Raw genomic sequence first — 72,089 nt, forward strand, 5'->3', positions numbered from 1 at the left:
ACTGACTCTCGACACGTAGAGCAAGGCTCAGCACATACACCGAAGTTTGACACGTGGATCAAGGCTCGTACGTAAAGAAGAAGAAAGAAGGAGCGGATATTACATATTAAGACTTAGGAAAACCTATGGAGGACTTGGTTTTAGAGACTTGTATGGCTTTAACATAGCTCTTCTGGCCAAGCAAGCTTGGAGATTTCTTATGGACCCTAATTCCCTTCCAATCAAGATTTTTAAAGCAAAATATTTCCCACACACTACCCTCTTGCAGGTTGAGTTAGCTTCTAAGCCCTCTTACATAAAAGTATTTTTCAAGCCATTCCTCTATTAAATGATGGCTTATCTGGAGAGTGGGTGATGATACTCATATCAAAGTTTGGAAGGACAAGTGGCTGCCAAGGGATTTTCTTGTAAAATTCAATCTCCTGTATTTGTGCTTGTTGAGAATGTTGTGGTTGCTAACCTCATTGATCCTTTCATTCAAGGTGGTGGAATATAACATTAATTCAAGCTACTTTTAATGAAGCTGACTTGAAAGAAATTCTTAAGATACATGTTAGTATGATGCCTTCTATTGACAAATTGATATGGAGGGGAATTGCTACTGGCTCATTTTCTATAAAGAGTGCCTATCAATTGCATAGGCAAATATTAATAGTGTCTATTGGTGAATCTTCTAAGCAAGGGCAGAATGGGAGTTTACGGAGAAAACTTTGGTCCTTGTAAACCACTAATGCTGTTAGGATTTTCTGCATTGATGCTTTGCCTACTAGAGTCAATTTATACAAGAGACATGTGGTTACTGACTCTGTATGCCCTATCTGTTTGGCTGAAGATGAGACCCTAGGCCATACTTTATGGACATGCCTTTCAACAAGGGATGTGTGGCTTCCAGGCTCATGAGCTCTCTGAAAAGCTACTATCACAACAATAGACTTTTTTAATGTGTTTGAACAATGTATGATAAAATGATGCAACAAGACCTAGTATTGTTTGCTGTCTTGGCTCGATGTATATGGTTTAGAAGGAATACTTTTATACATGAAGGTTTTTTCAATATCCTGCTTCTATTTATCAACAAGTTGCTGAAGCTATTGAGGATTTTAGGGATGCAATGCAATATCAACCTGTGACTAGAAGTAATTCAGAACCTGCCACATTACATTGGAAAGTTCCTCCTCCCAATTGGGTTAAGGTGAATGTGGATGTGGCAATTTGTGCTAACCATAATAAAAGGAAAACTCTATGGACAACTGCAAGGTATCCCCGCCGTGGCCTCATGACCTACAACGCAATAGAGAAAACGACATTGTTTTATTTTCTTCAAAATCCCTCTATGTTTTCTCTCTCTTCGATTTCCCTCTATGTTCTCTCTTCTCCACGACCCCATGAAACTCCATCCCCGTTGTCCTCCCTCTCCCTCGAACCTCCATCCCCATTGTTGTTGTGCCTAAACTTTGACTCAAACTAGTGAGTCAAAAATTTAAAGTAGATTTACTTGCAAGTATACAGGTATTGTAGTACCTAACAGGTTCGAATCCACAGGGATTGACTTATATGACAAGGAAAATAAACTCAAACAATGAAAAAAAATTAATAAAAGAAACATGCAATCAAATATAAGATAAAATTAGTGAGATGAAGATTTTTGAAGTAATAGAATAAAACTAAAATAATAAAATAAATTGATGTGGAGAACGACTAAGGTTTTGAGGATTCGTCTAATAATTTAGAATATTGTTTCTGATCGATTTACTTCAATTAAATTAGAATAATGATTCTGTTTAATTGAAAAATTTAGCATTTATGGTCAAGAAAAATAGTCACTATTGATTAAGTATGAACGATTGATGATTATAACATTAACAAACTCATTTGAATATCACAAGGATTTTTTCAAGCATTTAATATATTCAGAAATTACAATGAATGAAAATAAATATATAGATAATCTAAATATCTAATAATAAAATCATTCAATCGATCAAACTTGCAATACAAATTCTAATGTTGATCCGAAAATAATGTCTAAACCATTAGACTTCACCTCTAACCTTAGTACGAAAGTTTAGCTAATCATGTTCATCAAAAGAGCCATAGAAATCAAATAAATATTCTCTATTAGAAAACTAAAATAAAATACAAAATCTAATACTAGAAAACAACTATAGGAGAGCAAAAGTAGAGAGAAGATGGAGCCAAAAGAACTCCCTCCGTGCAGATGAAAAATATTCTTTTGCTCTCCATAAAAACCAGCTATCGTGGTCCTGTAAGTCCCTCACATACCAGCGTCTATCACTTCTCTCTGCGCAATCTACTTCCCTCAAGCCAAGAAAAATCAAATGCCCTGAAGCCCCTCTCTCCTCAAGCTCCAGAGGTTTTTTTTTTTCAGAAGTTCTCTTGTGGGAACAGTCCAGTTCTCTCCGTAAACTGCCAAACAACCACTGTCCAGCTCCACGCACGACAACCACCTACATTTAGAAACAACAAACTCTGCCCCAACCGTGAACCACCAAGCACGACGCCCCTATAACACCAAACAACAGCCCCCACGCCAGTCAGCAGGCCAAACAACCACTGCCTTGAACTACTGAAAGCCCCAGTTCTGCCTATACTCCAAAAAAAAAAAAAAAAAAAAATAGAGCCTCGCTTCCTGCCATGAGCCAAGCCGCAGCCACCTTCCTCTATTTTTTTTTTTAATTATTTTCATCCAAGTCAAAAGCTATTGCCCCCTTTCTTCTCTCCCTCAAAACCAGCTGCCGTAAGTCTCTTCTTTAGTGTCCATAAGTTCTGGCTCTCTCCTGACTCCTAGATCGAAGAAAGAAAAACAAAGGCCTCTGTTTCCTCTAGTTGCTGGTACGAAAAAAATCCCCAACCTCTCAGGCTTCGTCCAGCTCAAGTCCCTATTTTGCCCCTGCTCTCTCTCTCTCAGATCCGACCTCACGTCTCTCTCGAAACTCCCAAAAACCAGACCTCCGTTAATCACTCTCCATCCCCCTCTTTGGTGTTTTTACTCCAGCCTTTTTTTTCCCTATTTTTGTCTGTCAACCTCTCTCCAATCCGTAGCTCTCAACAAGAAAAACTCCCCCTTCTATCCTTCAGTCCATTAGTCTCCCCTGCTCTCTCTCTCTCTCTCTCTCTCTCTCTCTCTCTCTCTCTCCTCTGGTTCTGAAAACCAACTGGCCCTTCCCTTAAATCACTCCCTGTTTCTCTCTCTGCGGAAAACAGCCCATCTGCATGTCTCTTTTCCTTCTTTTCGTCCAGCGTTTTGGTGTTTTTCCCGTGTAAGTCTGTCCTCATTTCCCCAAAAGCTGCGTGCCTCCACTTCCAAAAACTCAAGTCATCAGACTCCAAGAAAGGCTCCTGCATGTCAGCCTTTCTTTTTCTTTCTTCCACGTGCCATTCCATTATGAAAACAACTTCTTTCCATTTTATTGTTTGCATCTTTTGTTTGAGTGATTAATTTTTAGAAACTAAAAGAGAAATAAAAACTCAAAATAAATAAGAAAAATAAGAAAAGCAAGATTAGACTATTAAAAATATATCGTGCATGTGAGGAGTTATTGCCTAATTAGATCTTAGGTTATAAAATTAAACATAAATCATGATATTAATCAATTTAAACCACAACTTGAATTTATGCTTTTTAACTATTTTTTTATCTAAAACTAATAATAATGTCATGAACTAATTAAAATATATTGGTTCTAAACAAATGAAATATGCAATATTTCAGCTCAATTAGTTGTTTATCCCTTTAAGGCCACGAACCAGCCCACATCCTAAAACCAGAGCCAACAAATTCACGAACCCACACTAATCCCCTTCCCACAAAACCCCAAAACGCTAACCCTAATCCACCCAAAGTGTGTCTTCTTCTTAAGTCCGAAACTTTGTCCCTACTACAAAACCCGGTGGCCCCTTCTCTCTGTTCAAAAACCCAGGTCTTTTTTGGATCGTTGCTTTTAGTTTTATGAAACAAATTTGTGATTGTGATTTTTGAGGTGTTGATCAGTTGGATTTTTAGTCTATGAAACAAATTGTTTTCGTTATTTATGATTTGTTGGAAACAATTACATAGCCAATTTTCTTTTATTTTTTTATATTGTCATCTTGCAGAAATGTATTGTTTTCCCATTGTCATTATGGCATTTGAAGGCACAAACTCATCTTAGGTGTTCCTTCAATTGCTTCCTGTCTTAGTTTTGTATCTTTGTTAGTCCTTTTGTAATTATGTCTAACTTGCATAATATCTGCTTCAGAAAGTTCAAAACAAGTTACTGCATACTTCTTGAACTCCTATATTTTATTAAATATAATTCTAGATGGGAATTTTTGGGAAGGCGTCCTATACTCGAGCTACTATTAATTTAGTTGTTTGTGGTTGCAATTTTAATTCCAAGTTAAGTATGTTCTCTTCTTTGCACTATTAGTAGGACTTTTATTTTGTGTTTTATTTTTAACTAATGAAAGATCACTATAAAGCATCAAACTCTCTATGTCCACTATTTGTTAGAAAGAAATAGAGCCATCCATTCTGGATAGCCAATTTTTCAAGATTTTGGTGTTTGAAGTCGATGCTGACAAGTACCTTGTGAATGCAAACTAAACGATTTAGATTGTGGAGACACATGATTCAATATTGGATGATTCATCAACTTAAGGTTGAAAATGGCACAGTGCTAGAATTTTCCAAGTTAGGTTAGTTTCCAAGTTTACATGTAAAACGGGCTGTTGATAACCTTAGGTAACATGTTAGCGTTTTTATGTCTATCTCCATTATTACTACTATCATGCAATTGTTTCCATTGTTGAGATTGTTCATCATGGTTGGGAGATTGTGGATATCTGATTGTGAATTTTTAACTGTGTAGATTGAATGCCATATTGACAAATTTTATTCCATCATTATTCAATTGTTATTCAATCATTATTCAACTGTTTTTAGGCTCATCTTAGAAGGTCATCATCATCGTCATCAATATCTTCTTCATATTTTGTCAAACGTACTTTGGGTCAACCATTGTGCTCCCGCGAGCTCGAAGTCATACTGAAATACTCAACTACTGCAAAAAATCCTAGACAACCGTTCTTAGGGTGTCCAAAATACAATACAGAGGTAACTACATTATTTGTTGTCTAAAACATTTTTTATATATAATGATTAATATGATGTACAGTTCATACATTTCTAATATATGCATGAAATGATCAGGAATTACCATACTGCAAGTTTTTCAAGTTGGTGGATAGTAATGAAGTGACTGAGCTTAAGCTTCGAGAAAGAGTGAATGAACTGTTAAAGAAAGAGAAAGAGGTCGAAAAGATACTCAAGATTCTCAAAAAGAGGGAGATTGAGCTCCGTAAAATAGTGGATCAAATCGAGAGGGAACAAATGGTGCTATCTAATAAAAGCAATGACGTTATGCAGAATGGGTTAGTGCTTGACGCACAATAAGCTAAAATAAGGCGTTTAGGCACACTACTTCAAATTTATTGTTTTTTTGCATTTGTACATGCGTTTTACCTAGTACTATATAAGTAATTTGGGTTATATACAGGACATGCATGACATGACATGCATCTAGGAAAATATACAGGAAACCCTATGAATACACCAGTTAGTCAAATATTTTTACATCTCTTCAGGGATTCATCAACACATGACAAGAAATGAATCTAAGAAAATTCAAAAAGAAAGAAAGATAATAACATGAACTATAAGAAATATGACTGATCTAGAAAAGAAATAAAAAATTATACATCTCTTATGTGTTGCCCTTAGTGACTATGACCAGAAAAATGACCGATCCACAACAAAGTATTCACTCCATTTACAACAAAAAATATTCACATCATCCTTCCACAATCCATCCCATATTCAATCCACAAAGAAATATCCAATCCACAACAACGTCCCTCAAATACATTCAATAGATAAAAATTTCTTGGAATACATTCAATACACAAAAAAATATCGCTGGGAACCCATCCATCAAATATGAATCACATCATTGCAATGGTTGTGATCCATCCAATCTATAGTGCACCGGTTGTAATTCATCCAACCCAAAGTGCACCGGTTGTGATCCATCTAACCCAAATTTCATCTGTAAATAATAAACCCCAAATATTAATAAGCTAATAGATATTATTATCAAACTAAAAAAAAAAAGGTTAGGATCCACTTATGCTTTCTTGACTCTGCATCGCTATTTCTCAGGGTTGGGTTCCAATAATGTCTAAAGCCGCACTTTCTGGAATAGCCTGATGGAAATCAAATGTAAATATATAGCCAAATATTGGAATTCAATAATAAATATAAACTTATCAATATATATGCATGTGTCTAACATTAGACAGATCCATCCCAGAAGGGCCAAATAAATTACTGCAAGTGTCCACGACTGGTGTATCTCCTCTATCCACGACTCGGGTATCTCCTCCATCTCGCTAATAATTAAGTAACAAAGAAAAACACATTAAATCATTTATTCATTTATAAAATATAAAAAAAAAATCTCGTATTAAAATATCTGTACCTCTTTACGCTTCCCCTTTGCTGGTGCTTTATTCATATTTGCTTTAGCTTTCCGCATGTCTATCTCCATCCTAGATGCTCTCCTCAGAGATGGGGATCTGCCTTTTCCTCACATAACACGTGGATTGTGTACTTTCCCAAAACCACCGACCTTAGTGTCCTTTGCCGTACTATCAACATTGGAACCCATTTGAGTCATTGATGGAGGTTCTTGGTTGGCACGATACAACTCAATCATTGCATTGCATATAACTTAGTTCTCGCATCCTCGGTATGCTCTCTCGAACCCACTGCATGAGTAATCATTTGATAATAGATATTCAACAAACTTGAATATCTATTAGAATCTTCCCGTTGTTCCCCTGCATCATAGCTATTATGGATTAACGTGTATCGTCTTTTAATATCCTTCCCCTATCAATCTAAAATGTATATATCTAACAAAAATTTAATATCGTTACACTTGAATATGGCCAAAATGTGCTAACACAATATTCTCATCATCTCAAACAACCCACAAGAACACTTTGCAACTGCATCTTCCTCACTAAAGTCCACAAAATGTGTAACCAACTTAGTGAACTATTCCAAACGGACTTCATACTCACCGGATAGGTCTTTACTACACCATCACTTTTATGTAATTTTGGATTCATATCGATGATGCAGGTGATTTATTGCTGAACTTGCTTGAATTTAGCATTCGTGTACAACTCTTGGAACCTCTTCTCAATCAGAGATCTGGATATGCAGGGAATTGTGACATTAAATGATTGGATAACTAGCATTCTGTAAAAAACACAACAAGTTTGCAATTAAACTCTTGCAAATAAGCCAAATTTTTAAAAATAAATCATAAAATTTTATCACCACCTTCACCGGTGTAAAACTGCAAGTGCACAGTATCGTAGTTTTATAATAAAGTGATAAGAAGAGTATCGTCCTCAGGGATTGGTACCTTACGTTTGCCAAATACCAAAATTATACTAATCTCAATTTTATCTAGAGGAATCATTAAGATTTTTGTAGTTGCAATTTAAACTAAAATCGACTCAAAGAGAAATACGCAAAGGAAATAAAACTGACGTTCGAAGATCAAATTAATGGGAAAGAAAACTTCTAGGAAATCGATTTCACCTAATTTTTCACTATGCTTTACTCATCCAACTAATTTAATTTAATTCTTTTTGTCTATTAGCAAGTCTCTAATTTATCCAAAAGCCTCTTTCGATAGTCAATTGGAAATTATTTTTGTTTATCAATTCGCACAAGAATATGCAAATTAAATAATCAAAAAAAAAATAAGACCAATGATTTAATTACTACATAGGTTCATACAAGTCTTTCGATCTCTATACTTACCTATGCTGAAATATTCAAGATCTACCCTATGATTCCCTCTTTCGATAGCAAATCACAAGATTAAATATCATCTAATCAATGGCCAGTTAATTAGAAGCAATAAACTCAGAATAAATCAGATAAACAAAGAGAGAATTGCCTTAAATTAGCATAGACAATCAAGCATACTTTGAAACTAGGTTACATCGTTTTCCTAAAATAAATAAAATTTAGCTCATGCTAGAAAGAGAATTCAACATAAACGAATTCACCATAATTGTTATGAGAATATTGAAAGAAAATAAACGTTGAAAAATACTCCTCGCAGCCACAACTCGTCTTCAAAAACTCAAGGAAATGTTTCAATGCTTTTCTCCCGTCTGTGCTCGTGTATGATTCCAACGTACGTGCAATATCTGGAATTCCCTCTCCAAAACAGATGATTTGAATCCTTCTAGCTGTGTTTTTCTGTCCCCAAAAGTGTTCTCCAGTCAAAAGGTACGGTCATATGGTGAAAAATCCCTTTTATATGCTCTGACGGCGGAAAACCCTCCATCTGGAAAAATACGGTATTCGCTCGAGCGAGGTGTCGAGCGAGAATTGAGCGTTCAACTCTGCCTGACTTCGCTCGAGCGGCGAAAAGCCTCTGCTTGAGCGATCTTTGTTTTCCCGCAACCAAATCGAGCTCATTGTCGAGCGGCAGTCGAGTGTTTGAATCTGCCTGAATTCGCTCGAGCGGCCAAAAGCCTCCGCTCGAGCGATCTTGTAAATCTGCAATGTGAAATTTTGCAAGTTATCAAATACCCCTAAACTTACAACTTTGTTTGTCCTCAAACGAAAAGAAAAGCAATTGATACTTTAGGCAATATTAACTCGACCCCAAAGAGAAGTATCATCACTCACCAAACTTTTATGAATTTAGATTTCATCACTAGTATCTTACTCTTTTAACATCAAAGGTAGCAAGAAAATCAATCAAAAATTTTCCAATTTGGCAAGCAAGAGTTAGGCGTTTACTTCAACCTAAAGCTAAGACCTTGAGTGTGTGTGTGTGATGATATAGTCAATTTAACCTCAAACCACTTGCAAACTCAGATAAAAGTAGAACAACTAAAATCAAAAGAATTCTCTTAAAACTTAACCCCATAAGTCCAATTTTCAGAAATCCTCTCCACTAATGTAGTCAACACCAAAATCAGAGATCAAAAGGTCTTTAATAAGGTTGTAATGACAGGCCACAGGGTGAGAATTAAGAAAGAACTGGATATGGAGAATCAAAGCAAACTGGAAAAATACTTAATGAAAAGAACATTAAAAGAGATACCCACATGATTCAAATCATAGTTCTTTCTTGGCAATATGCTCATACTTGTGGCATTATTGTTGCTGTAATCACTGAAGCAATACCAACAATTCTTTTAACAAAATCTGAGGTGATACATACTCCGCTTAGTGACTTCTTTTTCTTTTGTTTTTTTCTCTCTCTCTTTTTTTTTTATTACTATCTTTCTTCTTCTTTCTTCTTCTTCTTCTTTGATCAAACAGAGCAAACATGATACAGTTCATCATGAAACAAATTTTCTCTTTTAAATGTAACTTTCCACCAAAGTATTTTCTCAAACTATCAAAGGTAGATTCATTGTTTTTCAAGCTTAGAGCGGGCATGGTTTATGTAGTTCAAAGAATAAATAAAGGCTTATGAAGGCTCAAGGGGGTTGACTATGGAAACACACCATGTAATGATGGCATGATATTTAGGACGGCTGGGAAAGCTTTTTGGTTATGCCAAAGAAATGCCTAGATCATTTCTCTAATATTTGGTCTCAACTAGGATTTCGGCTCAAGGACTCATCAACAGATTCTAGAGCAAAACAAAATCGAACTTTCCTCTTTCAATTAATTCAACTTCTTCTCTTCATAAGCAAAATTGAATAAGAGAAAAACGACTATGTGTTCAATTATGTTCAAGGTCAAAGATTTAAACCAAAGTACCCACAAAACTCCACTTGACATAAAAGAAATTTTTGAAAATTTTTGAAAATTTTTCTCAAAACCATCTTCAATCACAAATTTCAGAGTCATAGAGAATTAAATCTTACTCCAATGCATGCTTGGTAAGAGAATCAGACAACCCATCAACAACCCAAGACTTAGAAAATAAGAGGATCAAATGACTATAGGAGTTTACACCCCTAAACTTCAACTAAACAATGTCCTCATTGTAATGCAAAAGTAAAAAGGATTGAAGAAATAAAAGGAACTTCCCTGGTTTCATGATGAATCTTCCGTAGTTTAAAATTTTCCAGCTCTTTATTCATGCTAAATAAACCTGCATCAAAAACTAAATTATTAAAACTAAATAAATAAAGATAATATAATAAATAAAAGAATGAAAGATAGATCTATGGGTTGCCTCCCATAAGCACTTGTTTTAAAGTCTACAGCCAGACTTTTCAATTTTAATCAATTAGGATCTCCAAGAGGAATAAATGCATAGTTCCTCTCCACTTGTTCTCCATAGTAGTGCTTCAATCTCTGACTATTAACTCTGAAAATATTCTCTGTCTTGTCCTTCAAATCTACTGCTCCAAAAGAGAAAACTTCATGAATTGTATAAGGACCTGTCCATCTTGATTTTAATTTTCCTGGGAAGAGTTTGAGACGTGAATTGAAGAGTAAAACTTGTTGTCCTGGTGCAAACTCTCGCCTAAGAATCTGTTTGTCATGCCACTTCTTCGTCCGTTCTTTATAGATTCTTGCATTTTCATATGCATCATTCCGGAACTCTTCCATCTCATTCAATTGAAAAAGTCGCTTTTCACCTACTGCCTTCAAATCAAAGTTAAACTTTTTTATAGACCAATAAGCTCTATGCTCCAACTTCACAGGAAGATGACATGCCTTTCCAAACACTAATCGGTATGGAGACATCCCGATAGGTGTTTTAAAGGTTGTACGGTATGCCCACAAAGCATCATCAAGCTTCTTCGCCCAATCCTTTCTATTGGTTTTGACCGTCTTTTCAAGGATGTTCTTGATTTCTCTATTTGAAATTTCACCTTAGCCATTAATTTGAGGATGGTAAGCAAGTGCTATCTTGTGCTTTACACCATATTTAGAAAGAAGATTATCAAACAACTTGTTGCAAAAGTGAGTCCCTTCATCACTAATAATAGCTCGTGGAGTGCCAAATCTTGTGAATATATTCTTGTGCAGAAATTTGAGCACTACCTTTGCATCATTTGTTGTTGTAGCAATTGCTTCCACCCATTTTGACACATAATCAACTGCTAATAAGATATAAGCAAAACCAAAAGAAGGAGGAAAAGGCCCCATAAAATTTATTCCCCAAACATCAAATAACTCAACTTCTAAAATACCTTTCAGTGGTGACTCATGACGCCTTGAAATATTCCCCATACGTTGGCACCGGTCACAAGTTTTCACCAAAGTGTAACTATCACGAAAAATAGAAGGCCAAAAGAACCCACTTTGAAGTACCTTAGCTGCTGTATGGGTGGCTCCAAAGTGTCCTCCATATGATGAGGAATGGCAATGATGGAGGATGTCTTGCATCTCTTCTTCCGGCACACATCGAATAATTTGATCTGGGCATCTTTTGAACAACAAAGGCTCATCCCAAAGATAATAATTCACATCAGGCAGAAACTTCTTGCATTCATGGTATGTAAGATCAGGTGGTAAAACTTTACAAGCTAGGTAGTTAACAATATCAGCATACCACAGAAGCTTGATCTCACATGCAAATAACTGCTCATCAGGGAATGTCTCTTGGACCACTGAATCTGGTCTTTCTTCCTCTTGCTCTAACCGAGAGAGATGGTCAGCCACTAAATTTTCACTTCCTTTCTTATCTCGAATCTCCAAATCAAATTCTTGAAGAAGAAGGATCCAACGAATTAGTCTCGGCTTAGCATCCTTCTTGCCAAACAAATAACGAAGTGCTGCATGATCAGTGAACACTATTACTTTTGTACCAATGAGGTAAGATTGAAATTTGTCACAAGCAAACACCACAGCAAGCATCTCCTTCTCAGTTGTCGTATAATTCAATTGAGCTTCATTCAATGTCCGGCTTGCATAATAGATGGCTCTAAACAGGTTGTCTCGCCTTTGTCCCAACACTGCTCCAATTGCATAGTCACTTGCATCGCACATAATTTCAAAAGGCTGACTCCAATCAGGCACAATCACAATTGGTGTTGAAATTAGTTTCTCCTTGATTGCATTAAAGGCCTGCAAGCAAATAGCATCAAAGTCAAATGCAGAATTTTTCTCAAGAAGATTACATAAAGGTTTAGAGAGTTTAGAAAAATCCTTGATAAATCTTCTATAAAATCCCGCATGTCCCAAAAAGCTTCTGATTCCCTTCACATTCTTTGGAGGTGGTAGTTTTTTTATGGTTGCAATTTTGGCATGATCCACCTCAATTCCTTTAGATGAAACTCTATGGCCAAGCACAATCCCTTCTTGAACCATGAAATGACACTTCTCTCAGTTCAGGACTAGATTTTTATCTTCACATCTCTGCAAAACAAGAACTAAGTTATGCAAACAATGATCAAAAGATATACCAAAAACTGAAAAGTCATCCATGAAAACTTCCATTATATCTTCCACCATATCAGAAAAGATAGCCATCATGCAACGTTGAAATGTCGTAGGGGCGTTGCACAATCCAAAGAGCATTCTCCTAAAAGCAAATGTTCCATAGGGCATGTGAATGTAGTTTCCTCTTGATCTTCAAGAGCTATGGCAATTTAATTATACCCCGAATAACCATCTAAAAAGCAATAGTAGGAGTACCCAGCCAATCGATCCAACATTTGATCAATGAATGGAAGCGGAAAATGATCATTCCTTGTTGCTTTATTCAACTTGCGGTAATCCATGCATACACGTCATCCCATGACCGTTCTTGTAGGAATGAACTCATTATTGTCATTTTTCACCACCGTCATTCTACCCTTCTTTGGTACAACTTGCATTGGACTTATCCATGAGCTATCTGAAATAGCATAAATAATTCCAGCATTAAGGAGTTTCAAAATTTCAGCTCTCACGACTTCCTTCATTGCTGGATTTAATCTTCTTTGGTGCTCGATCGTTGGTTTGTAAAGCTCCTTCATTAAAATCTTGTGCATGCAAATGAAGGGACTTATTCCTTTTATGTCAGAAATAGTCCATCCCAAGGCTGTTCTATGCTCCCTCAATACACGCAGCAACTTTTCCTCTTCTTCGGGTGTGAGTGATGTAGCAACAATCACTGGAAATGTATTACTATCACCCAAGAATGCATAGCGAAGATGCTCAGGTAATTGCTTCAACTCCGGAGTTGTATTTTGCTGAATCTTTTCTTCCGCTTTCATAGAATCAATCTTTGGTACCACCGGCTCTAGTTTCCCCACTTTATTATTAAGTGATGTAACCTGCTGCAATGATCGTTCTAGGTGATCGGATGGCATATCTTCTTGAAAGGCCTCTTCTACACATTGCTTAATGACATCAACCCGGAAGCAAGTACTTGGATCTTCTAGAAATTTCATGGCTTGGTAGATATTGAACATAACTTCTTCCTTATTAACTCTCAATGTTAATTCACCCTTTTGAACATCAATCAAAGCTCTTCCCGTAGCCAAGAATGTTCGACCAAGAATTAGAGGGACTTCTTCATCTTCTTCCATGTCTAACACCACAAAATCAGTAGGGAAGATAAATTTATCCACCTTTACCAATACGTCTTCTATGATTCCATGTGGATACTTGATGGACTGATCTGCTAGTTGCAAAGAAATTGTTATTTGCTTCATCTCTCCAAGTCCTAATTTCCTGCAAACAGAAAGTGACATAAGATTAATACTAGCACCAAGATCACATAAAACTCTATCAAAAAATGAATTTTCAATAGTGCAAGGCAAAGTGAAACTCCCCGGATCTTTTAATTTTTAAGACAATTTCTTTTGAAGAATGACATTGCATTCTTGAGAAAGCTTCACTGTTTCAAACTCCTCCAACCTTCTCTTCTTGGAAATGATGTCTTTCAGAAATTTGACATAATTTGACATTTGTTCCAAGGCATCTGCAAAAGGAATATTTATGTGAATTTTCTTAAAAATATCTAAAAACTTAGAAAATTGCTTATTTAATTTTTACTTTTGAAAACGCTGAGGATAAGGAAGTGGAGGAGCAAGAATAGGATGATTGTCAGGAAATGAAATTGCTGGAGGCAAGTCTGTCTCTCTTAGTGTATCATTGACAATCTCATCTTCTTCTACTTGATCTTTGCTTTGGCCATTGTTCGCAGCGGTAGGGGTGGATTTACTCTCCTTTAATGGTGACCTCTCAATTTCTTTTCCACTCCTAAGTGTGATGACCTTGCATTATTCTTTTGGATTCACTTCAGTGTTGTTAGGAAAAGTTCCTCTTTGTTGGGCATTAATGGTAGTGGCTAGTTGCCCAATTTGCACTTCAAGATTCTTCATAGTAGCTCCCATATTGCTACAATGAGTCTTAATGTTATCCAACCATGAATCAGTCTTTTTAAATCTTGCATTGGTCTCCTAAACAAAGAAAACCATGGCATCCTCAAGTGACATCTTCTTCTCACTTGGTTGGCTATCAAATCTTGGAGGAGGTTGAGGTTGCAACAAGTTCTTTGTATTTCCATATGACAAATTCTCACGATTTCAAAGCCCTGGATGATAGTAATTTGGCATATGATTACCACAATAGTTGTAGTTCCAATTGTTGATGTATTGAACTTGTTCTTGACTTGCTTCATTACTTGGAACTATCATACTTGTAGATGCAACATATTCGGTATTTTGTGGTATCCTTTGTGTTATCAATGCTGAAATCTGATGAGATAGAGTAGCAACTTGAGCTAAAATGGTTGCTATCGGCTCCAAGTCATGAATTCCAGCAACTTTCTTAGCCAAAGTCCTCTCAGTTGGCCATTGATAGTTGTTTGAGGCTATTTCTTCCAAAAGGGCAGTAGCACCATCAGCTGTCTTTGACATCAAAGTTCCACCAGAAGCAGCATCAACTATAGTTCGAGTTTGCCCATTTAACCCATTATAGAACATCTGAACTTGTGACCAATCTGGCAATCCATGTTGTGGGCAACGTCGAACCAAGTCTTTATAGCTTTCCCACGCTTCATAGAGTGACTCAAAATCATTTTGCTTGAATTGACCAATCTCACTCCTGAGTTGGGCTGTTTTTGCAGGAGGAAAGAATTTATCAAGAAACTTCTCAGCCATGTCTTGCCAACTAGTGATGATTCCCGATTGTAGAGACTGTAGCCAACCTCTAGCCTTGTCCCTCAAAGAAAAAGGAAACAATCTCAATCTAATGGTGTCTTCAGTAACACCATTGATCTTTATAGTGTCACAAATATCCAGGAACATTTCCAAATGAATATTGGGATCATCAAGTGGCGATCCACTGAATTGAGCCTGCTGTACCATGCTGATCAAAGCTAGTTTGAGCTCAAAGTTGTTGGCATTGATAGTCTGGCGCCTTATACTCGAGTAATTTCCATTCACAACTGGACGTACATAGTCCTTCAAGGTGCATGGTAGTGCCTCATCTTCTTCTTCAACCATGGCTAGTATCTTATTTTTTCTTCGTGATCTAAGAGTTCTTTCAATCTCCGGATCAAAATGAATAATATCACGAGATCTAGCACGGCGCATCCAACATCAAAAACACACCTGTAGAACAATAAAATATAAGAACAACTTAAAATAAAATTCTAAATTAAAACCAAGATTACTTAGTATCGATATTGACAAAAAGAATAAGAATAAACCAATCCCCGGCAACGGCGCCAAAAACTTGACCGGTGCAAAACTGCAAGTGCACAGTATCGTAGTTTTATAATAAAGTGATAAGAAGAGTATCGTCCTCAGGGATTGGTACCTTACTTTTGCCAAATACTAAAATTATACTAATCTCTATTTTATCTAGAGGAATCACTAAGATTTTTGTAGTTGCAATTTAACCTAAAATCGACTCAAAGAGAAATACGCAAAGGAAATAAAACTGATTTTCGAAGATCAAATTAATGGGAAAGAAAACTTCTAGGAAATCGATTTCACCTAATTCTTCACTATGCTTTACTCATCCAACTAATTTAATTTAATTCTTTTTGTCTATTAGCAAGCCTCTAATTCATCCAAAAGCCTCTTTCGATAGTCAAGTGGAAATTATTCTTGTTTATCAATTCGCACAAGAATATGCAAATTAAATAATCAAAAAAGCAATAAGACCAATGATTTAATTACTACATAGGTTCATACAAGTCTTTCGATCTCTATACTTACCTATGCTGAAATATTCAAGATCTACCCTATGATTCCCTCTTTCGATAGCAAATCACAAGATTAAATATCATCTAATCAATGACCAGTTAATTAGAAGCAATAAACTCAGAATAAATCAGATAAACAAAGAGAGAATTGCCTTAAATTAGCATAGACAATCAAGCATAGTTCAGAACTAGGTTACATCGTTTTCCTAAAATAAATAATATTTAGCTCATGCTAGAAAGGGAATTCAACATAAATGAATTCACCATAATTGTTCTGAGAATATTGGAAGAAAATAAACGCTGAAAAATACTCCTCGCAGCCGCAACTCGTCTTCAAAAACTCAAGGAAATGTTTCAATGCTTTTCTCCCGTCTGTGCTCGTGTATGATTCCAACGTACGTGTAATATCTGGAATTCCCTCTCCAAAACAGATGATTTGAATCCTTCTAGCTGTGTTTTTCTGTCCCCAAAAGTGTTCTCCAGTCAAAAGGTACGGCCATATGGTGAAAAATCCCTTTTATATGCTCTGATGGCGAAAAACCCTCCATTTGAAAAAATACGGTATTCGCTCGAGCGAGGTGTCGAGAGAGAATCGAGCGTTCAACTCTGCCTGAGCGAGGTGTCGAGCGAGAATCGAGCTGCCAAAAGCCTCCACTCGAGCGATCTTTGTTTTCCTGCAACCCGCTCGAGCTCATTGTCGAGTGGCAATCGAGCATTTGAATCTGCCTGAATCCGCTGGAGCGGCCAAAAGCCTCCGCTTGAGCGATCTTGTAAATCTGCAATATGAAATTTTGCAAGTCATCACACCTGTATGTTGATTGGATATTAGTTGTCAACCGAATATGGCAAAAAAGCTGATGACCACGCAGGCACTAATCCATAGTAACTAGGCATGTAATTTGAGATGTTTGGACTAGTTGATGGTATGTCCTAACATGTTATTAGATAAAATTATTGATGTATTTTGGAAATAAATATCGACTCAACAATACCAATGTTATTGATATATTAAATGATATAACATACATACCGCGGATAGGGGATTTGAGCTAGATGATGTCTGCGTAGATAGCTATTCTTTCCCATTTCCCATGCTAAGAATGAGAAAAATGCATTGTCAATATATCTCTTAAATATCTCTATTAAAAAGAGAATAATTGGTGGCAAAATAAGAGTTTCTTACTCTATGAGACTATGAACAAAGAGTAAAAAATGATAATATTCCAAATAAATGGATAGTTGTGACTCTGTCCTCCAAATTTCTACGAGGTGTCATGCACCTCGTACTTTGTTTCCACTGGGCAAGACCCGTTTTCATGTGCTCGGATCATATTAAAAATATCCAAAAAAAAAAAAAACTGTGAAATACAGGATAGGAGACATTAAAGAGTCCATGACCTTAGAATGCATTCACTTTATACTGTAAATTGTGTTCTAGGCAAAGTATGAACATCAAAGAAAAGGAGTCACATAATGTGCCCAAGAAATTTACCATAAAAATCAGAACATGTACCTAATTTATCAAGATACAGTTACTAATTAAGAGATTCAAGACATATGAATTAGCTATAGCCTATCATACAAATGTTTATTATCAAGAAATTATGAATTAAGACATGGTTCCATTAACACCTCTCGTTGGAGGTTGAAGAACAACCTTGCCAGCAGTATCAAATACAGCTTTGACATTCTAAACAATAGATGCATGGAAGACATTGTCCAGTAGCCTTAACCAAACAAGATAACCATTCATATTGCACAACTCCTTTTGACTAACTATTGGTTTAAATTAATTTTATTATGTTTTTTTTATAAATTAAAGCTTTCATCTTAAATTATTATGTTTTAAATCTAATATCTCAAACTATCAAAATGGACACACTGCATACTCATACTACTAGGAAATAACAAATAGCACATTCCATCTAGGCATGACAAATACGTACGTGACATGACATAGATCCAACAAAGAGCTGTTCTATACAACAATTGGCAATAGTTGATGACATTTAATTTTAATAATTTAAAGGAATGACAAGCATATTTCATCCTAAATTAGAATAAAGGTAAAATAATTAGAAATAAGAAAGCCCCGAAAACAAAGAATAAAAAATGGCCCAAGTTTGTCCTAGTTCAGGTGAAACTATAAGCTTTCATTTCTCACTTGTTATTTGTTGGGTTGTTTTTTCTCTGTATTTTTTCCCATTGAAGTGTGCTTGTGGACTCGGTTGTTTCCGCATCTTGAAGTAAAAGACTACCTGTAACAACCCACTCCTTCTTTCTTCTATATTTACGAGTCTTGTTCTACATGCTGAGCCTCAATGGCGTGGTTTTAAAGATGCCAAATAGATTTTTAAAGCAAGTTCAATATTTTAAAGCTTACGAATATTTTAAATGTCTTGGAAATATTTATATGTGATATTTCTAGTATTATCAGACTAAGTTTGTTTTTAAATAACACAATTATAATATTTTTAAAGAGCTTAAATAATATTATAATTGTGGAAAATTATTTAAATTAAATCATTTTAGTTATTTAAAAATATTACAAAATTTAAAATATGTTGAAAACTCTAAATTAATTTAAATGGTTTTATTATCTTCAAATAATTAGCAAGACTTCATCATTTTAATTAATGATGAAAGAATACTATTTTATGAACTTTAGTTTATAAAATAATATTCTATCTTAATTCCTCTCAGTGTTTTAAATTAAATAAATACTTACATATTTTCAAATCAGTATTTAAACTCACCGTTAGATTGTTTTGTAGATCCCAATACGAAAGGCCTTGATTAAATACCCAAGCCCCTCTCTTTTCCCCCTCACTTTTACTTTCCTCTCTCTCTCTCTCTCTCTCTCTCTCTCTCTCTCTCTCTCTCTCTCTCTCTCTCTCTCTCTCTCCCAGCCCGATAGTTTGCCTTCCCCCTCAATGGTCGTGCTTCCCTTTCTCCAACCTGGTGCCACCGCTGGCTGTTTAGCTTCACCTCCACCACCAGTAGCTACCCCTCATGCCGGCGAGTTCAACCCACTGGTGGTGAGTCCCACCGGCAACCCATTCTCTCCCCTCCTCCCTCCAATAGAATGGGTATGAAGCCCATTTCTCTCACCGTAGTGCTGCCGTGCGTGGCCAGCTGGGCCACTGAGCTTCTCCATTAGCACCACCACTCCATGGGCTTCACTTTAATGGTCTTCCCTTCCCCCAGCTCTCTCCCTCTCCGTTGTACCACCACACACATGCACAGAACCCATACGGGTCATTTCTCCCCCGTGCACCGCCGTACATGGCTACCCAGGCCACCATACCACCACCACCATGATCCACAGCCACCCACGACCTCCCCTAGCTATTCCCATGCCCAGCTGAAGTCCCCACCTCTCTCACTCTCCCCCACTCTCTCACGTGAGTTTTCCACCTTACATAGCCAAATCTGCCGCCATGGACCACTGTCTAGTCACCACCTCACCACCACAACTCCCCCACACCTCCCTCAAGCTCCTCCATGCCTAGCCAAGCTCCCTTAGCTCTTCCTCTCAATTCCCATGCTTTGAGACCCAAGGCCCAAAGCACCTCCATGGACCACCGTGCTTTCTCAGTGTGCCACCTTAGCACCGCCTTGAGGCCAGCAGTCTAGGGCCACGACCAAACCTTTCCTCGCTCACCACACCCGTAGCCACCTTTAGTAACCCAAACAACCACTGTACACAATTTAACCGCCACATACAACTCTTCCAGCACCTTTGACTATGACGGGCAGCGAGCACCGCACGGGTTATCCTGTCGATGATATAACCCTCTATCTCTTGTTATTTATGATAAATGTTAGTTGATAGGTTGTGGACTGTGCTATTAGTATTGTCGAGTTTGCTGCATAGTTGTGAGTGAATTGTGGTTGTGTAGTGAAGTGTTAGGCGTAATTGTGTAGTGTTGGGCCACATAGTGTTGTGTAGTGCTGTGCTGTGAAGTATTGGTGCGAGGTGTATGCCGTAATTGTAATGCAGTGTAGTGTTGTGAAGGGAATACACATGGAGTGTACTCCATGTACACCCCAAGTATATAAGTGTATGCATATGAATGGATGGTATACGTAATATGTAATGGATGTATTTTTACGAAAGGAAATGCGAGGCTTAGGCCTCATGCTTTAAGCAATGCTTTAAACGACGAGAAGAAAGTATTTTAAAATACCCCTATGAACTGATGCTTTAAAAGGATGCATGAATTGATGTTTTCTTTTAACTAACTGAGGAAGAATTTGCAAATTGATAAAACCCGGCGGGCAAACTTTCCATCTCCAACGAAAACCACTCTGATCCCCTATGATGCCATGAAAGATGATGTTTAAGTCCATGCTTTTAAATGACTTTTAAGAATGAAAGGATTGAAGGACTGAAAAGAACTAAAAAGGACTGAATGCTTTAATGTATGAAAAGACGTAACGACCATATGAATGAATGGAAAGGGTACCAAAGGATTGGACTGGGCAAATTGTAATGCCGAGTAAGTAGTATTGGTAGTGCACCCAGTGCTGCACTCTAACGAAATAGATTTCTAACCCCTGTCCACTGGCGGAATCAAGTCTAAAAGACTGCTAACCAATGTTTTAAAAATCATTCTGTTCTGGCCAGAATGGCGGGAATTTTTCGTGCCGAAATGGGATAGGTATCTATTCCGTTCCGGGTCAAATTCCGGCCGTTCCGGTCAAATTCCGGCCATTCCGGTCAATTCCGGCCAGAATTCCAGTATTCCGGCTGGAATAGTAATTCTAGTCCGAAATTAAAATTTAAATTAAAAAAATAAAAAATAGCTCTCTTGTAAATAAGTTGAAAAATAATGGATAAAATCGTACTTTTAGAATTCAAATACCCCTTTCCATGCACTAGAAGTATTGTTACTTTTAATAATCTGTCTATTCTTTAATTTTTTTCCTATATTTTTGTGTCTTAACTCAAGTTTGTGATTTTTTTCAATATATATTCATTTTATAAATCTTTAATTCTTCTATATATATACACATATACATATCACACACTTACATATATATGTATTTATTTTATTAATTGTTAGTTTATATATACATATAAATATTTATATATAATATATAATTAATCCCGAAACGGTACACCGAAACGTACCGGTACCGAAATATTCCGTTCCAGTGCCTCAACCGGAATGGTCTCCGAAACGGATTTCAAAACTTTGCCGCTAACCCTCACACACGGGGCGTAACAGTGTGCAATGTCAATTAAAGCGATAAGAAAGAATGGATGCATGCTAAGAAAAGATGTATGCATGATAAGACTCTTTAAAAAATGAAGACAGCGAGGTGTGGGGAGCTGTTTTATGAGAAAATGACCATTTTTAAAGAAAAACTCCACCTCACAACATTTTAAAATTAAATGAATGTCTATGTATGATATGTATAGAGTGATCAATGCATGACTGAAAATCGATGTTATTATATTTAACTGTATGAAGTAATGCTTATGAGTCATTGACTCATTTTAATTTTTATGTGTGCCCTCCCAAAGGCAAGATGAAAATGACGCGCTAGGATGGACATGGCCCTAGGGGAAGAGCACGAAAGCCTAGGCATAACGTTCTATAAGAGAGAATTAAATTTAAAATTTTAATGTTTTCCGCTATAACCTTTTAAATTAAGAAACATGTTTTATTTATAAACATTGAGTCTTTTGTATCTTGGCATGGAAGGAAAAGAAATTTAAAAAGGAACCGTAATTTCCATTTATTCTCTTAAAATCATTTTTGAAAGGACCCACCATAAGGATGGGCGTTACATCTAGTGCGAAATCCATCAAAGAAGAACAAAAAACAAGAAAAGGATCAAGTCTTACCCAGAAATGCCCAGAAATGCAAATGAAGACCCAAAAGAAATGCTGACGAAATCTCTTAAACCTCTCTCTCACACGCCTTGTCGCAACTCAGAGCTATGAGTACATGACAACGGCGACAAGAACGGAAGACAACAACCAAAGACAGCATGACGATGAGGGTGTTTTTTTTCTCTAGTTTTGGTTTCGCTATGCAAAATTTTCTTCAAAGTGAATTTCCCTCCTCCCCGCATTTTGTTTCTATTTTTTTTTAAAATATTATCAACAGTTGCCACGTCAGTCGTGAGGCCACAGCCGGGACGTTGTACGGTTGTCCCTAGTAGTATTGATAATAAAATTGGAGTTGGTGTGATGCTAAGAGATCGTTCTGGTTCGGTTTTTGCAAGTTTGATGAAGCCTATGTTTTATTGTGTTAATCCTACAATTGCTGAAGCTAGGGGCTTAATCACTGCTATTTTATTGTATCAAGATCTTGGCCTAGATTACTTAATTTTTTAAGGTGATTCTACTCAGGTGGTCCAAGCAGCATCATCTTTGGAGGCTAGGGCAAGGAAGCTTAACTTCTTTTGTTCAGAGTTCAGACATAAGAACTCTTTTTGGTAATTCTACTTGGAAAATTCAGCATGTGAGGAGGGAGTTAAATGGTGTTGTTCATCAACTAGCAAGGAAAGCTGTGCAGTTAGACAATGAATTAATAGATATAGATTGTGTGGCTGATTGTATTCAATCTATTGTAATGGCTGATGGACAGCATTGTGATTAATATCAAGATTGCATTTTCTGATTCAAAAAAAAAAAAAAATAGTCAATGAGAAAAGTTTTTACGATTTTCGAGAGAAAATCATTCCAAAGAGAGAAATGAGAGAGTAAAATAGTTGTATTACATCTCCAAATCATCAAGCACTAGCGAGGATATAGCTTAGTAATCGAAACCTTGGTTGTCTGAGGCTTGGGTTTTTAGAGGGATCAACTTTGTCTGATCCCCTAGGTTATGCTCCGAATGCAGGTTGTGAGGGCATTGGTAGAGTGACAGAGCAGTTATGAAGTGTTAAGCATAAGTACAGCAGCGGCCATGGTTGGCCTGTTAGCTACATTGTCTTGAACACACAATAGTCCAATGTGAATGCGTCTGATCATTATTTCAGATGTTCCACCCCCATTCAATATTGTTGGATCTACAACATTTGAAGTTGTTCCGTCCCTCCAATTTTTCCATGCCTGCAAGACAAGATAAAAGGGGTACAATTTCCCTTAAAGCTCACTTTCTTTACGATTTGATGAATTGTTCTATTGAGAAAAGGTAAGGTACACCATCTAGTGAAGCTGAGGAATATATTATTTTGGAGTGCAAGAGTATACTTGTTTGAGAAAAAGAAAAAGAAAAGAAATATATATCTAAAAAGGACTGATTTATCATCTATTTTTTGCTTAACGAGTAAGATGAAAATTTTGAGTTGAGATAAAAGTTTAAAATATTATTTTTGAATATTATTATTGTTTTGAGATTTGAAAAAATTGAATTAAAATTTTATAAAAATGAATTGTTTATTATATTTTGTGTGAAAATTTAAAAAAGTTGTAGTGATAAAATAAGATAGGAATTTTAAGTTGAAATGAAAATTTTGAGTTACATGTTTACCAAACCTGCCCTAAATCGGCTACGTGTACCTACATAGCTTAGAAGATCCTCTATATTCTGTCCCTTCCGGAAGCAATTATTTTTCTGTACACTTACTATCTCTAGAACTAAGACACCAAAATTAAAAACATCAAACTTCACTGAGAATTGTCCATGCAGTACATACTCTGGACTCTGGAGCCATATGCCCACTGCACATTCATAAAGATAGTAGAAAAATACTTGTTAGAACTTCCTAACTGTTACTTCTGAAGATCAAAGTAAAATTAGCTCTATTTGGCTTGGATACTTACTAGGTCCCCATGATTCTACTCGTATTGTCTTCAGTTTGATCGAGGTTTTTGCTATACTGAAATCTGAAATTTTTGGGTTCATCTCTGAATCTAAGAGGTTACTAGTTTTGAGAAGAATAGGAAGTCGAGAATCTTCATGAAGGTAAAGAAGCCCTCGAGAAATGCCTATAATTATTTTCCAGCACTTCTCACAATCCAAATTAGTACGTTTGATTGGATATGCAAATTCAACATAAACGTAAGACTGAGCCGAAGTAAATATGGGGAAGTCCATCCTCATAGAAGACATGCATCCCAAAATAAATTGACATGAATGCAATGATCTAAAGGTTATAGTAGAAGTCCAATCGTACCAAAAATGAAGTTATCAAGGCATGTATTGGGCACAAACTCATAAATTAAAAGCCTTTCATTTCTTTCCAAGCAAAAGCCTAAGACTCTAACTAAATTTCGATGTTGAAGCATAGCCAATAGAGGGCCTCGTTCCAAATTCTAGATCTCCTTGTCCAGAATCTGTTGATAGTCTTTTCAAAGCTATAACTTGTCCATCTGAAAGCTCGCCCTGAAAAATAAATTAAGATAAAGCATATTTAATTCACTCACAGTTCCAAATTCTGGATTTAACATAATGCATATATAGTACACCTTCCTAGAAAAAAGAAAGAAAGAAAGAAAAAAAAAAAAGAAAAAAAGAAAGAAAGAAGGAGAATTAGATCACCTTGTAAACAAAACCAAATCCACCTTGTCCAAGTTTGTTTGCATCAGAAAAGTTTTCTGCTGCAGTTTTGATAATACCAAAGTCAAATTGCAATGACTGCACTTCTAATCTCATCCACAGCCTCACCTGGAAATAAATCAATATTTATGCCAATTATAGGTACATTGTTAAAAGAGGAGCAATACAATATAAAGTTCTTTCATGGAACAACAAAGAGCCTTTCAAAATGAATCATTCATGTTAAAATTTCCCAAACCACAGGGATTGCATGTCATATGTTTTAATTATTTTAGTAGAATTAGTAATTTCATAAAATGCTCTAATTTGATGTTATTTAAACTTTAAAGTTAAAAATCTTTTATTGTTTTTTTCTGTAAAAACTACATAATCTATAAACCAGCTTCAGTTAAAATTCTAAAGGAACCAGAACGAACCAATTTCTTCACTTACTTTCTGGTTTCTTCCTTTGTTTCCTCACTCTTAAATAGGCACAAATGGAGATTAATCAGTCCCACACAAGCTACAACCCGGGACAACTATCCTGTAAAATCCAGAAAATGTTCATATTAGAAGTTCTGGCTCTGAATCATAAAGTTAAAAAATCCATCTTAAGATAAAAATGAGGGAGAGAGAGAGAGAGAGAACAAAATATAAAGTTAAAAAACCAAAATTCACAATACTTCAAAACAAGATGGAACATCCATGATCAAAAGTCCCTCAGACGGCCCCGTTGACAATTAGACGTGCTAGTCCCAACTGATTACTTTTTGAAGCAGTAATATTGGTTACGGATGAAGGAGGAGATAGAGATACTGGTGGCGCTGGTTGAGGCGATGGTGATGGTGTAGGTGCATTAATATTATCTGTGACGTTATAGAAGATGTAAATCTGAAAATCTAAACTACAGCTAGGTCCAACAACTCTCCTGCCTAGCTTTCCCTCACAACAATCCGAAATTTTCCCAATTGCCTCAAATAAGCATTCACTGCAATCCTGCTCAGACAAATCCAGAGTGCACCACACAAGTGCATAGAGCGTTTTGAAGTTTGGTTCTGTTGCATTTCCTACTGAAAACTTACGTTGAGAACAACCTGATGCAGCTCAACCTGTCAGGCTATCCAATAAAGTCCTGTCCTGATTGAACCGATCTACCGGGGCTGATGCATTATCGATGTTTGACAAAAAGAACTTGGGAGTATCTTCCATGAGACCAAATACATTGCGGTTTGAGTAGCGCAACATGCATTCGTCAAACCAACCTATTGCTTCTTTTTTATTTGGACAGAGCTGATTGAGAAGATATGTAGAGTTTTTGAGGCAACTGCAACAGGCGCCAGGCGCCAGGCTCAATATCCCCTCTACAAAGTCCAATTGCATATACTTGGTCAGGATATTCACCATAAGAGGAATTGTAGAAGCCATAGTCGATTTTAGTGTTGGAGGATAGGGAGGAGAGGAGGTTTTAAAGGTTTGCCTTCTCGGTACTGTTACTGGTGTAGTTTCCCTGTTTGTCTACACAGAAATGGTTTAGGAACAGAACACAGAGAGAAGAGAGAGATGTTGGGCCTGGGTAGGGCTTGGTCGGTAGAAATCACATAGAAATAGAGAGAGAGACGTCTGCATGTTAGGTAAGAAGAAAAAACGTGGGAGTGAAATGGGGAGGAGAAAAAGTGACCGGGAAGAGAGGGAATTGGGAGAGAAAAAAAAAAACTGAAGAGGAAGAAGGAAACCATCGGGGGTAAAGAGAAAAAGAGGGAAATGAGGAGAAGAAAAAGTGACGGGGAGGAGAGGGAATCAGGACAGAAAAAAAAACTGAAGAGGAAGAAGGAAACCGTTAAGGGGTAATGAGAAAAAGAGGGAAAAGAGGAGGAAAAAGACTTACCAACATGGTGCCATTTCTGTGGTGGGCTGGGTTTCACCGCAGGCCTGGGCCAGGTGTTACATATGCTCTATAAAACTCATCCACATTTAAGACCAGTGATTCTCGTCAAGACTTGCAAAAAGATTCAAGGACGAAAGAAATGAAAAACACTTCAAGAACTTCTTTCTAAGATTTCTTGCAGAGGACCGCATCCCTCGAATTTCATTCCTCTAAAAGGGGAAGCTGAATATTAACTAGTTTCAGAAATCAATCATTTATTTATTAGTTTTTTTTATTGGCATTGGGTGTTTGGGAACAGCGTCCCAACTATTACCAAGGGTGCACAGGCCTTGTGGAAAATCCCCTAGTCTGATGGCCCCTATAAATTGTTTGCATCCAGTGGGATTTGAACCTTGGAGGAAGCAGACCACCAAGACCAAGGCCTTTACCACTTGAGCCAACCCCTAGGGATATTTATTTATTAGTAACAGAAATCAGTTATTTATAGGGCTAAAATGGGTTTTGTTCAGTTGGTTTTTGAGCATACCGATGGTTCAGTTTTAGAAATTAAGAAATTGAGACCGACCAATATAGTGGGAAAACTGAACAGTTCAGTTACAATTGGTAACAAGATATACCATGATGCTATATAATTTACTTAGTAAACTAATAACTTAATATCAATATTCATGCATAAGAGTAAGTTTATATTAATATGTGAGCATAAATAATAAGGCTAAAATCTCATACTATAACTATTATTTTTGCATTATGTATAATGTACATAGAATATTTTAAATATTATAGTACATTATGTTCGGTTCAGTCTGGTATAAAAAAGCTCAAAACCGGAATCAAACCAAAATGTTAAAATTCCCAAAATTAGAAACAGAAACGGACCAAATCTTACATAGAAATGGTTCAGTCCAATCAGGTCAGTTCGGTCTGTTTCACGGTTTTTGTTACACCCCTAGTTAATTTTTTTTTTTTTTTTTTGATGAGGAGGTATCCGAGAACTTTCACTGCCCTAGATAAGGCTCTGGTTCTCGACTAATTATCTTGGGCGGGGTATGTGTTTGGCTCCTAAGAATCCTACAGCTAGATTCCTGGGCTTTTTTTCCTTTCTGTTTAAATAAGCTATATTTATTATCGACAATAAACTTCTCTTTAAAAGGACATAAGGGAAAAGAACGAAACCTCAAACAATAAATTTGTTGATGTAATCTGAAAACATCTGGTGTTTCTTCAAACAAATCAGTTTATTAAACACTAAAAGGAAGTAATGCTAACCCCAAGCACCTATATTGGAAATTGTTAGCTTCTGAAACACTTTATTTTTTTTATATATGTTAGCTTCTGAAACACTTAGAGATGTTATGCAAAGTAACCAAGTATATTTCTAAGCTCTTTTATAATGTGGCATGAGTAATGTCCTTATTGGACAATGATGTTATTGCCTTCAGTGAACTTTAAAAAAGGGTTCACATTTGGGCTCTCAAGTGCCACGTTTCTAAAATTCAATTAGGGCTCATTTTCTGTGGATCATGTTCTTGACTCTGTGAAAGTTCTTTTAAGTGCAACAGCAATCTTTAATAATGAAAATTATATACGCAGCCCAGATTTATACCACCATGTCAATCAGAATATCAAGCCTAATAATATAGATCTTTCTGCCATTGACCCAATTAATTAAAATAGATAAGATCTTTTTTGTAACCTATATGGACCTTTGTGTTTAATAGAGCATATGGAGGAATGCAGGATGCCTTGAAGATAGCGAGATGCCCATGGAAGAAATATTTCAGTCAAATCACTTTATAAATGGACAGGGACATATAATATTTCTGAATTTCTTTTAACCATTAATGGGGTTAACTCTTGTATACAACCTGTCTACTAGGGTTGTGCCCCTCTGCACTTTTAATGAAATGAATTTACTTATCAAAATACTTTGGAGGGAAAGAATAGATTCATGTCATCAATGAGACCCAAAAGTTAACCATGCACACATCCTCACGACTGCAGAAGCTGAATATGTAAGAAGATAACCGACACGGTGACACAGACCTTATCACAATCAAGCACCGAAAAAGACTATAGCAGCTGAAATTTGATTCTAGGAAAATTAAGCATAGTCAATAAGCAACATCAACAGAATAAAATGCAGCTGCACGATATGATTTCACTTGAAAGTTAGCATAAGAAATGGTTCTTTATTTCCATCAAATAATAAAAGAACAACTCACTAAAGTCACTGAAGAATAATATGGATGAACACCGACCTTGTCAAGGTAAATGAAGGGTGTTTCAGAAGCAGAAGAGTTTTGGCAGCATTGACTGGCATCATGCTCAATTAACTGCATCAACTGTAAGCAAAGGTGCAAAATATAAATCCGATAGTTGTAGAGGACCTTTTTCTTTTTCAATAAGAAGTTAAGGGCTTACAGACCAGATGGGTCTGAATAATTGAAGAACCAAATATTTTCTTCAACCTTTATTCAACTTCTAGTTGCTCCAAATTGAAAATCAAAGCTTTCTAGTACTGATACCTTGTTCCACATGCGATGCCCAATCACTTATTTGGGTGTTCATACATGCACATTGAGACTTGAGAGTGAGTGGTCTCCCAGCATTGCCTCTAAGAAAAATTTACCATGCACCATTATGTCATTATTTCAACCATCGGCAAAAGTACGAAATATGCTTATGCCTAACTACTGTTAAATATCTCTTCTTGTCGAAGCCAATGGACATCCTGCTCAAAAAAGGGGGGAAATGGTGATTAGAAAAAAGACAAACAAGCAGTAAGGCATGTAACTAGACACGATCAATCCTTGAGCAGGCAGCAACAACATACTGGGAAACTTAAAATTTAAGGAACACCAAGCATTAAAAGTATGAGCTTCTGTTGGTTTTTCACAAACCAAGCACAATTTATCACGTACAGAATGAAGCCATGCAATCCATGCTAAAAGATTCATGCATGCCTACACCAGGATTGCCCACTCCACCAGATGTGGCTTTATGCTTTTCTAACACAGCTAAAAAGGCAGCTTTTATCATGTAATTCATCAATAACTGATCGACCATCCAAGGGGTCCAGCATCCCAACCCAACCAAATCTCATCAACTTCAGTAGAGGGTCAGTTTATTGAACACTAAATCTGAGACTCTTAATTATGGATGAAAAATTGATTAGGAAAATATATAACTTTTAGTAAGGGGAGTTCATCAGGTTGATCGATTTTGCTTGACCCAATGAGCAACCTCACAAATGATTCTTTTGCAAATGTGGGATAAATAACAAAATATGCTCCTAGCGGCTGCAAAGTCATAAACCAATATTGATCTCAAGAGACACAATACCCAAATTTATTTTTATTTGGAGTGCCATGCAGCTGTCTCTTAGTCTCAGATCAACTTCAATTTTCATATGTGCAAAAGGTGCAGGTCAGAAAAGTCACAATGGGGACATACACTCATGCACAGCCATAGCAGTACACAACTAATGTGGTGATGACAAATAATGATGGCACTTTCTTCAAAGAAGTTTGAGGAATAAAGAATTCACATTTTAAGCCGATTTTTGCAATTAGAATATTTTTAGATCCTTTTTCGGGATTCATACTGTATCTTAGTGTAGTCTGATAAATTGGATTGATTACAACCTACTCAAGGTCTATTACATCTAAAGGGCAATTCTCTCAAACGAGTATAGTAGGACTTACAAATTTAAGTAGGAAGGAATCTCACTACTTAAATGGGAATCTCAGTAGGTGCCAATCTTTGATAAATTATTGAGAACCAAGCACTTCATTATGGAAAACATTGCTTCTGTAATGTATTTGAAGCTTGAAAAAAGCACAAAGCACACACACCCACCCACAGAGAGAAAGGGGGACTGACCATCTGACATATGCTATCTGATAGTTGAAGTGCTTCTTCCCACCTGTTAATATAGATGAGCCCTTTGATAAGGTGAACAAATGCACTTAGCTCCACAACACCACCCCTCCTTACCATATTTGCATACAGCTCAAAAGCCTTACCAACTTTACCAGTGCAGGAGAGGCTCTCAATCAAAGAAGTATACATATTCTTGTTGGCAACTGTTATAGGGAAGGATGATGGAATCTCCTCGTGCAGCTCCAGAGCTGCTTCTAATCTTCCAGCCTTGATAAAGCTATCAACCAATATTTTGTACACTGGAACAATTGGAGCTGAATCATTCTCGCTAATCTCCTGTAGAAGCCCAAGAGATGCAATAAACTCCCTGTTGAAGCCTTCAATAACCTTGTAGTAACTTGATATATGGCTTGGCCAATACGTCTGTTTCATTTCATCCAAAAGTTTATGAGCCTCATCCAAAAGGCCATTGGCACAACAGTGATTTATCAAAACCCTATAGGTCACCAAGTTTGGAGCACAACCCTTTGAGCTCATTTCTCTCAAGAGCAGAAGGCATTTTTCGACTTTACCCACTTTTCCAAGACCATCTATCATAGCAGTATAAGTCACAACATTTGGATTGCACCCTTTTTCTTCCATCATTAGCATAAGCTTGTAGGCCTCATCTGTCTTTCCAACTTTACAGAGGCCATCAATCATTTCTGTGTAGATGACAACATTAGGAGCACAAGAATTTTCTAGCATTTTGGACAAGACTCTCGTCACGAGATCTAGTCTCTTATCCTTAAATAACCTGTCAATCAAAGAGCTGTAAGTATAGACATTAGGATTATAACCACGCGCTGACATCTTAGCAAACACCTCTTGTGCTTCATCTAGCTTCCCAGCCTTGCAGAATCCATCTATAAGAGCATCATACACAATATGGTTTGGCTCACAACCTTCCATCGACATAGCATCTAATAAATTACGGGCCTCCTTGACCTTGTGAGCTTTGCACAAACCATCGACCAATGCTCCATATGTAAAAATGTTTGGCTCTTTGTAATTACCATCCTCAATCCTAAAATACATATCTACATCAGAGGTTTCAACGTTACCTTTCATTTTGGCATAAATTTGGCAAGCTCTTTCAATCTCTCCAGCTTTACAGTGGCCATCAATCAAAGCTGTATACGTAACAACATTAGGAATGCAACCTTCAGAACACATCAACTCAAAGAGTTCATTTGCTTTGGACAGTTTCCTAGCTTTAAGGTATGCATGTATAAGAGCTGTATAAGTCACCACATTAGCGGCACAACCATCCCTTAGCATTTCGTCAAACCACTTACGAGCCTGTTCAATAAGACCAGCTTTACAGAAACTATCAATTAAAATCGTATATGTATAGACATCAGGAACAATACCATTCCTCTTCATTTCTTCAAACAATAAAAAGGCCTTTTCCACTTTGGAGGCATTACAAAGAAAGCTAATCACCTTAGAATAGGTACTAGAATCAGGTATGAATCCCTTACTCATCATTTCGCGAATAACATTATATGCTCTCTCAAATTTTCCAGCACCACAAAGACATCGAGCAAAATTGCTGACATTAACCTTATTTAATACAACCCCTGCATTAAGCATCTCACCATAGGCTTTCTCAGCCAATTCCAACATGTCTGAGCTTGGTAACTCCTCATTTCCACATAAACCACCAATCAATATATTGTAAACTACATAACCTGGCTGGCAATTGCATTTTACCATTTTATTAATCAACTTATAGGCATAAGAGTAATCTCCAGATCGACAATAAGCATGAACAAGGGAATTAAAAATCCTAGGACTCGGATAACAACCTTCTGTGATCATCATACTAAGAATTCTCTTACACCTACCCAGCTGTCTTTTTCTCAAACACCCACAAAGCAAAGTCCTATACGTCACAACATTAGGAATGCAAGAACTAGACCGCATTATGTTCAAGAAATCCATAGCTACCTCAAAAAGTGAAGCTTCACACAACGCAGATATCATTTTTGTATAAAGAATTGTATCAGGCACAAGATCTTCCTTCTCAATCAACGCTAGAGCTTCCCTCCACCTCCCTGCTTTGCACAAAGAGTGGACGAAACAACCTATGGTAAAACCATCCATACTAAACCCCGAACTTGACATCTCTCTATGAACCAAATAAGCAGTGTCCAACCGATCAGCTTTAAGAAACACCTGAACCAATGCATTGTATGTCCATCTTGTGGGTTTATACCCAAAATCCTTGAGCCTCCCAAGCTCTTCCAAAGCTAAATTCCAAAACCCATTTTGGCAACACTTCTGAATCAAGACATTAAGCAAGATCCCAAGTAATTCCATATCATCATGTTTAATCTCTCGTAAAAAGTGGTCTGGTATTCTCTCATCATTATCAGCCCCCAATCTGTCTAACAATGCATCATACACCGCCTTTGTGTGTCTGTAACCAATTTGCCGCCCTGCCCATATAAAGAACTTGACACCCAATTCAGGATTTTGTACAAGATTCAACACCTCTACCACCAGAGTTTCATTCAATTTCTCCCTAACCTGCCTAAGAAACTTATGGGTTTTGTCACCAAACCCATCATTATTATCCCGAATAGCATCTGATATCAAAACAGCATCATTCGAATACCTATGGGACTCAAATTTCAGCCCCAAAGACCCACTATCAGCATCATGATCCACCGAAGAGTCACGAAGAAAGGCAAAATCTTCGGCCGAGACTGACTCGACACGCGAATTCTCCAGTAAAACCGGGTCATGGGGATCCACAAGTCCTTCGAGATTGTCTGGCGAATAGGTGGACATGAAACTGGCAACGATGGAGAAGAGAGTTTGGCCGGAAGTTTGAAAGTTATGGCGGCAGATTTTGGATGAATGGAGGAATGGGAGTGGAGCTTTGGAGGGGGAGGTTGGGTTGGACCTAAGAGAGGGAGAGATTGCAGGGAGGAGAGTCTTCATCCCTCTTTTGCTCATTCTTTGATGAGACAGCTAGAATTTCTTTGAAGTCGAGTGCTGGGTTAGGGGTTTAAGGTATGGCGGCGTGTGGGTAATCCAGCCCGTGCAAGCAAAATGTGCACGCTAAGAGCAAAGGATGGACGTTCGGCGAGTAAGGCCAGTGACGGCCAACTTAGTCTGACAAATGAAGAGGGATGAGGATGAAGGGATTAGGTTACTTCTGACGAGAATCCCACTGGTTTCTCGACTACGGCCAGCACCAACGATTCTGCGCTTGGAGTTAGGCACAGGAGCCAGCCGCAGTGGGGGGAGGAATATCACTCGGGGTTTAAGTAATGAACAAAATGTAAATTGAGCATGTTACATAATATATTTAAACAAAAAAAAAAAATTAATAAGAATTGAAAGAAGTTTCTCTAATCTAGTTGGGAGAAAAACGTCATTTTAAAATAAATAAAAATTAAATATTGAAATAACCTCATAGTTTAGCCCTCACACGGTTGATCATTGATTCCTTTACTTTTAGGTAATGTTTAGATATAAAAAGTATTTTATATCATATCATTTCATCTCATCTTATATTATCTTATCATAATAATATTTTTAAATTTTTATACAAAATATAATAAACAATTCAACTTTTTTAAATTTAAAATATTAATAATATTAAAAAATAATATCTTAATAATATTTTATTTAATTTTTAACTTTTATCTCAACTTAATGTCTAAACCATATCTCAATTTTAAACTTTTTTATCCATCTATTCTCAATTTCAGTAAATTTAATTATTTTGTCACATATATGTTAAATCGACTAAAAAGACCTCATCACGCAGCACGTCAGCCGCATCATTCTTAATCAAAATATCTCAAACAAGTAAAAATAAATAATAAATAATTTAAATTAAAAAAACTATAAAACATTAAACAAAAATCAGAAGGGGAGGAGGAACAATCAAGAGGGTGGCAACCCCTTGAAGATGTGACATGTGGCACATTTTGATTGGTGATAATATAGTTGGATGATGCTACAATTACCACTCTCATATCGCTTTTCTCCTTCCCGCTTGAGGTGGCTTGCCACGTATTATTAAAAAAAAAAGTCAAAACTCGTCTCCCGCTCAACCTTCCCCCATTTCCTCTTCAGTCTTTAGAAATCGAAATCCCCATTTCCTCTCAGCCACCTAGCCATTGCGTCATACGCATGGGTTGCATTCTCCGTGGCGGTGTCTTACGTGCCAAGTCAGTGCCCGCACCTCCCGACACGGTCACGTATCTCAAGGTGGCGTTCCTTTGTCATACCTCCATTACACGCTGCAATCGAAGCTATTTTATTTGTAGATGAGAATATTTTAATTTTGTGCAGTTGAAAAATGAGATTTAAATTGGTTTTCTAGGGCTTTTTATGCTTGTTTGGTTACTGAGAAACCATGGAAGGCACCGAAGTATTTTTTCTTTCTGTTTCTTCTGTATTGCATAATTAAATGGGGCAAAGCATGGATTGTGACCCAAACTCCATAAAAATCCCTTTCACCCAAATATAATCCTACGAATTGGGGAATTTACTTAGGAGAGAAGAAATGCTTCAGTTGGCATTAAATTATAAAGGGAAGAGAGAGGAAATGCTACAAAGTGGATGTCAGCACACCCTCTGTTTCAGCCTTAAATCTCTCTCGATATTAATTAAAGAAGTCAACTACCATAGTTCAAAGCTTCAATCTTTCTATTAATGTTTTCTTTTCTACTGTTGTACATATCCCACAAATCATGGGATTACATTCCAAGTTTGACGTATATATTATATTGCCTCGTACCGTAAAACATCATTGGGAAATATACTTTTATTTTTAGTGGAGAAATTAGCTGACTGCCTAAAAAATGGTAGGGAAAATGCTAATCAATTCAATGCTGAGGAAAGAAGAAGAAAAGCCAACTGATTCAAAAAAAAAATTATGAGCCAGAAAGGAAGATTCATGAGGTTGAGGTTCGCCCAGTCCAAAATGCTATGAAGTGGAAAGGAGTTTGGGTTTGTTTTGGGAGAGAGGAACAAAACAAAAAGAAGCAGAGTAATTCAGATTTTTTTTAATATTAAATTAATGCCATGGGGTATGTCACATCAAGTGGGATGAAGGAGCGGGAGCATTATGTGGTGGGCGTAGCGTTTTCCAATATAGTTTATGTGTCACAGGACAAGGATTCCATTTCTAGATCTAAGAGTTTAGCTAAAATTTTACCTTTGACCATAATATCAATTTTTTACTAGATGAGTCCACATTAGATTAGCAATTTTAAAAATAAAATAATAATATAATATTATATATTTTAATAATATTTGATTAAATTTTTTTTTTATATTTTAAAAAATATACTTTATATATTAATTAATAGTTTTATTAAAAAATAAAATATAGTAATTTACTTCAATGTAGTATTTATATGATTTATTTCAATATGGTAATTTATTTCAATGTGGTAAAGAGAGATGGGAAGGTTGATGAAAAGAATAAAATAAGTAGATGTAGAGTGAACATTAACTCTCCAACAATGTAGAGTCCCCTTAATTTACTTTAGCTCAAATATTGAGTTTTAGACTTTTGGCTAGTCCAATGTGAAGACTTTTTCTCACATCTAGTTAAAGTTTGGATTTGTATTGACATTTAGCTAAGGCATTACCAATACTCCTGATGTATGATAGAATGACCAAATCGACCAAAATTGAGAATGCTTGAATGGACTGATTCAAATTCAAAAGTCAAGAAATAACCAATTTAACAGCCAAAAGTAATTTTATAATTAATCCAAAAAATAAATGTGATTTAAAACGATAATAAGTGGGTGGATTTGCAGAGTCTTTATAACATTCACTTCTTTAAAGTCCCGCCTTAACAATGGTATTGGAAAAGCCATTTATTTTAGAGCATTCACATTTGCACATGCAAATGTCAATATTAACAAAAATTTAACTAATTTAAACATAAAAGATTAGGCATTGTTGTGTAAGTTTAATTATGAGCACAAGTAACTCAATATATCTATCTCTAAAGAGTAATTTGAGAAAAGATATATGCAACCATAAATTGTGCAACCGTTGCATAATCGTTTTAAAAAAAATGAATAAAATATGAGACTCGTATAAAAAAACTTAATTTTTTATTAGTAGACTTCACCTTTTTATAAAGTGATTATACGATATTTATGCACTTTACAATTATATATAAAATTACTCAACTTAACCCTCGTCTTGTTATATTATTTCTCTCTCCTTAGATCTCTCTCCCTCGCTCATGAAAATCATATCCTCAAATGACCTCCCCGCAAAAAACTATCCTATGCCTGCTCTCGGATTTTATTACCATGTTTTAGAACTGGTTTACTAAATTTTTAGGGCTATCATCCCCAAATCTTCTTTTCCAATTTTCAATAAAGGTATTAGTTAGTTGTTACTTCTCTTTCTCTTATGCAGGTAACATGAACTATTAACCGATACTTCTAGCTTTTATTATTATTATTATTATCTCAATTCCACTTGTAACAATGGAGATTGCAAGAGGTGGAAGAAATTTCTGAAAAATGCAAACATGTCAATATTTTTTTGTTAAACTATAAACCCGAAGTTGTTGTGATGATTTGAATTACAGTAATAATATTTTAACTCCAAGTGATAGTACTAAAATGATTTGGCTAATTAAATCTTAATGTTGTCTTGACACCACTACCCTATGAGCTTGTGCGAAAAGTTTGAATGGTTCTGACATTGTTGATGACCTATTTGGCTTAGTGTAGTGGTGTCAAGACACCACTACCCTATGAGCATTTCATATAACAACCTAATATATATTTTTTTAAGGTTACCTTGTCCACTAGTCCTTTCTTATATTTGAGCTAGAGCTTAGTGGGTAACTTAAGTGAAAATATGCTTGGGTTCCATGGTTGCTGTCCAAAGTTCAGTTCAGTATTGTGCTAATCATTTTGCCTTAAAGTTGATGAGGAAATTTGCTATGATTGCTATTTTTATATGGTTTAAGGTTTAGAAATTTGCTTGGGTTCTACATTTGCTACCCAAAGTTAAGTTTAAAACTTTGAGTTCTATAATTTTGCCTTAAGTTCTATGATTGATGTTTTGAGTGCTACATTGGAAACTTTAAGTACAACGTTCGAGTGCTATATCTGAAACTTTGAAAGCAATATCTAAGTGTTAGCTGTGGGAAAACATATCTGAAAATTTAGCAAACTGTGAGTGCTATGGGAAAGCATATCTAAAATTGATGCTCTATAACTTTTGTAGTAGCTGTCTACTTGTTCTTTGATTTGTTAGGCAGGTTTTTTTTATAATAATGGGGGGGGGGGGGGGGGGTGTTTGTGACTTTGTACAATGTGATATTGTTGAAGGATGGACACACAAATTAATGAAGATCCTTTATTTACCACTCTCATGCAAAGTGGTAAAGGTATTAACAACCCCCCATGGCTAGTATTTTCCTTGATAATGTTGAGATTAAGATCAAAGTGACACAACCTGAATGGGAAGTAAGGGAACCAACTAAGAAATATTAACGAGGTGTGTCCTTACCATAGAGGAAGACAACCTCCTTGTATCGGCTTGGCTCAACATTAACATAGATGCTATATGGGAGGCCGAGCAAAAGTCCACACAATTGTGAACAAGAATCTATGACTACTTCAATAGCTTTAAAAAACCTAACTGGCATGATTGTTTTGTAGTCTTGTTGATTAATCGATGTTCAACCATCCAAAATGTGCAAACCAATTTTGTGCTTGCTTGGCTCAAGTTGAATCAATACATCCAAATGCTACCACTAAACAAGACAAGATAGGATTATAATTATTATAAAGTTGCAATGAACTATGTATTTATATTTTTATGATTGCTACTTGGATTGAAAAGTCAAAGATAATGTACCAATCGATACAAAAAACCACATTTAATTTGAACCATTGTTGGGACTCGCAAACCAAAATGGCAAGTGCGTATGGATCATTTGTCAACAAGGAGAAAGAGAGGCTACTCTACCATTTTAGAGTCTATACAAATAGGGGATAATAACATTTGCGAGAGTGTCTCTGTCAATGCCAAGAGACCACCAGGCAAGAAAGTTGAAAAAGAAAGGGAAAGAAAAAGGAAATGCAAGGAATCATCACCTATTGATTTTACTGATGTGTTAAAGTCTCATGTAAAGTGATAGGAAGATATTGATGACTAAGAAACAAGAAGCAATACGAAAGGCTCTAAGGGACAGGTCTGAATTGATTCACCTTATGAAAAAGAAGAAGAAGATGAAAATCATGAATTTCGATCTTGATGATATGAATGCAGTGCAACAAGAATACTCCAATACTCTCTGTCTCAATCTTAATGTATTTGGTGTTTGTTTTTGTACATTATAGTGGCTAGGGTAACTTTAAATTATTGTGTGTGGTAACTTGATCTTTTGATGTATATCTTGAACATAGTGGCTGGACAAATGTGTATTTTTTAATGTATACACTAAGCATAATGGCTAGACATATGTATATGCTGATCTTTTGATGCATAGTTTGAGCATTGTCACTGGACAGATGTGTAGGTTTTCTAATATATATACTGAGCATAGTGGCAGCATAGATGTATAGTTTTTTTTTTTTTTTTTTTTTTTTTATGTATATCATGAGCATAGTATAGTGGTTGGACATATGTGGCTAGATAGATGGCTTGAAATATGTATGAAAATATGAATAGATTTGTAGTTTTTTTTTTTTTTAAACCACTTGCTACTTGCTGATTTTGAAAATTTTTTTGATGTTTTGAGATTGGTTTATGCTGTGGTTTTCTTTGGTTGGTTGATGAATGGTTTATTATGTATAGGATAGGGCAGCAAAGTATATAGTTTGATGCAAATTTTGCAATTAAATGCTTGGTTGCAATTACATGGGACAATGAATTATTTGGTTGCAATTTTATGTATGTTGATTTCTAGGTTGTGGGATATAAAAGTTCCAAGGTAATTTTGTACATATTTTGAAGCTTTGTGTTTGACAATAAAGTTAGTTTAAGGTTGCTGGATAGCTTCTATGTGTTTTGATGTGTAAATTATTGGAAATTATGAAAACTAAAATAGAAAAGTATTTCAAAAACTATATAAAGATATACATTAAAGAATAGATAAAAAAAAACAAACAACAAAAAAGTACTAAGTTTCTCTCCATAACATAGCCTTTTTCTTTCCATACACATAACCATTTGTACATTTTTCTTGCGTTCGACGGTGGCTATGGGTGTTTGATGGTGTGATTTTGATTGTTCTAGAAGGCAAATGTCGTCTAGGAGAGGTACTGTTATTAAAAGAAAGTTATTTGAGGTTGTTAGAGATGAGGGTTTTGTGTTGTTCATTGAGAAGGGTTGGAAAGTTATCAAGGACATGAGAGTGGGGCTGGGTATAGTTTGATGGTTCACTAGAGTTTTGGAGAATGTGTGAAGGCTAGGGGCAAGGCGTTTTACACTGCTTACTAAGATGAAGATAGGGGCTTCATCGCACAAAGATGTACTAACTCCCGTGGTGCTTATATGGCTTTGGTGGAGTATGGTGGGGGAGGTCGTCAGCACTTCATTTTTATACCAGAGGACAGGGTGGATTGGGTTGGAGGAAGCTGGCTGAGGCATTGAAGGGCTTTGTGAAAGAAAGAGGTTCTGTCCATATACCTCCACTAGTGATGACGAGAGGCTCCTCAAGCATTAGGACATACAAGGAGGCTTTGGAGAAACTGAGGGTCTTGGAGCTACCTTGTGAACCTGTCAGACTAGGTGGGGTGGGTTTACTTGGGTTAGGTGGAGTGTCCCTTACGGAGTGTGAACAGAGTAGAAATGGAGGTGGCAGGGACTTGGTTGCACCAAAAAAGGAAATGCAGTTGCAGGTACTGGGTGATCTAAAGAAGCAGCTTGAGGAAATGACTATTAAAGTCAATTCCCTTATATGATGCATTGAGGGCAAAGACACTGGGCTTCAGTGTGTAGTGAATTCGGGCTTCAGCATGCAATAGGGTTAGGGCCAATGCCAGCGGAAAGGGCCTAAGAGGAAGGAGAAGGTCCTAGGCCTTGGGCCCATGGGGAAGTCTGGCCTTGTGAAGCCAAGCTCCGTCTGGAGGCAACATAACCAAACTAAAGTAGGCCCATCAAGATGTGGGCAGTTCTTGATAGACCATAAGCCACCAGTGCTGGCGACGACCTAGGTAGCTTTGATGACGAGTGTAGACCTATTGCCAGTGGTGCTGTCGCAAGCATTAGTTCTCACAGAGCTGGAAAATTGAGGCATATGCCCTAAACTCATCGACGTAGGGCCAACGAGGTCGCAACCTTCATAGACAGAGTCGATGGCTGCCAACAGTGCTTCTCCAATGGCGGCAATGGAGGTGCTCTCGAAAAGGTGGCCTCAGGACTTTCAAAGGTCGCCGTTTGGTCTTAGTGTGATGCGGGGGAGGTCTCTGTAACCTTGTTGGCAGAGCTTGAGGAGGGGGAGATGGCTTGGATCTTGCTATTGGTTGAGCTTGAAGAGGAGGGGAGGGTGGACTCACAAGTGGATGTTTCTGCTGAAGCTCGTGTGAAGGAGAAGAGGGAGGTAGAAGGAGAAGGATCCCTAATAATTTGTGAGTCCCCCTAAGTTACAACAGAAGGAAAGGGGCTTTCATCGATGATCCTACTCCAATAAGGATTATTTCTCCTTTTATTTCATCTAATTGGATTCTGAAAAAAGTATAGGAGCTTCAGAGTTGGATGGGGATATCTTATAAAGGTTATGAAGAACAGTTCAAGGCACTCCTAATAGCCATAGAGGCAGGACATCAACATGCGGGAATAGGGACAAAGAGAAAAGGGGAGTTAAAGAGGCTAACTTGGTCTCTTAATTATGATGGAAATGAGGGGAGTGCAAGTCGTGGACGCAACAAAGGGATGGCCAGAATACTTGATAAATGAAGCCTCAAATTCTGATTTGGAACGTTAGGGGCTAAATGAGATTAACAAATGCCTTCGTATAAGATCATTGCTTAGACAATGGAAGGTGGACATCATTTGTTTGCAGGAAACAAAATTGAAACTTATCACAAGAAGAACTATTCAGAGTATATGGGGTTGCCAATATGTAGGTTGAACATACTTACCTTTGGATGGGGCGTTGGGTGGAATATTGGTTATGTGGAATAAAAGGGTGGTGGAGAATATTGACTAGTTTGTGGGAGAATATTTAGTGGGATGCTTGTTTAAAAATTCTAAAGATGACTTTGTGTGGACTTTTGTTGGGGTGTATGGTCCTAACTTGGAGTGTGAGCAGCGATTAATTTGGGATGAGCTTGTTGGTTTATGTTCATGGTGGGAGGTTCAATGGTGTATTGGGGGTAATTTTAATGTGACAAGATTTCTAAGCGAAAGATCGGGAGAGGGACAACAAAATCATGTCATGAGGGAATTCTCGGATTTCATTTTTGAGTTGGAACACGTGGACATACATCTCATGAGAGGTGACTATACTTGGTCTAACAATCACGCATGGTGAAGACTGGACAGATTTCTTATATCTTCTTCATGGGAGATGCAATTTTCATATTCATGTAAGAAAAGACTCCCTTCGTTGTTCTCGGACCATTTTTCTATTATGTTAGATTGCGGGAGAATTCTAGGGGGTAGAAGGCTCTTCAAGTTTGTGAACATGTGGTTGAATTCTGAGGGGTTTGTGGATTTGGTTAGGCAGTGGTGGAGTTCTTATCAATTACAGGGCACTCTAAGGAAGTGTTGGGAGAAAATTGAAAGTTTTGAAAATAAATTTGAAGACATGGAATGAATAGGTATTTGGTAATGTAGCACTACAAAAGAAGTCTCATTTTCAGGAACTACAAAGTTTGGAGGGTGTGGAACATGAGGATGATTGCAAAGGGGTAAGTAGTCTTAGAGTTAGAAAGGTTGATCCTAATGGAGGAGATCTCATGGAGGCAAAAGTCAAGGGCTTGTGGCTTAGGGACACTGTATTGCAAATTCTCATAGGAGGTTTAATACAATCAAGTTTGGCAGTTCAGTTTATATCAAGTAGAAATTAAAGATTATGTAGCTAGACATTTTGAACATTTGTTGGAAGAACTGTATACATGGAGGCCTACAGTCGATAGTTTAGCTTTAGAGGCCATTGATCAAACTAGTATGGCTTAGTTGGAGAGAATATTTAAAGAAGTAGAGGTATGCCAAGTCATTAGAAAAATGAACAAAGATAAAGCTCCAGAGCTGGATGGTTTTCTATGGCATTTTTCAAACTTGTTGGAGGTGGTGAGAGAGAATGTAATCATGGTTTTCTAGGAATTTTTTACTTTTAGTAAATTTGAGAAGAGTTTATACACTACCTTCATTGTACTTGTCCCTAAAAAGGCTGGTGCAAGAGAGGTGCAAGACTTCAGGGCTATTAGTCTTGTGGGTAGTGTGTACAAGATACTCTCAAAGGTCTTGGCCAATAGGATGAGCACAATCTTGAATAAGATTATTTCGAAGTCTCAAAATGCCTTTGAATGAGGTAGGAAAATATTGGATTCGGTTCTGGTAGGCAATGAATATTTGGATAGCTGGCTCAAGTTGATAGATCCGGGTATTTTATGCAGATTGGATATGGAGAATGCTTATGATCATGTCAATTGGAATTTTTTGCTCTATCTGTTAGGTCGTTGTGATTTTGGGGAAAGATGGAGGGGATGGATGAGACATTGTGTGTCAACGTCTTGTTTCTCAGTCTTGGTAAATGATGAGCCTATGGGTTTCTTTAATAGTTTGCGGAGGTTATGACAAGGAGATCCATTATCCCTCCTCCTATTTGTTATTGTGATGAAGTCTTTAAGCAAGATGGTGTCGGTTATTGTAGTAGGTGTTCATTTTCTTTGTTTTTTCAAGATTTTCAGTGGGGAATCTTCATGGTCCCACTATTATGTCCCATCTCCTATTTGTAGATAATATGTTGTTTTTTTGTTATGATAATGCATGGAATATTCAATCTTTGAGGGCCATTCTACTTTGTTTTGAAGCGGTTTCTGGTTTAAAGATAAATGTCATGAAGAAGGAGATGGTGGCGGTGGGAGATGCAAGAAACATTCGGTGGTTGGCCAACATCTTGGGTTGTGGGTTCTCTTAGTTGCCAATGAAGTATCTTGGACTCCTGTTAGGTGCATCTTTTAAAGTTAATACAATTTGGGCAGAGGTGGTAGAAAAATTAGAGTGTAGGCTGGCTGGGTGGAAAAGGTTGTATTTATCTAAGGGGGGTAGATCACACTTATTAAGAGTACTTTATCTAACCTCCCCACTTATTTCTTATTTCTATTTCCCCTTCTAGCTAGCATTGCCTCAAAGATTGAAAAACTTCAATGTGACTTTTTGTGGAGTGGTCTAAGGGATGAGTTTAAATTTCATTTAGTTTCGTAGGATAAGTTGTGTACACCATTGAGAGAGGGTGGTTTGGGGGTTCACAATGTGAGGGAAATGGTTGTGGTGCTATAATTACAAGAGGAAAGCCTTATGGAAAGAGGTGATTGATGCGAAGTATGGGAGTACAAGGGAGGGTTGGTGCTTTAAGGAGGGGAGGGGGGCATATGGTGTGGGGTTATGGAAGCATATAAGGAAAAGGTTGGGGGTTATTTTCTAGTAACACCGGGCTGTGTATGGGGAATGGCCAAAGGATCAGTTTTTGGCATGATGTGTGGGTGGGAGACATGGCTCTTAAGGCTATTTACCCAACTATTTTCAGCATTGTAAGGGAGAAAGAAGCGATAGTGGCTGACTTGCGGGGTACTACACATGATTCCCAAGTGTGGAACTTCAATCTCACTAGGGTGGCTCATGATTGGGAAGTGGGTATGCTAGTGGAATTTTTTAACCTACTCCATAATATCTCTCATGTTGTTACAACTGAAGGCAAGTTGGTTTGGAGACCTTCTAGGAAAAGGAAATTCTCTGTAGGTTCTTTTTATAAGACACTTATAGCTCAACCTTTGTCCAAATTTCGGTGGAAGAGCATATGGAGAAGTAAATCACCTCCCAAGGTTGCGTTCTTTGTTTGGAAAGTAGCCATTGGGAAGATCCTAACCATTGATAACTTAAGAATGAGTGGTCTTATAATTGTGGATTGGTGTTGTATGTGAAAAACCAATGGTGAAACAGTAGACCATTTACTCCTACATTGTGAGTTTGCCCAGGATACATGGCATCATTTTTTTTTAGTAGAATGGGGCTAGCTTGAACAATGCTAGGAAGGCTAGTTGAATTACTTGCAAGTTAGAAAGGGATCTCAGGAATAACACAGATTGTAGTGATGTGGAAGATGGCCCCCATTTGTATTTTTTAGTAGATCTGGAGTGAAAGAAATGATAGACATTTTGAGGATTACGAACGATCTGTAGAAGAGTTTATGAGTTTTTTATGGAAGACTTTATTTACGTAGGCCATTGCTTAAGATTTTAATGGTCTCAGCTTCTATGATTTCCTTGTGATAGTTTCTAGTTCTTAAAGTGGTGTATTCATATGTATATTTCCAGTGTACTTGGCTTATGCCTTTCTTTATATCAATAAAATTTCTTATTACTTAGAAAAAAAAATAGATAAAAAATTTAAAACATTAAAAGTTAATAATATTTTATTATCCTAAAAAGTGATATGGCTAATTCAACGTGAGATTAAAAATTATTAGGCAAAAGGCAAAAGTCGGCATTTTATCCAAAATTTATTTAAAATTTTAACTATAGCAATACTAATGCTCTTGGTTAGTCATATGTTAGTTAATCTACCTTGATTATCATGTGCACTTATACAAGAATTGGATATACAAACTAATTTGTAGCTACAATGTTTGAACATATTTGTTGAAAACTATACATCTAGATAATTGTCTTATTCTTTCTCTGCCAATCGAGAGAGAGAGAGAGAGAGAGAGAGAGAGAGAGAGAGAGAGAGAGAGAGAGAGAGAGAGAGAGAGAGAGAGAGAGAGAGAGAGAGAGAGAGAGAGCATTGTAAACATTTTTCATCATTTATTTCTATCTGACTCTCATGCATACAAAAGAAAACTTATATACCCAAGCCTCTCTTTTTATCATAATGCCACACCCTAAACACTCTAAAAATTCTATTATTAAGTAGGTATGGAGAGCACACATAGTAAATTATTTACATGAAATAATTTGATTTAGAAGATAAATTTTAAAATTTGAATCTTATAAATCAAATCTTACCATTTAAGTGACGTGGATGGTGTGCTCTAGACACTGAGGCAGTGGATAGTGGAAAACCTCTACGAAGGATAGTGCTCTAGACAAATGAAGGATAGTGGAAAATCTCTACGAAGGTAGAGCCTTATAGAAGATGTAGGGATTGGTTTGTTGTGAGTGACATTGAGAGTGGTGGTCAAAGGGGAAACAGAAGAAGTGTTGATGATGTATGATGAAATAGAAGATTTTTATTGGAAGTTGTCTTTATCATAATAAGAAAATGAAGCAATCCATGTCGATACAAGTCTGCTAGAGAATGCCATTACTATAGGAACAAAATGTTTGATGATCAAATTATTAACTGACCATCATTATAATAAGGAAGTGCTCAAGAATACAAGGCAAAAAATCTAGAGACCAGGAAAGAAAATAACATTCAAAGATTTGGGTCCAAAGATCAGTTTAGTGGAATTTGAAAACCAGCGGGAAAAGGAACAAGTGAAGAGAGATGAACCATGGTCTTTTGATAAAATAGTCTTTTGCTGATGAAGGAGTTTAAGACGATTATCAGATTAGCAAAATACAATTTACTGAGGCCTTGTTCTGGGTACATATTTATGATTTTCCCTCATGGGTATTGCAATTGGAAAAGTGGAAGAAGTTGATGTTTCACAAGATGATGTTGTGTGGGAGGAATTCTTAAGAGTTCAAGTATGGTTAATGGAAGCATACTAGAGGGTTAGTAGGAAGGAGCTGAGGTCGTCAGGATCAGAAGAGGGATGATTATTGGAATCCTTCTCTAGTTAGTTCTGAAACAAATAGGATAAGGAAAGTATAATTATTGGTTGAAACACTACAACAAATAGTAGCTTTTGTCACGAGTTCTTTTTCCATGACAGAACATCGTGTGTTATAGTGGCTATTTGTCACCAAAACAAAGCATGGGAACAAAACCAGCCTTTTACCATGAGATTCCTTCGGTGACAACAGTATAGTGGTAATAGGAGTTTTAATCACGGAAAATACTTTTGATCCCACAACTGTGTGTTAATGGGAATTAAAATTTGCAAAAATTTTCCCTCGTCGTGGGTTAAAAGTTAGTACCCACGAGAATGAGATTTATTCCCATGAAATATTATCCATCGCAAAAATTATACCGCCCCAGTAGATGGCAATCATGAGTAAATTAATATTTGCCACTAATATATTGATTCTTTATCCCACGAAATATACCATCAGTTAATGTTGAGGGAATTAATTCCACAACAAATAATCCCGCTATACCCCGCGCGATACCGGGTCTATCCTTTTTACCCGATGTTATCTTCCCCACCCCTTTCCTTTCTTTCACAACCGCCGCGCCCCCCCCCCCCCCCTCCCCTCCAACATTCGCCAGTCACCGTACATCGCACTCGCCCTACAACCTCACCGCCTCTCACCATAGTCGCGTCCTTCCCCAAGCTGTGGGTAAAATCGTCCCCAACCCGTGCATCGAAGCAGAGTGAGAAGAAAGCTCCCAGCAACTGCCCTAGCCTACTGCACGACGCGGAAGCCCTCTTCTGGTGCATCCCCTCTCTCGGGTCAAATAGACACAGTCAGCCTCACATTCTTCTCCCTCCGTCTTCTATCTCTATTAATGGTATGATTGTGTACCATTGGGGGTGACTTTGAAGATACTGTGTAAGATATCTCTACTTGTCTTATGATATGGTTGTGGCAAATCTGATTCATGTATCACAATTTGTTATCATCAATAAATACACATGGATGGAGGTGCCACGGATCATCCCTAATTTAGCTCTGGAATTTCTGCTGATTAGGTAGCCCCGATTGTTGTGAAGCAATGTATGTACAGATTTGTATATATTATTTATGTAAATATTGGAGTGTGGGGATTGGTTCCTCCATGTTAATCTATTTTTGCGTAATATAGGTGAGGGCGTTGTCCTTACTAGCCTTGCATTAACATGTTAAGTGTACCCGTTTAAAAAATTCCTCGTTGCATTCCAATCTGAAACATATCTGTTTCATGTTTTTAAATAACTACAAGCATGCATCCAGTTACCAACAATTGATGTTAAATATTAAATTTGGGCTTCGATTATGTACCCGTCCTGTGCCAGACCAGTTATTTCTAATTTATCGAAGCCCTACTGAGATTTATACAAGATTGGATCATCGCTTTCAATTAAGAATGAAGCTATGAAAGCTGTTGTACCATTCTGGTATAACGCCAGCCAACTTAGTTACAAATTTAGAGGTGATTTCCAAGGCATAGCTTTCTTTGAATGTCCAATTCCAAATTGAACCTACCTAAGATTCAACTATAGAACAAACCTAATTAATTTCAGCATTGCCTTCTATGACTTAGCTTGTTGGGTCGGGGATATTGGTCTGAATATTTGCAATCCCTTGTTTGCGCTGCGATGTCTTTTAATGTTTCCCATGAATTAGGCAATTTTATTAATACATCTCATTCCCTTTGGTCCTGCCCTATAAATTATAAAATCCTTTCCTTCATGGTCCGTTTCTGGAAAGGCTGTTTAAGTTACAGTATATTAAATAACCGAAGGAATCTAATGATGTATCTAACTGATGTCTGGATTTGATAAAGCCCTCTATTTTTTGTAGGCTGTCAGTAGGAATGGTCGGGAAATTCCATGTGGATCAGCAGCCAACGAAATTGATTGCAGTTGGTATGAGCAGCAGGCAGGAAGCTTAACTTTTTTTGGTGGAGTTTACAGCTTCTTCTGAAGTCTACCAATTTGGTCTGTACACGAAGCTTTGAGTTCTAATATTGAATAACGATAATTTGAAACCTATACAAGAAAAAGTTCTGTTATCAGAGCACAGATTAGTCAGAATGGGATGTGAAAGTTTATGTTAGAACTATAATTTGGTGCAAGATTCCTCATGTCTTTATTTGCTAAGTCTGTATCATATGTCATATAGACAACTTATTCACGATGTTAGCTATTAAAATGTACAAGGCAAAATGCTACTCTAAGAATTTTTGACTTCTGTTCTCTGCTGCTGTCATTGTAGTGAACTAGTTTAGACTATTGAAAGCACATGAATTGCTATAGTCACCATCTTCCTTGATCAAAAGGGAAGTGTGCCTTACTCATTATTGTCCTTATTTATATGCATTACAATAGTGAACTGATGCCACCAGCTAGATTTGCCACTCACGTTTGGCATTCCTAAATGAGATCGATAGTTAGAGATTTTTTTTTTTTTTATGTACAAGATTATCATATAGGGTGGATTTGCCCTATCTGATAATCTTGTTAATATGGGACTGCAGTGCATATGCAGTCTAATGGCTTTTAATTTTATGTTTCGTTTTCAACTGATTGTATATTAATAATCTGCTTCATCTGGTCCCAGTAGTCTGTATATGAACCTCTGTTTTCTGTCTCAGCGGCTAATGGCTATATTGAAACCAAACCACTAGGCTTATGTTGCTAGATAGGTGTTCTTGATGAAAGCAGCCTACCATGAAATTCATTAACAGAACATAACTCTAATATACTTGTACTTCAAAGTCTGAGCATAACTTAGTGTTAGTTAGAATGTTAATTTCCAACCAGGGCTGGGATATTTATTATGATAAATTTGCAGTAATGACAAGGCGTGACTAGAATTTACTATGTCATTTTGGCTCAATTTATTTACACATGGTGATTCCAGACCCATCTCCTTCAATGAAGAATAGTAGGGCATATATTCGTCTGTCGGAGGAGAATGCACGAAACAAGACTGAGGCAGAAATGTACAAGGCAAAACTAGACTCCATGCTGGGTGATATTGCAGAGTTGAGAAGGAATTTCTCAGAGCATGAGAAGCTCTTAATGAGCTATCGGAACACTGACTTAGAGGGTGGTAGTGAGGCTCATAGAGAGACTCACAGAGATGATTAGTTTTCTACGTGACATTGGGAAGTCTTTTTTGTGGATGGCTAACATTTGGGAATTATGATTTTTGTGGAGGGCCAGTTTGACATGGCCATTTTTGGGTGGAATGTATCACAATTTGTTAGCCTGTAGATATGTGTTGGCCATGGACTTATGTTATACAGTTTTTTTTTTTTTTTTGGTAATGTATGGTTGAATCTAGTTAGGGTGGATATGAGTTAACGACTGCTGCAACAAAACTAAGATACTGGGTCATGTTTTTTGATGGGTTGTTACTAAGAGAATGAAGGGTAAGTACTGAAATAGATTTGCTTTATGATGGATGAACATTAATTTCGGATTATGTTTTCAGTCTGCAAATACTTAATCATAAATGCTGATAAAACTCATTTGAAAAATACAGGTTAGCAGAATGAGAAGACTGAAATCAGTGCTACATGGATGGAGGATGTTGGTTGCAGTGACCACGATTTCATGATAAAGCAGCTTACCAGGGAAATAGGTACTTTCTAGGTGTGTATTTCTTCAATAGTATCAATAGAGTTGGGTTTTTATTGGATGCATATTGGATGTGGCAGATTTTGATTGGGCTCCTCCTTTTGGGATTTGGGATACTTAGTTACAATCTAAAGGCTATAGATTGTAATTCAACTATAGCAAACACTTTAAATTAGCAGCCAACCTCCTAGGAATTTGCAATAGCATGGACTACAGAAAGTTAGGTATATAGTAATAATTCCATGTGAATACAAGAATACAACATGATGGCATTTTCCTTCCAAGCCTACCAACGTTGGGATGTGTGGTTTTAAAATGTATACTAGACAATATGTTATTGTTTTGGCTGTTTATGTAGAAGATTGCTGGTACCAATTAGTATAAAGGCAAGCTACCATTTAATGACCTTTAGATCAAAGGTACTGAATTCTGTTCTTTGCTGACATAGTTCTTATTGTCTAATTATCAGGTCATCATTTACCAACATGCTGTGTGGAATCAGGGACTGGAATCAAACACCTGTCAAACAGAGATCTTCAGCAAGAAGCCATACACAATTTTTTTATTAAACTGTCATATATGGACCTCTTGGTTATCATTGATGCTAAAGAATTTGTGAATATGTGTTTGGTCCTAACTTAATGTAAGGGTATTTGATTTGCAAACATATATACGGTTCATGGCCTTTAACTGTTATTTTTAATATAGTGAGTTGGAAGATGCATTATATATATATAATGCTGCCTCATCCCAGTAGTCCAAGGATTATATAATCGATTTCACCGGATGTCATTGCTGGGAGACCATTGTTGTATAGTACGCCTCATGAAAACTAGTAGCGTTGGTGAGGAAACCAGAGGGGATTGCATTACAATTTAGTTTATTGCAGTACATGCATGGTGGCAAACGTAGATTTCCCGACAACAAAATGGCAAAAAGTTCTGTGGGTAAAATGCATCATGCCACCACGTCAATGATGGTGAGAAATCAGATTGGAACTCAGGATATTTTAAGTAATGGCCACCAAATAGAATCATGCTATATCTTCGATTTCTCACGTCGACTTATGGTAGCTAAAGTCGACGTGAAATTGTACCATGATAATGCCGCGTGAAGTTGTGGTGGCAAATTCCGATTTCCCCACCAAAAAATCCATCTGGGGCATTCACATTGTCACCCTATACATGATGGCAAAACACGTATTGTCACAAGACCAGAACAATTTGTGAGAATTAGTAGCCATGGACATTATACAAATTGCCACCAGACGGTATAAAGGTAAAACTAATTTTTGTCACGTCTACGACAACTGCCTAATAAATTTTTGCAACCACATTGCTCATCTCTAATATTTAGTTCCAACCATGACATCCGGTGTCGTATAACTTATTATGACAAGTATTGAGGTTAATAACATTAACTAAGTACCAGACCTGGTCATCCCAGAAATTATGAACTCACAACACTTAGAGTGGCTAATAACTTTATACGACTAACACTGCCACCAGATCGCTAATGGCTAAGAAATATTACGGACTGTGAGTGTGGTGAGAAAGGAGGTATCTTTCACCATTTCTGCTGAGTTGTTCATCGAGTTTGCCACGGAGGGCCGATGTTTTTGACACCACCTGAATCGGTGACTAAAAGGGGTTTTTCCCACCAACTAATTGTATTGGTGGTTAATGTAGTATTGTCCATGAATTATATGCCACCAACGTGTCACCAGCGAAAATGGTGACAAAAAATAGGGTTGCCACAAAGCATATGGTTTTAATCACGAAAGTGCTTCACGGAAAAAACCAGTATTTGTTGTAGTGAAAATATATGAGAATTAGCCAATCAATATGGAAAGGAAGACTTCTAGGATGTGTCTATAGGGATTGAGGGAAATGAAAATGGAACAAGAAACTTGCAAGAATGAGAAAAGAAAGTTTCGAGTGAATTATGGTCTCAGGTTAATAGAACATACAAGAAATCACGAGATAAAGATGAGAAAGAGAAGAAGGATGTGGATATTAATAAGATGGAGATCATGAAGGGTTCATATGATGGGAAAAAGTAATATTTTCATCCTATATATTAGGAGGGCTTTAAGGGAATTTTGACCCAACCCAGGACTTATGGAGAGGCAGATAAGTCCTTAGAGGAAGGCCCATTAGCCCACTTGATAAGCAAGCCTTCTTTGACTGGAGGTAGAAAATGGAAAAGAGTCAAGAAAGATTCTAACTCTCAAATTATGCCTAAGACACTTACACAGAAGGACGAGAGAGATGTGGAGACAAATGATGAAGCCAATGAGGCTCATATGGGGAGAGACCACAAATAGAAAAAGTTGGAGGCTTTGGATGTTGAAGACAACCTTGTTAAATCAGTGGAGGCTAGGTACCAAACCTATTGGAAGTAGTGAAAATCTTAAATTGAAATTCTTGTAGGCTTATAAACCCACAGTAAGGATGCTACATTCACCCCTCGGGATGGGGTTGCCCGCTTCCAACACCCCACCCTTGCATGGGTGGCAGAGGGTTTTTGCGCCCCAAAATCCACCATCACATCTCGAAGGCGGGGATCCCCATCCATGTGCCAGAGTGTGGGGTCAGACCACTAGTCTGTTCGTCCTCCTATCCACCGCCCACCACGACAGTCACAACTGGAAAAAGATTTCTAAGAAAATAGAAAACTATAATAAAATACACAAAAAGTCCACAATAAAATATAAATTCACAACACAATAAAAAATAAAAATAAAAACATAAATTAGTAAAAACTTGTAGCAAACCCATAGACATGGGCCCACAGGGGCTATGAGAGGGAAAGTCTAAGACGAAAAGGACGAGGAGGAAGAGAAGAGAACGTGGGTCATGCTATCACGGTGACTACAAGAGGGAGAGAGAATCTGAGACTTCATCACCGTATGAGAGGAAGGAGAGAGAGGGGGAAGAGAGACTGCTAGGGACAAGGGGAATTAGTTTTAACTTAACCACCCCCCCCCCCACCCCAAAAATGATGTTGTTTCATCATTTCACGTAAAAATAAATAAATTCATTACTAAAACAACATCGTTTTGGTAACGAATTATATACATATACATTTGGGATGGACTTAAGCCCGGCCTGGGGGTGTGAGGCTTGTGCCCAAGCTGTCCCTCACCCTTATTGAGTAGTTTTGGGGAGGGCAAGGTTACTTGCACTACTCAGGCGGGGCCAGGGCAGTGGACACAGGGAGGCAAGGGGCGATTCCCCACTACCCACAGGGAATTTGAGTGCTTTGTGACCTAGTCAGGAAGTTCTCGATATTTTGTTTCTACAAGTGACAAATCTTTAGGCATATAAAATGGAGATGTTGAAACTTAGTTTGGGTTTTGATTGCTATGTCAGTGGATTGTGAAGTGAGGAGTGTAGGTTTAACTCTATTGTGAAAAAAGATACTACTTTGACTTTACAAAGTTTCTAGAAATATCATATTGATGCTCTTGTTAAGGAGGGTGGGGTTCATATCAATGAGTGACTGGAATTTATGGGCATCATGAAATTGCAAAAAGGTGTGAAACTTGGAGGCTTATTCAAAATCTGAAAGGGAATGCGGATTAGGCTTGACTTGTGTTTGGAGATTTCAATGAAAGATTAGGGAGGCATGAGAAGTGAAGAGGAAGGGTAAGAACTAAAGGCTAGATGAATGATTTCAAATCACTCATGGATTAATGTGAATTGCAAGATTTAGGCTTTGGAGGAGTCAAATACACTTGTTAGAATACGAGGGAGGTAGGGGATGGTATGAGTGAGAGACTAGACAGATTTTTAGCCAAATTCAATGTGGCTTGATTTGTTCCCACAAGCAACTATTACACATAGTACAACAACTCATTCAGATCACTTATTGATCATCTTAAGCATGTAGGGAGATGATTAGTAGAAGAAGAGGCAAAAACTATTCCGTTTTGAGGCAATATGGGTTGAAGCAAAGGACTCTGAGCAAGTCATTGTAGAATCTTGGCGAAATGTAGTGGAACAGGCTGATAAGGAGGTTATCGCTTTGATATCCAGATGTAGCAGGGATGTGGAAGAGTAGAATAGGGGCAAGTTTGGGCATGTTAACAAGAAAATCCAAGTGCATAGAATGAGACTAAAGCATCTTCAAGACAATGATCCTCTATGTCTAAAGATTGAAGAACGACAATGTGCTCGAAACAAGATACAATTTTGGCTGGAAAGAGAGGAAATAATGTAGAGACAACAATCCAAAGCATTATGATTGAGGATAGGGGATCATAATATGAAGTTCTTCCATGTTAAAGCATCACACAGGAGGAGAAAGAACAAGATCCTTAGAGTGAAGGATAATCAGGGTGTCTGATAGGAAGGAGAGGATATAGATAAGGTAGTGGCTGATTATTTCATCATATCGTCTGAAGTTTCTAGGGATATGGTAGTCTTGGAAGATATTCTAATCAAGCTAATATAAGAAATGAATAATGACCTCTCCAAAACTTTCTGTGAAGATGAGGTAAACGAGGCCTTGTTCCAAATGAAACCAACCAAAGTCTCTAGATCAGATGAAATGGTGCCATTATTCTATCAAAGATATTGACATATAGTGGGTAAGTCATAGTAGTGTTACGTACCCTCCATAGTGGTAAGTTCTTGAGCTCAATAAATCATACTTTTATTTCTTTAAGCCTAAAGAAGACCAACCGCGAGAAAGTGGTAGAATATAGACCTATAAGTCTATGTAATGTCATGTTTAAGTTGATTTAAAAGGTGCTAGCAAACAGATTGAAGAAAATCCTCTCAACAATTATTTCTGAATCTCAAATTGCCTTTGTACAAGGGAGACTTATCATTGATAATCTCCTTGTAGCTTATAAGATGATTCACTTTTTTACAATATAAGATGGTGGAAAGGCAGGATAAATGTCTTTGAAACTGGATATGAGCAAGACATATGATAGAACTGAGAGATTCCTTGAAAAAGTGATGAAGAGATTGGGGTTTTAGTCAAAGTGGATAAACAATGTAATGATGTGTGTGAAGTTTGTTACTTTCCACGTGTTTATCAATGGTGAGCCAAAAGGACCATCAACACCAACAAAAGGATTGAGGCAGAGTGATCCTTTGTCCCCGTACTTGTTCTTGCCGTGTACAAAAGGATTGATAACCCTAGGGCTACACACCAATGTATCGGTATCGATTTTAGTGCAAAACTGAGACCCCACCAGTGTGGGAGAATGCTGCTTAGAACCAGTTGAAATTGGTCGACTGTGGGAGAGAACCAATCCCATCAGTCTCGACGTGCGTAGGCATGGTCTTCGGTCTGCTGTCAGCATCTTTATGACGGAGGGATGCCACAGAGAAGAAGAACGACATCTTTGTGATGGAGGGTTGTAGAGGATTCAAACACGACGTGAGGAAGAAGACGATGAGAGGAAGAAGAAGAACAGAGGGTTATTAACGGTGCAAATGGTGTCATTCTATATGTTTTATTTTTTAACCTCCAGGCCCCAAAATGATGTTGTTTCACTCATTTAAGTGAAACAAAGCCATTTTGTATACATATATTAAAAAAAAATCAGATGGGATCGGCCAGTTCAATAGTTTCCTAGGGGTTCAAACTAGCACTGAACTTCTAATATCGATTTTCTCATTTATTCTCTCGCCTGCTGACCAATCCCTTGCCGGTTCCATGCTCTGGTGGCTGGTTTGATCGGTTTCCAGCCAGTTCTGGTAGTTCATGTAAAACCCTAGATAGCCCTCTTAAAGAAAGCTGAGGTAAGAAAAATTATAATAGGAATCAAAGTGTGCAGGGATGCTCCAATAGCAAACCATTTGTTATTTGATTATGAGAGTGCACTTTTATGCAAAGTAAACCATAAAGAAAATACGAAGGTTCTCCAGTTACTTGACAAGTAGGAGAAGGTTTCAGGGAAGAGGATTAATAGAGAGAAAACCTCATTGGTATTTAGTAGAAATGTAGGCAATGAAACACAAAAGGAAATTCTACAATTTTGGGGGGTTCAACAAGTCCAAAAGTATGAAAAATACCTAGGATTACCTCCTATGGTAGGCAAAGCAAAGAAAAAGCATTCTCAGATATTAAACATAAAGTTTGGTCAAAACTCCAAGGGTGGAAGGAGAAAGTGCTTCACAGAGGGGAAGAGGGATGCTCATTAAAACATAACCCAAAACATCCCTACTTATTCTATGAGCTGCTTGAAGCTACCAAGAAACTTGTGCAAAGAACTTGAAATCATTATGTCAAGATTTTGGTGGGGCAAAAGGAACAAGAAAGGAAAATACATTGGCTCAGTTGGGATAAAATGTGCAAGTCAAAACATGTAAGAGGCATGGGGTTTAAAGAGCTGATCAAAACTTTTAATATGGCCTTACTTGCTAAGCAAGGCTGGTGGATCATGTAAGAGGAAACCATATTGTTACACAGAATCTTTAAGGCAAAGTACTTTCCGAAGGTACATTTCCTAGCCTCATCTTTAGGAAATAACCCATCCTATGTTTGACGAAGTATATGGGAGCCAAAACATGAGCTGGCTAAAGTGGATAGTGGGGAATGGAAAATCTATTGATATCTAGAAAGACAATTGGATCCTTGTACACAGGAACTTGGAGCATGATAGAATTGGGGCAGTTGAAGGGAAAGTAGAGAAAAAAGTGAGAAATCTCATCGATCAAGATACAAGATGGTGGAGTTTTGAGAAGGTTAGAACACTTTTTTTTGTTTTTCAAACAAGATAAACTTTCATTGACTAAACACACTGTTACAAAACTCTAGTTGAACAACATGTCTAATACAACTTGGTATCTCCTCAAGATCATAGAGATCACACTCATTCAATAGGACATTCTTGGCAAGCATGTGTGCTGCCATGTTCGAATCCCTTTCAGTGAGCCTAAAACTCCAAGCGACAAAATCTTGTAAAAGGTGGTTTGAATACTCAATGATGAGGCCCCTTGGCTCCAGTCAGTAATTGAATTCTGCATTCTTTCCACCACTTGGATTGAGTCCCCCTCAAAGATGATGGAGTGGAAACCAGCATCTTTATAGAACAACACTGCCATCATCATGGCATAAGCCTCAGCAATGAATGGGGACAATTTGTATCGCCTTCTTGCTTAGAGGGTACCAAGGGCTTGGCCATTAGAGTCCTTGATAATTGCACCTATACCCATGATGCCTAGAGATTGATTTATTGCAGCATCCCAATTCAGCTTGTATGTCCCCTCAGGCGATGGTTGCCATCGTTGGTTTCCAGAGGAGTCATCAGCTTTTCCATTTGTATTCTTCTGTTTTGTGGTTTTGTAGCAGTTTAAGCCATCCAATGCTTTATACAACACTGCATTTGGGTGTCTAAGTTCCTTCCTATGCACATACTCGTTCCTTCAAGAACATCAGGGGCCTTGGTAATCTTTGAGAACATTTTTACAACATGATCATAATTGTACTTTTTCCACCATTTTATATAGACTTGGCAGGCCTAGAACATAATGTTTTTGAGAGAAGGATAGGGTTTAATGACATATTACCACTTCATGATCCAATTTAATTTGGTTTTAAGAAAGAAAAAGAGAAGTGATGGACAGTGTGATAATGAAGGTGGATAATCGTTCTGTAATGTAAAAGCTTGAAGACTCTCCTAGAGAGGTGGAGGAAGAATGAGAGATTTTGGTGCAAACTGATTCCACCATAATAGGAACCACCGGGGCAGAGGTTTAATTTCCTATAATTTATCAAAATGGAGAAACTAGGAATGTCGCAAATTCTTGTTTTGTCGTAAGAATGTTTTGTTCTATGCTTGCTGATAATCATAGTAATCAAAATAAGGAGGATCATATGCCCGAGAAAATCTTTTTGTCAAATATGGGCTTTTTCCCCACTGTTCTAGAGTAAGAACCTGTTTAATGGTAACTTTGTGGAATGCAATAATCGGAGTAGCAGGTGGAGAAGGTTGAGATTGTAGAGAACAAGGGATTTCAGAAATAAAAATAGAATATGTGTCTACTAAAATAAATTCATAAAAGTTCTGGGTCTTGGTAATGTTTTTGGGAACATAATGTCAATCTGGTAATAGAAAAGCCTCAAGTAATTTTTGAGGTTCAGATAAATGCTATAATTTTGATTCAATAGGAAAGACTGGATGCCAATGGGTTTTGAAGATAATAGGAATTGTAGAGGACTGAGATAATGGTAGAAGATTAATAATTTTAGAATGAGAAGAACCAGAAGAAGAAATAGCTTTTAAGTATGTGGGTAATTTTGGAGAGGATAATGGTAAAAATGGATTATAAGGTGGCCTAATGTTTTGTGGTAATGTCCCTAATATTGTATAGGGTTTTGGTGTGACGGAAGGACAGGGTGAAGAATAAGGAGGAGAAGGTGGTTTGGCATAGGAGGATTTGGATTTCACTCTGGACTTTAAGGAAGACATGATTTTCCCTGTAAGAATTATCGGGATAGAAAATCAGGAAGAGAATTAGAATATCCTTTAATATGCTCTGTGATGACCCGCTTTCGCGTGTATTTTCGCTGAAGGGTTGTTTTTATTTTAATTAATATATTAGTTTATTTATTTTAATTTATTGCATTTTAAAATTTTTTTTAATTTATTTGATGTTGTGTTTTATTTATTTTAGTCGTTTTACGGTTTTTAATCTCGTTTCGACGGATTTGTTTTGTTTTGTTTTCCCGGAGTGAGGATTAGACCTCATCTTTTTCCTACATCTCTTTTTCCCTTTTTCCTTTTTCCTTTTCTTTTTGTTTTCTCTTTTCTTTTTCTTCTTTCTTTTTCTTTTTCTTTCTTTTCTTTTTCTTCTTTTTTTTTTTCTTTCCTCCCCGCGTCGACCCCGTCTCTCTCTCTCTCTCCTCTCCCACGCCGTTGCAGCCCAACCCCCCGACCCACCACCGTCCGGCCGCCGTGCGGCACACCGCCCCCACCAGTCGAACCCCCTCCCTCCGGCGCACCTCCCCACCAAACCTCAGCCCCATCCGGCCAGCCGTTTGGCCGGAAAACGCCATCAAAGCCCCCACGGTTTCTGCCTCGATCCGCCGCCGTCGCTCCACCTCCGGCCACTATTTCTTCACCACTTCATCACCGGTCCCTTGCCGTCCTAACCCACCCATTTTCGGCCTCCAATAGTCACCGGAATAGCTCCCACGAGCTAGCTTTCCATTTTGGGAAATTCGGCCATCAACCTCCATTTCCGCCGCCACCCACGGCCAACCACCACTTTCAATAGCTTCATAATCATCCTTAGACCATTCCCTATCAATCCCAAGCCTTGGTTTGTCCTCGTTCAAAAGTGGGTATTTTACAACCCACGGCCACAGTGAATTTTCACTGTTACGTTACTTTTTCTCCGCCGTTTGCAACGCCGCAAGCTTTCTAAAAATACCATATAGCACTGTAAGTATTTTCCAAACCCTATTTTCAGATAAAAAAATATATTGCTCACTCAATAATTTTATCTGCTGGTTGGTTGATTCCGCACTGAGTCTGAGGAGTTCGGGGGTCGGATGGATGGAGGACGGAGTTGCTTGTTTTATTGAATTATGTTATAGCATTTTTTGTGCATTGTTATAGCATTTACATGGTGCATGCACGTGTGTTTTTGTTTAATTGTGAAAAGCCTATTTATTGGCGTAAGTGGACTTACGGGTGCGTGTGTATCATGACCCCAAGCCGGGATGGGGTATTATCTCGGTGGAGCTCCTCTGGTCACTCGAGAGCGGAATAAACTGAGTGATGTCCCCTGGGTTGTCGCTGGGCGACGACGGGAGCGGGGGCTAGGGGGTGCTTGGCTACGAACGCGCCGGGCGTAGAACCGGGCATCGCTCTACGCACTGGCTCCGTGGCCCTTCGCTGGCGAGGGCTAGAGGATGCTTGTCTACGAACACACGGGGCGTGGAACTGGGCATCGCTCGTTAGGTGTCACATGCGTGGTGGTACTCTGCGGTGTAGCACTGGAGCCAGGGTGTGCGGATGACCCCTAGGGGAGGTTATGGTGCATACGGGTTAAAATGGATTATGGTTTGAGATGATAAAGGCCAAATGTGACTTTTGGCGTGATATTTGGAAAGGATATGTTTTTGGGTCAAATGAGATTTTTGGCGTGCGTGGTAAAAATATGATTTTATGGGTTTTACGCATTGACATCACTTTATGCATGTTGTTTGAGTTCTATGTGTTTTTATCTGGTGGTGTTTGGGTTTTACTTACCTGCCGTACCATTTTTGGTTCTGTAGATTTTGGTGCAGGATTCGAGGATGAGGAGGAGGAGGCTGAGCCTGACGATGCGGTTCCGCCGGGTTGCTGATGTTATGCTTTATAGTTTGGTTTAAAACTATATTCGTGTTTTGTAATATTTTATTTATTTATGTTTTAAATAGCTTGTATTACGTTAAGAAAAATTTTGGTACTTAATTATATGACTTTCGTTATCCGCTGCGTGTTTCTTCATGCACATATGTTGCTTTTGCACACACTTGGCACTCGTCGATAGGGTGGTGACCCGGGTTGTCATCATCCGAACGTCTCGATTTCCCCGTATCCGTGCGTGGGGATTTGGGGGCGTCACAGGTGGTATCAGAGCGGTTTGGCTCTGGGTAAAACCACATGTCCCGTAGGTAGTACCAGAATGTTTTTTTTTAAAAGTTGTGTTTTAAAATTTATGTTAAGTAAAGTTATTTAAGTTGTTTTATTTGTTTATTTGCTTTATTTGTTTGAGCTTGTTTGTTTGTTTTTATTTATTTAGTTATATTTTTGCAAGTTGGTTTCTTTTGTTTTCTGTGATGTGGTGTTGGTCTGTGGTTCTGTTTTTGTTTGTTGTTGGTTTTATTTGTTTTTGTTTTCTGAAAGGGGATCAAAGGTTGTGGTGACAGGAAAAAAATGGGGAGACCAAGAAAATCTACTCAGGAGCCACGGGGCAATACCTCAAGAGATGACTCCATAGCCGAAGCAATACGGCAGATGACAGAGTTCATGCAGCAGAATATTAGGCCATAACAGACAGGGCCTTGGCCACAACAAGGAGGACCTTGGCCACCACAAGGGGGTCCCTGGCCACAACAAGGAGGGCCTTGTCCACAGCAATGAGGGTTTTGGCCACAACCAGGGGGTCCTTGGCCACATCAGGGAGGGTCTTGGATGTACCCAGGAGGGTCCAGTAGCATGGTGCAAGCCGGATGCACCTATGAGTGCTTCCTGGCGCATAGAACCCCACACTTCACTGGAAAAGAGAATCCACTCCAAGCTGAAAAATGGATCAAAGACCTGGAAAGAACATTTGAGGTGTGTGGATGCACCGAGGCGCAACAGGTACTCTACACCAGCTATCTGTTGCAATGTACCGCGTCTGATTGGTGGGATACCAAGAGGGTGATGCTAGAATCAGAATTGGGATCTTTCGCTACTGTGACCTGGCAGCACTTCAAGAAAGAATTTAATGACCGCTTCTTTTCCGCAGCGGTAAGGAAGCAAAAGGCAAGAGAGTTCTCAAATCTGGTCCAAGGGGGCGCGACAGTGGAACAGTACGGCCGGAGATTCATAGAACTTGGGCGATTTGCTCCCCACCTTATCGCCACAGAGGAGATGCAAGCTGATCGTTTTCAGGAGGAACTACGCCCTGATATACGCCATATGGTGGTCAGCCATCGGATATCCACTTTTCAGGAATTAGTGGATGTGGCCACCCTTGTGGAGTGAGAAAATAATCTGAGTATGGGCTCCCCTCCAGGACATAAGAGGCAGAGTTTTTCTGGTGAAGGAAGCAGCTCGGGTTCGCCTCAAAAATTTGTTCAGCGGACGGGAACTCGACCTCAAACGTCCTCAGGTGTTCGTATGGGAGGACGGGTGCCAATTTATGGAGCATGTAATAGAGCTCATGAGGGCGAGTGTCGGATGAGTAGTGGACCCCAGTGTTACCGGTGCGGCCAAGTGGGACATATTGCTTGGGAGTGCCCCGTCAGAGTTCAAGGAAGCCGTGGAGGTAGACACGGTGGAAGAACCAATCCGAGACAAGTAGTGCAAGCCCGGGTTTATGCTGTCACACCCAGAGAGGTGGATGATGAGGCACCAGCGACCCATGATGCTGGAGTAATTACAGGTATGGATTAATTTAACTTTAAGTTGGATTTAATTTTTGGTTTCTCCTTTGCTTTTTGGATTTCATGGGTTAATGTGTTTGGTTCAGGAAGAGTTCGTTTGTATGAGTTTTATGCTTGCACTTTGTTTGATTCCGGTGTGTAGCAGTCATTTGTATCTTCTACTTTTGCTCGGGTGTGTAATTTGGTCACGGAACTATTGCCGAAGTCTATGGTAGTGGCTCTACCCGTTGGTGAAATGGTGTGGTGTTCCAAGGTTTCTTTGGGATGCCCGTTAAATTTTATGGGAAGGTTCTTGGATGCTGATTTGGTGGTATTTAAGCTGTTGGGTTTTGATATCATCCTCGGGATGGATTGGCTATACCGATATTCTGCGAGTATTAATTGCAGAAGTCAGATAATTAGCTTTCAGCTTCCAGATGGTGATTGTCTGGAATTTGCAGGGAGTAAATTGAAAGAAAAGCCGGTAATTATATCGGCAATTCAAGCAAGAAGGGAGATTGCATGGGGAGCGGATGCATTCTTGGTTCAGATGGTGTCCACGCCGTCCGAGGAGAAGTCTTTGGCAGACATTCCAGTTGTGGAAGAATTTCCCGATGTGTTTGTGGATGACTTTCCCGGACTACCCCCTGTACGGGAAATGGAATTTGTTATAGACTTGGAACCTGGAGCGGCTCCTGCGCATAAAGCTCCTTATCGTATGGCACCGGCTGAATTAAAAGAGTTGAAGACTCAGTTGCAAGAGCTGGTAGAGAAGGGATTTATTCAGCCTAGTACTTCACCGTGGGGTGCACCAATTTTGTTTGTTAAAAAGAAAGATGGAACCCTCCGTATGTGCATAGATTATCGGGAATTGAATAAGGTGACCATAAAAAATAAATACCCTCTCCCGCGGATAGATGATTTATTTGATCAGCTTCAAGGAGCAGCCGTGTTCTCTAAAATTGATCTGAGGTCGGGATACTACCAGCTGAGGATCAAAGACAAGGATGTGCCTAAAACTGCCTTCAGGTCGAGGTATGGGCATTATGAATTTAAGGTGATGCCGTTTGGGTTAGCTAATGCCCCTGCTGCTTTCATGGATTTAATGAATCGAGTATTTCGACCTTATCTGGATTCCTTTGTGGTAGTATTCATCGATGATATTTTGATTTATTCCCGAGATGTTGAAGAGCACATGTATCATCTTCGTCTGGTACTTGGAAAATTGAGAGAACACCAGTTGTACGCCAAGCTCAGTAAGTGTGAATTCTGGTTGGAAGAAGTTAAATTTCTTGGGCATGTAATTTCCCGAGACGGAGTGGCTGTTGATCCTAGTAAGGTAGAAGCCATTTTGTCATGGCAGCGCCCGACTACAGTGCGCGAGATCCAGAGTTTCTTGGGACTCGCCGGATACTACTGAAGATTTGTGGAGGGTTTTGCTCGCCTATCCGGACCTCTCACAGCTTTGACTCGGAAGAATACAGAATTTGTTTGGTCAGATAAGTGTGAGAGAAGCTTCCAAGAATTAAAGAACAGGTTGACGACGGCACCAGTGTTAGCGCTCCCAGAACCGCATAAGCCATTCGTAGTCTTCAGTGATGCGTCTAAGTTTGGTTTGGGTTGTGTCCTTATGCAGGAAGGACGGGTTGTTGCCTATGCATCTCGTCAGCTAAAGGACCATGAGAAGAATTATCCGACGCACGATTTAGAATTGGCTGCGATTGTTTTTGCTCTCAAGATCTGGCGGCACTTCTTGTATGGGGGAGATTGCGAGGTATTTACTGATCACAAGAGCTTGAAGCATTTGTTTTCCCAGAAAAATCTGAACATGAGGCAGAGGCGGTGGCTAGAGCTAATCAGTGACTATCAGTGTGAGATCAAGTACCATCCGGGGAAAGCTAATATAGTTGCTGATGCTTTGAGCCGAAAGTCGCACTTGGAAGATGAAGCCGAGCCGTCAGAATTGGATTCGTTGCTTTGTGGGATGAGAAGGCTCCTTATTGAGAGTTCGCAGCAAGAAGAGATTTTATCTTCAGTTCTTGATATTTGGGTAACCGATTTTGAAGAATTGAAGACTCTTCAAAGGAAGGATCCGAAGCTACTGAATATCAGAAAAAGAGTCAGAAAATCTCGAGGGCTATTGCATTATAGCATGGATAAAGATGGGATACTTCGGTTCTGAGATCGCAGAGTGGTCCCTAAAGATTCAGAATTCAAAGAGCGGATCATGGCAGAAGCTCATGCGGCCCCTTATTCAGTTCATCTTGGCAGTACAAAGATGTATCGGGACTTGAAGAAAAATTACTGGTGGGATGGAATGAAGAAGGATATTGCCTTATATGTTGAGAAATGCCACACATGCCGTCAAGTGAAGGCCGAGCATCAAAGACCTGCATGTATGCTCCAACCCCTCCCTATTCCTGAGTGGAAGTGGGATGACATCATGATGGACTTTGTAGTGGGTTTGCCGAGAACGCCTAGTGGGAAAAATTCTGTTTGGGTGATTGTTGACTGGTTAACGAAAAGTGCTCATTTCCTCCCTGTTAATAACACCGACTCCTTGGGTAAGTTGACACGCTTGTACGTGAAAGAAATAGTGCGGCTGCACGGCATACCAAAGAGTATAGTGTCGGATCGAGACCCGAGGTTCACATCGCACTTCTGGAAGAGTTTGCAGGCAGCTTTGGGTACTAAGTTGAAGTTCAGTACTGCATATCACCCGTAGACAGACGGCCAATCAGAGCCCACCATTCAGACTCTTGAAGATATGTTGCGAGCATGTGTCATGGAATTTCAAGGGAGTTGGGAAAACCATTTGCCGCTCATCGAGTTTGCATATAATAATAGCTTCCATGCGACCATTCAGATGGCTCCCTATGAAGCTCTTTATGGGAGAAAGTGCAGGTCGCCCTTGTGTTGGGATGAAGTCGAGGAGAGTAGGATAATTGGACTCGAAATAATTCAAGAGATGCAAAGCCAAGTCCGGATCATCAGAGATAAAATGGCGGTAGCTCAGAGTCGCCAGAAAAGCTACGCTGATACCAGGAGGAGAGAGTTGTCTTTTGAAATTGGTGATTGGGTTTATCTCAAAGTCTCTCCCATGAGAAGTGTTAAGCGTTTTGGTAAGAAGAGGAAGTTGGATCCGAGGTATGTCGGCCCTTTTCAGATTCTGGAGAAGGTAGGGTCCGTTGCCTATAGAGTTGCTTTGCCAGGATATTTTGGGGATATTCACGATGTCTTCCACGTATCATCCCTGAAGAAGAGCTTTGGACAGCAAGAGCCACGCTTCCTCGACCTAGAGGGTATTCAGTTGCAACCGGATCTCACTTATGAAGTTGTTCCGTCTCAGATCATAGATTGGAAGAAGCAACAGTTGAGGTCCAAGACGATACCTTTGGTTAAGGTGGCGTGGGGAGATCCGTTAGCACAAGACTTCTCTTAGGAGCGAGTGGCGGACATGAGGGAACAGTACCCATACTTGTTTGAGTAATGAAGGTACGTATCTTAATCTTGGTCACAGGTGGTTTATGTGTTTTTATGTGGCTTCTTTAAGTTGGTGGTTGATCTTGCAAATTTCGAGGACGAAATTTGTTTTTAAGGGGGGGAGGATGTGATGACCCGCTTTCGCGTGTATTTTCGCTGAAGGGTTGTTTTTGTTTTAATTAATATATTAGTTTATTTATTTTAATTTATTGCATTTTAAAATTTGTTTTTAATTTATTTGATGTTGTGTTTTATTTATTTTAGTCGTTTTACAGTTTTTAATCTCGTTTCGGCGGATTTGTTTTGTTTTATTTTCCTGGAGTGAGGATCAGACCTCATCTCTTTCCTACATCTCTTTTTCCCTTTTTCCTTTTTCCTTTTCTTTTTCTTTTCTCTTTCTTTTTCTTTTTCTTTTTCTTTCTTTTCTTTTTCATCTTTTTTTTCTTTCCTCCCCGCGTTGACCCTGTCTCTCTCTCTCTCTCTCTCTCTCTCTCTCTCTCTCTCTCTCTCTCTCTCTCTCTCTCCTCTCCCACGCCGTTGCAGCCCAACCCCCCGACCCACCGCCGTCCGGCCGCCGTGCGGCACACCGCCCCCACCAAACCTCAGCCCCATCTGGCCAGCCGTTTGGCCGGAAAACACCATCAAAGCCCCCACGGTTTTTGCCTCAATCCGCCACCGTCGCTCTACCTCCGGCCACCATTTCTTCACCACTTCATCACCGGTCCCTTGCCGTCCTAACTCACCCATTTTCGGCCTCTAATAGTCACTAGAACAGCTCCCACGAGCTAGCTTTCCATTTTGGAAAATCCGGCCATCAACCTCCATTTCCGCTGCCACCCACGGCCAACCACCCCTTCCAATAGCTTCATAATCATCCTTAGACCATTCCCTATCAATCCCAAGCCCTGGTTTGTCCCCGTTCAAAAGTGGGTATTTTACAACCCACCGCCACAATGAATTTTCACTGTTACGTTACTTTTTCTCTGCCGTTTGCAACGCCGCAAGCTTTCTAAAAATACCATATAGCGCTGTAAGTATTTTCCAAACCCTATTTTCAGATAAAAAAATATATTGCTCATTCAATAATTTTATCTGCTGGTTGGTTGATTCCGGACTGAGTCCGAGGAGTTCGGGGGTCGGATGGATGGAGGTCGGAGTTGCTTGTTTTATTGAATTATGTTGGTTGATTATTTTTGTGCATTGTTATAGCATTTACATGGTGCATGCACGTGTATTTTTGTTTAATTGTGAAAAGCCTGTTTATTGGCGTAAGTGGACTTACGGGTGTTTGTGTATCACGACCCCAAGCCGGGATAGGGTATTATCTCAGTGGAGCTCCTCTGGTCACTCGGGAGCAGAATAAACTGAGTGATGTCCCCTGGGTTGTCGCTGGGCGACGACGGGAGCGGGGCCTAGGGGGTGCTTGGCTACGAACGCGTCGGGCGCAGAACCGGGCATCGCTCTACGCACCGACTCCGTGGCCCTTCGCCGGCGAGGGCTAGAGGATGCTTGGCTACGAACACGCAGGGCGTGGAACTGGGCATCGCTCGTTAGGTGTCACATGCGTGGTGGTACTCTGCGGTGTGGCACTGGAGCCAGGGTGTGCGGATGACCCCTAGGGGAGGTCATGGTGCATACGGGTTAAAATGGATTATGGTTTGAGATGATAAAGGCCAAATGTGACTTTTGGCGTGATATTTGGAAAGGATATGTTTTTGGGCCAAATGAGATTTTTGGCGTGCGTGGTAAAAATATGATTTTATGGGTTTTACGCATTGGCATCACTTCATGCATGTTGTTTGAGTTCTATGTGTTTTTATCTGGTGGTGTTTGGGTTTTACTTACCTGCGGTACCATTTTTGGTTCCGTAGATTTTGGTACAGGATTCGAGGATGAGGAGGAGGAGGCTGAGCCCGAGGATGCGGTTCCGTCGGGTTGCTGATGTTATGCTTTATAGTTTGGTTTAAAACTATATTCGTGTTTTGTAATATTTTATTTATGTATGTTTTAAACAGCTTCTATTACGTTAAGAAAAATTCTGGTACTTAGTTATATGACTTTCGTTATCCGCTGCGTATTTCTTCGTGCACATATGTTGCTTTTGCACACACTTGACACTCGTCGATAGGGTGGTGACCTGGGTTGTCATCATCCGGACGTCTCGATTTCCCCGTGTCCGTGCGTGGGGATTTGGGGGCGTCACATGCTCAATATCAAAATAAAAAATACTTAAAATAACTTGCCATCTTGCAAAAATTTGTTTAGTAGCTAAGTTTTTAATATCTTTAATTAAAACTTCCTTGACTGACTTACAATTAATTCTAAGTAAAAACTTTTGATTCAAAAGATCATTTTGAAATTTAGAAATGCATAATACAATTGCTAAAATTTCTTTTTTAATAGTACTATATATAATTTTTTTGAGCAGGATTCCAGTATCTTGAATGGAATCGAATAATCTATTCATTTCCATCTGATAATTTTTGTTTCAAAATTCCTCCATAACCAAGATCAGAGGTATCTGTTTCAACAATTTTAAAAGCATCAGGAGATGGGAGTCCTAAGCATGGTAATTTCTTAACATGAGCTTTTTTGTTTTTTTTTTTATAATATTTGTATGTTCCTCTGTCCATAGAGGTGGATTCTTTTTTAATTTTTTGAATAATGGTTTATATAAAGGCCTAAGTGCTTGATAAAAATCAGTAACATAATTTAGACTTCCTAAAAATCTTTATAATTGTTGCTTATCTTTTATTTCATGTGACACCCCGTTTTTATGTGTATTTTCACTGAAGGAATATTTTAATTTAATTAATATAATAGTTCTTTTATTTTAAATTATCGGATTTTAATTGGATTTTAATTGCTGTTTAATTTATTTTAACTTGTCTTTGGATTTAAAATTAAATAGTTTGTTTTTACTAGTTAATTATTATATTTTAGCTTTACGTTGTGTTTAAAATATTTTCTTAGTTTTATTGCTTTTAAACTTATTTTCGTTGGATCAGTTGTTGGACTCCAGAGGTGAGGATTGGACCTCATTTCTTTTCTTTTCTTTTTCTTTTTCCCTTTTTCCTTTTCTTTTCTTCTTTTCTTTCTTTTCTTCTTTTTTTCTTCTTCTTTTTCTTCCCATTTTCCCCCTCTCCCCGTGCGCAGCTCCTCTCTTTTCTCATTCCCGTCACCGCCACTTTGACCGCCCATTTTCTCCGCCGTCCGGCCACCGTTTAGTGCACCGCCACCACCATTCTCTTCCCCTTCCACCAGAGATAATCTCCACCAATTTTTAGAGCCATCGGACCAGCCGTTAGCCTTCGAGAGCCGCAGAAAGTCGCTGCACCTGCTCTATTTTTGCCCCTGTCGCCGGTTGCTTTTGCAGCCCAGAACCGCCGCTCGCCGGCGGCGTGGCCTACACCACCCACCCAGTTTTCTTCCCCTCTCACCGGTGAACATCCCCACCAAGTTTCACCTTCATCCGAGCCACCATTAGCCACCACGAGTGATGAAGCGCTAAAACTGCATGATTAAGTTACTTAAGTGAATAAATTGTTTAATAAAAAAATGATTTAAGTACTTAATTATGCAATAGATCACAATACTTGAGTCAATTGATAAATTCTGGTATTTTTGTGCTTAAAAAGATTTATAATACAATTATTTCACATGACAATAAATATTTCATTTTTTCCTCTCATAACAGGGGTAGTTTGGGCAATACACATATGCAGTGGACTCACAATGCACATTCATAGGTTCGATTCCCCCACTAGGAAATCTAAAAATATAAATTACATCTGTGTAGTGGAAAAGGCTGCCTATTATCGGGGTCCTTACCAAAAAAAAAAAAAAGTATGCGCCTTTCAAAGTGTAATTCCCTTGGTTGATTAACTAAATTGTGTGTAAATCTCTCAGTTGATACAAAATTCATATTAATCTATCTCCAGTGTTCTTAAACTCAACAAGTTATTTCATGGGATGTGATCCTCGAACTTCTTTGGAATTGTAGCTGGAAAACTCACCTTCGCATGAATTCATTTACTTTATTTGCTAGAGTCTAGCAAAAAGCTAGTTGGAGGGTGTGATGAAGCGCTAAAACTGCATGATTAAGTTACTTAAGTGAATAAATTGTTTAATAAAAAAATGATTTAAGTACTTAATTATGCAATAGATCATAATACTTGAGTCAATTGATAAATTCTGGTATTTTTGTGCTTAAAAAGATTTATAATACAATTACTTCACATGACAATAAATATTTCATTTTTTCCTCTCATAACAGGGGTAGTTTGGGCAATACACATATGCAGTGGACTCACAATGCACATGCACACATTCGGACCATGCAGTGGACTCACACAGCACACATGCAGAAAATGCAAACATGCAACAAACCAACACATGCAGACATGCAGCGGACAACACTCATACAAACACAACACACGCTGGAAAAATGCACACAAGCAGAAAAGTGCAAAAACCAGCAAAGTACTCGGACAGCACCAGCAGAACATTCACAGCACTTGCAGAAAAATCACATGTGCAGCAGCTACTACACCAAGCAGCAGAAGATCATTCGGACAGCACTCACACATGTAATGAACCTGCAGCAAGGAAAAGCACACAGCCACTCACACATGCAGTAAACATGCTGGAGTCCAGCATGTGGTTCGGACAGCACCAGCAGAACACTCACAGCACTTGCAGAAAAATCACATGTGCAGCAGCTACTACACCAAGCAGCAGAAGATCATTCGGACAGCACTCACACATGCAATGAACCTGCAGCAAGGAAAAGCACACAGCCACTCACACATGCAGTAAACATGCTGGAGTCCAGCATGTGGTTCGGACAACACTCATTCGAAAAGTAAACATGCAGATCACTCGTGCAGCAGCTACTACACCAAGCAGCAGAAGATCATTCGGACGTACAGCAGGTAAACAGAAGAACTGGCCTTCAGGGGATGTTTTTCTGTTTGAGTGGAAGGGACGGCTGGCAATTCTCTTTTTGAGGAAAGCAGCAGAACCATGTCTGGCACCAAAAACGGAAGCACATGGCACCAACCTGGACGTACAGCAGTAGCTTAGTTTGGAGTTTCATTTTTTTCTTCCTTTAAATTTTGAGACAGGAGGCGGCTGGTGGGAGGAGTTTTATTGTGTTTTCATACATCATTACTTTACTTTTCGTTTAGACTAGAAAGGGCTGGGGTTGGTTTTCTTTTTTCATTTTTGTTTTCTGTTTTGGACGCTGGCAGCAAATTTTCTACTGTTTTCTTTTGGTTTTTCACCCGGCTACAGCAGTTTGTTTAGCTTGGTTTTTATTGTTTCTTTCATTTTCATTCGGCTACAGCAGTAGCTTAGCTTAGCTTTTATTTGTTTCTTTCTTTCGTTTAAGCTGGAGGTAGCATTAGAGTAAAAAAAAAAAAAAAAAAAAAGTTGGGAGTTTTTGTTTACTTATTTTTTTCGTTTAGAAGCTAGAGGGAGTTATTGTTTTTTTTGGTTTTTTCATTCGGCTACAGTTGAGCAACTGAGTTTTTGAAGTTTTTCTTGTTTTCCCGTTTGAGTTTTTCGTATATAGCAGTAGGGCAAATCTTGAGTTTATTTTCTTTCCCTTCCGTTTAAGTAGCAGAGTTTTCATTTTATTTTCTTTGACTTTTCTTTCCTAATACAGATTGATCTTCGACAGTTTTTTTTTGTTTATGCATTCATTACTTCTCGTTTAGGAGCTCAGCGCAGCAGAGTGGTCTTTGAGTTTGTATTCAGTCTTTCTTTTTCGTTTAGACACTAGGAAGTAGGAGAATTCTTAGTTTTTTTTCTTTCCTTCTTTTCATTTAGTAGCAGGCGGATTGATTTAGTTTTTATTCATTCCTTTTATTGTATTCTACTTTTCTTTCTTTTAGTTCCAGACCTCGTTGAGGAATTCGACAACATTTTATTTTTTTTCTTTCCTGTTAGTTTAGACCTTGGCAGCTAGGAGAGGCGGCTAGTTTTCATTACTGGATTATTTTTACGTTTCATGTTTTATTTTGGACATTGGCGTTGTGCTCTTTCTTGGTTATTTTTATATTTCTTTTCACAGATATTTTTTAGCTTTGTTAGATTAATTTTTGTTGCTAAAAATATCATGCGTAACTAATTTCTAAAACTTGGGTTGTGGAATAAGACTTAATTTATTTTGGGTTTCAGTTTGATGCAATATTCTGTTGTTGAATGTTGATTTCACTAAGTTACTAGTTGAATTTAAATTGAAAATTGATGCGGCTCTTGCTCTTGTTTTGTTGTTGACGTGAGGCACAACAAAAGCTTGAAAACTATCAAGGCTTCTCTCAATTGATTGTTAATGTGTGTTCGGCTAGTAAAATAGAAAATCCCTTAGAAAAATATTGCAAAATCTTGAGCTTAACTTTTTATCTTCC

General features: G+C 38.2%; 2 protein-coding genes, 1 long non-coding RNA gene, 1 other non-coding gene and 1 pseudogene across 6 annotated transcripts; 2 read left to right on the forward strand and 3 right to left on the reverse strand.

Annotated features, from left to right (window-relative positions):
• The first annotated feature begins 15,007 nt into the window (after positions 1-15,007).
• On the forward strand, positions 15,008-15,114 carry LOC122293525. Its single transcript, XR_006237297.1, has one exon. It is a non-coding gene; the product is annotated as a small nucleolar RNA R71 (small nucleolar RNA).
• Positions 15,115-23,106: 7,992 nt separating this feature from the next.
• LOC122279451 (putative receptor-like protein kinase At4g00960) lies at positions 23,107-24,274 on the reverse strand. The gene is made up of 3 exons (XM_043090163.1): positions 24,001-24,274; positions 23,804-23,898; positions 23,107-23,286 (listed from the first exon to the last, which is right to left on the reverse strand). Exons 1-3 carry the CDS (start codon positions 24,272-24,274, stop codon positions 23,107-23,109), a joined length of 549 nt encoding a protein of 182 aa, XP_042946097.1.
• On the reverse strand, positions 24,246-33,814 carry LOC122314506 (pentatricopeptide repeat-containing protein At1g06710, mitochondrial-like). 2 transcript variants are annotated; one of them, XM_043130141.1, is made up of 6 exons: positions 30,486-33,814; positions 29,129-29,334; positions 28,862-28,945; positions 25,169-25,259; positions 24,719-24,844; positions 24,246-24,562 (listed from the first exon to the last, which is right to left on the reverse strand). In XM_043130141.1, exons 1-2 carry the CDS (start codon positions 33,489-33,491, stop codon positions 29,290-29,292), a joined length of 3,051 nt encoding a protein of 1,016 aa, XP_042986075.1. In that variant the 5' UTR covers positions 33,492-33,814; the 3' UTR covers positions 24,246-24,562; positions 24,719-24,844; positions 25,169-25,259; positions 28,862-28,945; positions 29,129-29,289. The 2 variants fall into 2 exon arrangements, with proteins under 2 accessions (XP_042986075.1, XP_042986084.1); XM_043130150.1 differs by having other exon boundaries at positions 29,029-29,334.
• On the reverse strand, positions 25,268-26,306 carry LOC122279530 (annotated as a pseudogene).
• Positions 33,815-48,897: 15,083 nt separating the features above from the next.
• Positions 48,898-50,708, forward strand: LOC122302281. 2 transcript variants are annotated; one of them, XR_006240429.1, is made up of 3 exons: positions 48,898-49,898; positions 50,012-50,110; positions 50,576-50,708. It is a non-coding gene; the product is annotated as an uncharacterized LOC122302281 (long non-coding RNA). The 2 variants fall into 2 exon arrangements; XR_006240430.1 differs by having other exon boundaries at positions 50,012-50,121; positions 50,576-50,683.
• The last annotated feature ends 21,381 nt before the right edge of the window (positions 50,709-72,089 follow it).

Source organism: Carya illinoinensis, chromosome 1, assembly GCF_018687715.1.
Source record: "Carya illinoinensis cultivar Pawnee chromosome 1, C.illinoinensisPawnee_v1, whole genome shotgun sequence".
NCBI classification, from domain to species: Eukaryota; Viridiplantae; Streptophyta; class Magnoliopsida; order Fagales; family Juglandaceae; genus Carya; species Carya illinoinensis.

Coding starts and splice junctions, on each gene's coding strand:
- LOC122279451 (XM_043090163.1), bottom strand. CDS start 24,274: ATGGACTTCCCCATATTTACTTCGGCTCAGTCTTACGTTTATGTTGAA. Junction 23,899..24,000: donor AGTAGAATCATGGGGACCTA/GTAAGTATCCAA, acceptor ATGAATGTGCAG/TGGGCATATGGCTCCAGAGT. Junction 23,287..23,803: donor GTGTCTTAGTTCTAGAGATA/GTAAGTGTACAG, acceptor CTTGTCTTGCAG/GCATGGAAAAATTGGAGGGA.
- LOC122314506 (XM_043130141.1), bottom strand. CDS start 33,491: ATGAGCAAAAGAGGGATGAAGACTCTCCTCCCTGCAATCTCTCCCTCT. Junction 29,335..30,485: donor CAGATAGCATATGTCAGATG/GTCAGTCCCCCT, acceptor TTTTTTGAGCAG/GATGTCCATTGGCTTCGACA.